Source organism: Muntiacus reevesi, unplaced genomic scaffold (assembly GCF_963930625.1).
Source record: "Muntiacus reevesi unplaced genomic scaffold, mMunRee1.1 SCAFFOLD_127, whole genome shotgun sequence".
NCBI lineage: Eukaryota > Metazoa > Chordata > Mammalia > Artiodactyla > Cervidae > Muntiacus > Muntiacus reevesi.
In genome coordinates this window covers 25,799-97,887 of record NW_027078012.1, presented here as the reverse complement: position 1 = coordinate 97,887, position 72,089 = coordinate 25,799, and the positions used below count along the sequence as shown (strand labels likewise).

The following is a 72,089-nucleotide window of genomic DNA, read 5'->3' as shown; positions in this document are numbered from 1 at the left end:
TTCTTGCTTGTGGCACGACTACAGCTATCCAGGTTCACATGAGATGGCTCAGCATGATGCAACTTACAAATACCACATGTGCAAAATGAACCTAGAAACCAAAGAGAAACCATCACATGAAAAATGGGGGCCACAGAGGCAGGTTCTGTAAGGTTCAGAGTATGTGAGAATACATACTGAGAGTAATCCTTCCAAAATTAATGGAATGCTTTCTAACATAAATTAGAGAATAATGCTTTTTCCATTATTGACGAGTTTCAGAGATACCAAACACACTGCTTATCATGAAAATCCAGTAAAGTACGGATGACCATGAAGATAAATGAGAATCTTAATAATAATTCCTTCCTGTGTCCATCAGAAGTGACTGAGTTCAAAAATAATTACAAAGCTCCACATCATCACATCTCAAAACGATTCAAATTACCCTCCCACCAACTGTCACCCAGAGTCTACCTTGACAATATTGGCAGGAGTGGCCCATTTATTTAATTATTTTCACCCATCTCTGGCTAAGATTTTAAAAACCCAAGTTAGGCTATAAAAGGGTAGCAGTTTCTGTCACTTAGGACATTGTCTTCTCTTGAAACCAGTCACTTGCTACAAGGAAGAAACAGATGGTAATAGAAGTTAGTGACCTTATATCCTAATTCAACAATGACAAAAAATCTTCAGGATTCTTCTATGGCATTAAGAAACATTTTTATCTTACCGAGTTCATTCATTGCATGTCTATGCTCTTCATCAAATGAAAGTTTCATTAGAACACACACAGCAGGACAGATCTGATGTTCAACAGGAGCTGGCACTGAAAAATAAAGTTGACATAAACCATAATGCTTTCTTTTCTCAAAGTAGTGATGTTTATTATACCTAAAAAATACTGAGTTTGCAGATATACTTCTCATGCATGGTAGCTTAGTGAATCAACAAGTATTTGCTGAAGAGATGAATAACTACTATACACATGGAAAGGAAAATACAGGTAAAGGGCTTTCCTTGGTTCTGTAAAAATGTTTACCCCTCACCAGCCTTTCACCAAGTCTGCTGGACTAACTCCCATGTAGGTTTATGCTATAATTCAACTAATAACTTAAAAATTATACTGGTTATTTGAAATAATAAAAACATTTTGGTATAAAACTATTTATTTATAATTTATATTTTCAAAGCTGAAAGGCACATGGCTGTATAGAAATGTATAGAGAAACCTAGTGCAACTCTAGTAGAGAAAGTTTATTATATAGACACCAGATAGTAAATAAAAATTTAAAGGAAAAGTGTCTAAGAAAATGTACTTACACATTTAGTGCTATACATAAAGTTTCAAAACTGTTACTTGAAATAAAAATTGAAACACCAAGTCTATTTTTCAGAAGTAATAGTATTTATTCTATTTAACTTGTCTGAGAACAGGTATTAAGAGCACACAATACAAGTCATTACATAATTGTGGACAGCCAAAGAAAACAATCCAGAAAGATAATGTTCTCCCAGTAAAGCAACTTATTAATTCTCCCTAGCCCTAGGACAAACAGAAAGGACATTTCTGCTATATTCTTACTGTTGAAAATTTTTTAATTTTAAATAAATTCACCTTTATACCTAACCCTAAGAGAAATCTACTAAATCTTTATAGATCAAGTTCTCATCATCAGTCTTTCTCCTGCTCCCCCAATCAAGATACTGACTCGATAGTCCTTTGCTGTGTGTATGTCTATGTGTGGGTTCTTACCAGGTGAAAGGAGGTCTTCCCTTATATACTTACTGCTTTTGGTTCTTCCTATAGGAATGAAGTAACTTATCTCCTCAAGGGTCCCAACTCCCATGATCCCTGCTCCTGGGGGAGAGGGTTTCTCCCTGAGAAAAGAGCTGGGTGGCTGATCACCCCAGCAGCTGGGGCCCCAAGGCCTGAAGACAGGCAGTGAAGTGGGAAGGACACTGGGCTGAGGGTCAGGGGGTCTGGCCTCTGGCCCTGGATCCCCCACCCACTACCTGTGAAGCCACAGGCAAGTCTTTTGGCCTCTCTGAACCTCAGTCTCTTCATCTGTAAAATGAAGATGATAATATCTTCTCTTCCTACTTCACAAGGCTGTTCTAAGGATCAAATAACAGATATAACACAGCTCTGCATCCACTGAGTAAAGCGATATGCAAATATAAGAGAATGGCTTGGTCACTCACAGCTGAAGGAACTTACGTAAAGTCACTTTCCTGAGCTTAATCTCAAGAGAAGGAGAACATAATCGCTCAAGTTCTTTCTAGATCAACTATGCTATGACTGTTTAAGTCTACTTTGATTTTCTGTTATTTTCTGGTTGTACTGTAGTGCACACAACATTTCCCTTTGCTAACTTTTTTTCCTAGGGAAATAGAGAAATTAAGCTTTAAACTATGTGAGCGGTGCAGGTGGCTAATATGAATTTCCCACTCTGATTCATAAAGACACCGTCCTAATTAAAAAACTTTTCATTTCAAAAACTTTTACATTTGCTTTGTCACATGCACCATATGGAACATACTTGGATTTTTGTCCTGGTCCATGCCTTGTTCATGGGCTTCTTGCCACTCCCAACAGGTTTCACAGTAAGCTCGTATCTGTTCCAAAAGATGAAGGACTCGGATTTCACGCCTGCCTCTCTTGTCATCAGGCTGTGAGTGAATGATGTTGTGGAGTGCTGCACTGGCCCTGGCCAGAGCCTCTTTACCGCCCCAGGAATTGCTCAACAACACAGAGTCTTTGTCATTGCCATGTAAAAGCTGGATGAGGAGAGGAAGACATCCAGACTGTCGCATGGATATACAGCTGTCTTGGGAGCTAGACATAGCTAGCAAAGTTCACGACATATCATCCTTATCATGAGTACCAAGCATTGACAACAATGAATACACCATTTCCACCTGTGGGCCAAATGAGTTTAGAAACAAAATTATGACTTTAATAGCCAGAAGCCAACACCAATGAAGTGATGAATGGGATATTAGCTGTAACTCAAACAAAAACAGAAACAAAAACAAAAATCTCTTTCCAGGATGAAGTAATGAGCGTTATTTCAAAATCCATATTGCTATAATCATTATCACCATCTTCTTTATGAGTAAATATTAGTAGTGGTAGTATATAGTCATAAGGAGACAGTAGGTTCTTGCATACCTAAACTGCTATTATCTGGATCAGTGGGTGAAAATCTGTTATCATAATGAAAGACAGTCAACTGATTTTTCTCTTTCTCACATCTCCCCCACCCACCACACACACACACACCTACCAACACATACAGAGCAAGAAATGTGGTTTATCTAAAATTCTTTACACAATTAAAAATTTTACTTTTTAAAATCTACAACCATAATCAGTAAAGAGAAAATGTTTTTTAGCAATTACTATTTACTAAATAAGTACTGGTTCTAAGCAATTGCTAACCGTCACCAGATTATAATATTGTTAAAATTATGATATCTCCCTTATACATGTAAAAGTATTTTGTCATAAAGGGATCATATAGGGATGATCCCTGATCATATAGAGATACAAAGTCAATATTCTTATTTAATTTTTTTTTAAGCAGCTGGTAAGCATCATTACTCCCTTCCTGTAAATTCCAAGAATTTACTCAGAAGCAGATCAGAAACAGGAAATAGCACCCAGTCATCCTGTCCTGTGATCAACCGCATTTTTTAAAAGCAAGAGCTACTGTGTGAAAGTTGAGGCTATTATAGAAATGCATCATATCTATAAATTAGTGGTTCCAAACCAGGGGCAACTTTAGCCACCTTGAGACTCTTCTGGTAATGTCCTACTATTTGCAAGTGAGCTGTGTGACACAAGCAAGTTACCAGAGTTCTCTGAGGTCCAGCTGTCTCAGCTGCCAAACAGAGTAATTTACCTAATAGGGTTTTCTTTGTGAAGATTAACTAAAGTCACACATGTATACAGGACAGTAGCTGGCATTCAAAAATGTAGTAAGGTCTTAATATTATCATGCAAAAATCACTCCAAAAGGAAATGGTATTCAAGCTGCCAGTTTTCAAGCAATAGTACTCTTATATATTAAAGGTTTTCTTTACAGTAAAAACTACTCATGTTGGACAGACTGGGGTGGAATTCTAATTTAATTACCATCTTTTTGGCTTTAGTATTCTCACTTAAAAGAGGGGCAAGAATAATACATTCAAAGGGTTTTGGAAAAGATCAGAGATAGTTTACGTACAAGTCTTAGCAGTTACTGGCATATTAGTGATCCCAGGTAGTAACTATTGTGAGTTACTAAAAGGATTAAGTTTTATATTAATAATATCACTGCTACTCTAAAATTCATTTCTTATATCGACATTAGTTATGTAATGCTTTTCCTCAGAGCCATTATATTACTAAAGTAAAGAAAGAGTATGTAGAATATGCTATGAAAACAAGGAAGTATTTAGATGTAATGGAAAATATACTGTTTAAAAAATAGTCCCCGTGCTCCAAATGTAGTGCTTCAAAGGAGGCAGACACAGACTGCATGGGCAGGCGCGAGGGCCCTGGGTCAGAAAACGCTCTGTAAAGAAGGAAAGCCCAAGAAGAGCTCTGCAGGCTGGCGAGGACCCTGAGGGTCACTGTGCAGCAGGGTGGGAAGTGGAGGGCTGCACCACTGCAGCCAGGGCAGCCAGGCAGAAAGTCACGGGGAGGGGAGAGCTCAGGGGGGCGAGCCAGCTGTGGGCTGCACCTCAGGATGCTTGCAGAGACCTGGCTGTCATTTCTTTAAGAGACTGCGATGATGGAAACAAAAGAATACTTAAGCCAAAATTAAAAGAAGCATGAAGAATGTTTTAGTAGAGCACTCAGAGTTCTAGCGACAAGACTCTATAATCCGTTACCTTGGTTCCCAGATGACTGGTCAGCCTTCAAGGAGCTTAATGTGTGCTACTAGAGCTCAAAACACTGGCTGTTTCATGATCTATTCGTGTACTTGACCCCTAGAAATTAAGCAAATTATAGACAGTATAATTTAGATTATAGATAAATATAGCTAGCTTCATGCTAAGATACTCCAAATGAACTGTCTTTAGGGTAAATAGCTAAATATACCATTAAAGTGTGAACATTTATAACTGCTCAAAATGAGTATTTTTATCTATAAACTTGAGTAGAATTTTAGAAAGACTGAAGGAGGAAAAAAAAAAAAACTGTTGTAAAAGACAAAGTACAATGTAGAAGAAACCAAACACTGAAGACATTCTAAGAGTAATATTCTTTCCCAAATCAAAAGGCATGAAACCATATTCAGCTAAATATACACTGGCTGGAAGAAAGCCCCATTGAGTGATGAAATGCTTCCCAAGGCCCACTAGACTTCACACTCCAGGATGTCTGGCTCTAGGTGAGTGACCACACCATCGTGGTCATCTGGGTCATGAAGGTCTTTTTTGTGCACTTCTTCTGTGTATTCTTGCCACCTCTTCTTAGCATCTTCTGCTTGTTATGTCCATACCATTTCTGTCCTTTCTTGGTGCAATGCTAGTCTGTAGGAATGTAAGTGAGTAAGACACCCCCACCCTCGCTGCATATGGAGCCTGGACAGGTTGCTCAACATGTAAACACACAGTGCCGTGACGAGCGCAGGTGTGCAGACAGGAGTGGCGGGCACTCAGCTCGGGATTGTAGAGTAAAGGGCTGTCTGACTGTGAACGACAGAGAGGTGTCTCCTTAAAAAAGAGGAGGGTCAGCCACACAGCAGCTCAGATGAGGCAGAGGCCCTAAGCACAGGTCACAAAGAATGTGTACGTGTGTGTGTGCCTGTGAGAGAGAGAGAGAGAGAGAGAGAGAGAGAGAGAGAGAGAGAGAGAGAGAGAGAGAGAGAGAGAGACACAGAGAAACTGACTCACTTGGAGATTAAGAGCTTCTTCTGATTGCAATAAGGAGGATGGAGTTGAGGGACCAAGACTCAAGATAAAGAGAGCAGGTGGGAGACTTTTAAGGAAATTTTGGCAAAGGGCTGCTTTTGATCTACAGGAGGAAATGAATGACTCCTTATGCTGAAGCAAGCATACTGTCTTTAAGGATATCTAAATACTTTGACTGTTTCTGGTAGTGAGGATGTAACACAACCCGTAAGGAGCCTTGTCTTCTAGAATTCACCACCTTGTGAACTACTCCTGTGGTTAAGTGTAGGCCAGATTTTGTGTAAGGCTTTTAGCGAACAGACTGCTATAGATATGATGAGAAGTCACTTTCAAGATAAGTTTACAAAAACTGTGGCTTCCATCCTGGACACCCTCTCTTGTTCTTCTCTGAGGGATTGCCAGATACTACACTATGAACTGCTCTTTGCAGAGGCCTTGGTGGCAAGAAATGATACCACTGGCCGACAGCCTGGACATCTCAGGCCTGCTAACAGTCATATGGTGAGTTTAGAAGCAGATCCTCCCATCATCAAATCTTGAAATGACTGTGGCCCCAGCCAACATGGCGACTGCAGCCTATGAGAGACCCTGAACCAGAGGCACTCAGCTAAGCTGCACCAGGATTCCTGACCTACAAAGACAATAAATGGTTGCTGATTTAAGCTGCTAAATTTGTCAGGCAGCAATAGATAACTAACATATTGTTTGAAACAGAAGAGAAACAAGAGGTTACATTACAAAGCAAGGAAAAACCCATGTCTACGATGAAACATGCTCTGACATTCATTTCAGTGTAGACATCAATCACCTTTAAGCTTCAGACTTAGTATCTTTCTATATAGATTCTTGATTTTGGGACACTCTCCACTCTGCTCTCCCAAACTCTCTAGCTAGAAACCTAGATGGATTTATTATAAGGAGATTCCAAGAGAACATTCCCATACCCATACTACCTATAAGCCAGAACTTGAGTCTTGAGAATCTTTCCTGGGCCTTTTTATTATGATTAAGTCTGCACCAACATCCTTCAGAGGGACCAGAGAAGCAGTAACCTGTAAGAAATGGTTATCGTTGTTCGGTCGCTAAGCCAAGTCTGACTCTCTGTGACCCCATGGACTGCAGCATGCCAAGCTGTCCTTCACTATCTCCTGGAGTTTACTCAAACTCATGTCCTTTGAGTTGGTGATGCCATCCAACAATCTCATCCTCCTTTGCCCCCTTCTCCTCTTGCGCTCAATCTTTCCCAGCATCAGGGTCTTTTTCAATGACTTGCCTCTTTGCATCAGGTGGCCAAAGTATTGGAGCTTCCGGATCAGTTCTTCCAATGAATATTCAGGGTTGATTTCATTTACTATTGACTGGTTTGATCTCCCTGTAGTCCATGGGACTCTCAAGAGTCCTCTCCAACACCACAGTTCAAAAGCATCAATTCTTCACTGCTCAGCCTTCTTTACAGTCCAAATCTCTCATCCGTATATGACTACTAGAAAAACCATAGCTTTGACTATATGAACCTTTGTCAGCAAAGTGACGCCTCTGCTTTTTAATATGCTGTCTAGGTTGGTCATAGCTTTTCACCCAAGGAGCAAGTGTCTTTTAATTTCATGGCTGCAGTCACCATTCGCAGTGATTCTGGAACCCAAGAAAATAACATCTGCCACTGTTCCCACTTTTCCCATCGACTTGCCATGAAATGATAAGACAGGATGCCATGATCTTCATTCTTTGAATGTTGAATTTTTTTTTTTTTTTAATATTATTTTATTAGTTGGAGGCCAATCACTTTACAACATTTCAGTGGGTTTTGTCATACATTGACATGAATCAGCCATATAGTTACATGTATTCCCCATCCCGATCCCCCCTCCCACCTCCCTCCCCACCCGACTCCTCAGGGTCCTCCCAGTGCACCAGGCCCGAGCACCTGACTCATGTATCCCACCTGGGCTGGTGGTCCGTTTCACCATAGATAATATACATGCTGTTCTTTCAAAAAATTTTAAGCCAGCCTTTTCACTCTCCTCTTTCACCCTCATCAAGCGGTTCTTTAGTTCCTCTTCACTTTCAGCCATTAGAGTGGTATCATCTGCATATCTGAGGTTGCTGATATTCCTTCCAACAATCCTGATTCCAGCTTGTGAGTCTCCTAGCCTGGCATTTCTCATGATGTACTCTGCATATAAGTTAAATAAGCAGGGTGACAATATACAGCCTTGATGTTCTCCTTTCTAGATTTTTAACCAGTCTGTTGTTTCATGTCTGGTTCTAACTGTTGCTTCTGACCTGCATCTCCTTTTCAACACACATTAGAATCAAGCACTTCTCTATCTTCTGGTCCTCCTTTATCCACCTTTCAATATCCACTGCCATCAGAGGCACTCAAATGTGTGCCGAGGGGCCCAAGAAGGACTATGCCTGGCAGTTCAATCAGTACAGCTGGGACACAGTCAATTTCAACTACACTTGCTGGGTACAAATCCCTCTTCTATTATCTACTTGCTCACTTTAGGAAGGGACTCAAAAAACAGTATTTTTCTGAGAAAACAAAACAAAACAAAGTGACTCTAAGAAGTTCACCATAAAGGTAGCAACAGTCTCCAACTCTCTGTGAAACTGTGTAAGAGGGAGAAGAAGCAAAAGAAGCAAGCACCCTCCTCACCTTGCCTTTTTTCATACAGATGGTACACGGAAGTGGCCCAACAGTAGATGAGAAGTTTCTCTTTATTAAAGTACTACAGCTAATTCTACAACCCTTAGTGAATTAATAAAGGTAGACATTAAGTATAAATGCTGTGAATATCACAAAAAGATGTTATGTGCTTTCTGGTGGAAGACCACTATGCTACCTATGAAAGTCTCAGGCATAGAATGAGGGCCTGAGACCAAATCTGATCACATTGCTAGACCCAACACCAATTTACAGGGAATACAGAAGACAGAGAGATAGATCAAACTTCACCATGCAGATGTTCCTAGCAAAATTCAGACTATGGAAAACTTGAGAAGACAAATAACTTTGGTTATTCAATAAATATACAGCAAAAATCTAAGAGACAAAGAAGAAATCTATAGATTAAAAGAAACTTCAAAGACACACTAACCAATCTCTGTGCATGAACTTTATCTGGCCCTTGTGTCAAATAAATTTAAAAATTATGACATTTACGAAGCAACTGCAAATTTGAAATCTGATGCTACCGAGGAACTACTGTTAGTTTCTTTGGGAGTGTAATAATGGCATAATAGTTATGTATTCTAGGTGTCCTCTGGCTGCAGGACTGCTTTAGCAATTCTGGGCCTTTTGTAGTTCCATAGAAATTTTAGTATTATTTGTTCTAGTTCTGTGAAAAATGTCATAGGCATCTTGACAGGAATTGCATTAAATCTGCAGAGTGCTTTGGGACTTCGGACAATACTACCAAGCTACAGTAATCAAAACAGCATGGCATTTGTACAGAAACATGACAGATAGACACACAGACCAAAAGAACAGGATAGAGAACCCAGAAGTAAACCCACATACCTACAGTCAGTTAATCCTTGACAAAGGAGATAAGAACACACAACGGAGAAGAGACGGTCTTTTCAGCCAGTGACACTAGGAAAGCTGGACAGCTACATGTAAATCAGTGAAGTCAGCACACACCCTCACACCATAAACAAACAAGCCCCCAAAATCCCTCAAATTGTTTTAAAGACATAAGTATAAGACATGATACCATAAAACTTCTGGAAGAAAACATAGGCAAAATAGTCTCATAGTCTCAAATTATAGCAATATTTTCTTAGATCAGTCTCCCAAGGGAAAACAAATAAAAGCAAAAATAAATAAACGGGACCTAGTCAAACTTAAAAGATTTTTTTCCAGTAAAGAAAACTATCAACAAAACAGAAACACAGCCTACAGACTGGGAGAAAATATTTGATTGACAGTCAATATCCAAAATGTACAAACAGCTCATACAACTCAGTATCAAAAAAATAAAAATAAAAAATAAAAGCAACAAAAATCAAAGGATGGACAGAAGACCTAAACAGACATTCCTTCAAAAGGCATACAGATAGCCAACAAATCATGAAAAGATGCTCAACATCACTGATTACTGAGAAATTCAAATTAAAAATGGCCACCATCAAAGCAAAAAGTCTGGAGAGCATGTGGAGAAAAGGAAATCCTTCTACACTGTTCGTGGGAATATAAATTGGTACAGCCACAATGAAAACCGGTATGGAGGTTTCTTAAAAAACTAAAAATAGAGTTACCACATGATCCAGCAATCTCACTCCTGGGCATAAATCCAAAAAGGATGAAAACTCTAATCTGAAAAGATAAATGCACCCAAATGTTCACAGCAACACTATTTATATTAACCAAGACATGGAAAGAACCCAAGTACCCATCAACAGATGATGGTTTTAAGAAGATACAATGGTTTAAGAAGTCACAAAAAAGAATGAAATACTGCCACTTGCAGCACCATGGATGGAGCTAGAGAATGCCATACTAAGTGAGGGAGTCAGACAAAGACAGACATTATATGAGATCACTTATATGTACAGTCTAAAAAATAATACAACTATATCTACACACAAAACAGAAATAGACTCACAGACACAGAAAACAAACTTACGGTTACCACAGATGACAGAGAAGGACAAATTAAAGGTATGGGATCAACAGATATAAATAATCCAAAAAATATGTATATGTTACTGAATCACTTTGCTGTAGAGCTAAAACTAACACAATAATGTAAATCAACTGTATTTTCAATTTAAAAGAAAGTATTCTTAGACACAGAAAACAAACTTATAGTTATTAAAGGGGAAATGGGAGGAGGGATAAATTAGGAGTATGGGATTAACAGATACATACACTTTGATATATATAAAATAAACAAGGATTTACTTTATAGTATGTGCATGTGTGCATGCTAAGTCGCTTCAGTCACATCCAACTCTTTGTGACCCTATGGACCATAGCCCGCCAGGCTCCTCTGTCCGTGGGATTCTCTAAGCAACAACACTGAAGTGGGTTGCCATGCCCTCGAGATCTACCCAACCCAGGGATCAAACCCGCAGCTCTTTTGTCTCCTGCACTGGCAGGCAAGTTCTTTACCACTAGCACCACCTGGGAAGCCCTAGGGAATTTTATTCAATATCTTGTAATAACCTAAAATGGAAAAGAATTGGAAAAATACAATATAACTGAATCACTTTGCTGTATACCTGAAACTAACAATGTTAGGAATCAACTACATTTCAATTAAAAAAATGTTATATTCTGCAAATACACAGTGAAGTATTTAATATTTAAGCAAAAAATGATGATGTCTGGGATCTTTTCCAAAAATAAAATCAGAGGACAAAGTATATAGGGTACCTGCAGATTACTCTATTACTCTGTTTGCCTCTGTATATATTTGAAATTTTCCATAATAACAGGCTTAAAAACATATTATTGGCAGTGGAAAAGGTTCTCCTACCATTTCATCTCTTTCCCAGTCTTGTTTGAACTTCATCACTACTTACCGGTTGTCTCACTAGAGACCTGGTTCTAAACATTAAATGGAAAAGCTGAGATCGATTCATAAATGAATTACACATAAAGTTATATACTAAGCAAGTAGGGATCTAGCCCATATAATTTATTTCTAGCTTTCTCTTTTCATTTAACATTCAAGGGAGATTAATCACAGATCAAAAATCCCTCTTTCTAGAAGGGATGTTAGTTATCCCTTCCAACCTACATATATTCATTGCTATTATCTACTATTTATTTATCAGGGACTGTGGGGATATAAAAATGAATAAAACTGGAAAGAATCTTTGTCTTTCTGGAGCTTACAATTTAGTAGGGAGAACAGAAATAACCACATAAATAAATATAAAACTGCAAATGTGGTCTTCAAGGTGAGAAGAACAAGCGAGGACAGCCTGTAATGGGATGTGAACAGTTCAAGCCTCTTGAGAGAAATCACGCTAAAGTTCAGACACACACAAACTGCTGTTAACTGAGTGAAGTGGGATGAGAAGGCACAAGAGGGAACGGGCAGATGGTGTGCAGGCTGCAGCAGAGGAAGCCGTCAAGGGGAAGTCCTGAAGGGCCAGCGTGGCAGGCGTGCTGAGAGCAAAGGGTGACAGACCGCTGGCAAGTTTAGGCAGGAGCCAGGTTATACAGGTCGTAGTAAGGCTTGTCTTTTTCTGAGAATCAATGGATGCCAACAAAGGATTTTACCAAGAGGGTGATTTACTCGTGAAAGATCATTCTGGCAGAGTGGCTGTGGGCAGGAAACCAGGTGAGGTACAATGAACTTCCTTCCCCAAGGGCACTAGGGCAGGAGCTTGATGGATCATATTACTGTGATTCTGAGAAAGTCAAAGAGATTATTTTCAGTTTTGTTAGTGTCAACTGTTTTGTCTCTGGAGCAAATAACAAAAGAAATGAACAAACCCCAAGAGTCTGACAGGTAAAGGGATTTTGGCATAACTGGATCACAGTCTCACAGACACACCTCTTATCTACATTAAGATCTGGACGTAGCTGTAGCGTCATTAATGTGATTTTGGTTTTTGTCTTGTAAGTTTGTTATGATTTTATCGCACACTAAAGTCTTACATTTTTAAATGAAGCCTATGGTTCTTTTATGGTTTCCTACTCACTTCATGATTATAAAAACTCTATGCTCATTTCCTTAACTTTTAATATTTCTAACAGTTTTCATTTGGGGGACTTCCCTGGTGATTCAGTGATTAAGAATCTGCATTCTAATGCAGGGGATGCGAGTTTGACCCCTGGTCTGGGAACTAAGATCCCACATACTGCAAGGCAACTAAGTCCGAGGGCCACGACTTCTGGGCCTGCACGGCGTAACAGGAGATCCCGCATGCCGCAGGGAAGAAGATCTCACATGCCACGACTAAGACACAACATAGGTAAGTAAGTAAACTGTTTTTTAAAGTTTTCATCTTTGACATTAAATCTAATATATTCAGAGTTAAATTCTGATATAAGAAATGAGATAAGAATTCAATTAAAAAAATAAATATTGAGCTTATTGGCTAGGTGAGGCTTTAAAGGATATAATAATTGAAATATGACCCCAAAGTATTAATAGTGGGTCTTAATCCTAAAGCAAAAAAAAAAAGATTTTTGTCAAGAAGACAGAACTTCTTTCTACATATGTGTAGGAACACATGATAATCCCAGAGAACTCCCTAAGTAGTAGACAAAGAACCCAAATGTACTATTGGAATATAATTTTTTTTGCCCTAATTTACCATCTGTAGAGTATTATCCAGTACAATGTGGACCAGTAATATTAAAATGAAGTATATTTTTGTTTAAATGTGGTAAATTTAAATATTTAAATTAAGTATGAGACATTTTAAGCTTTAAATTTTAATGAACTAATAGAACAAATAAATAGTATCATTAAAAGTAATCTATAGGCACTAAAGGAATATTTTATATCAACAGTAAGAAAATTTCCTTAAAATCAACTTAGTTGAAACTGTATTTTAAAAAATCATTCATTTAAAACATAAAATATTGCTTGAAAAAATGTGGAGAATACAGAACACTCCAAAGAAAAATACTCATTAGGATACATTCCAATCAAACTCTAATAGAAAACTGATGGCAGCACAACAAGATAATGTTCTACATTTTAAAAAATTGTCTTCCATAATTTTGCTAAAGATGATAATAGTAAATATGACTAGGGTATTTATTTACTTTTATTTTAATGGGCATTAGAATTGTTTATTTAAATGCTAGGTTTCTATAATCCTGGAATACAACTGAAGATGAAAATATTAACTCTTTATGATTTTTTTAAAAAACACAAAAATATCTTAGAATGCCACAGAGAAAGAGCAAATCTATTCAATGCAAGCAGTAATAACTAGGTCAAATCACATATGACCAAAATGCAGCTTAGTATTTATTTTTCAAAGAAACTCTACTCACATTAATCATTTTAGGCTAAAACAGAGACACATACTTTAGAGCTATAAAATATACTTGGAAATTTGAAAGCTTCATAGTTAAATATAATAAAGAAAAATGACATAGCATTTTAGTACTGAATTCTTCTGGAGATATCCATTTAGGAAGGAAACAGGTCATGTGAGAATCATCTCACTCAGTATTTCTTTTAAAATATTTAAATAGTTAACTAGAAAAGAAATTAATAAAATAATCTATTTACCTGACTGCTACCCGCAGTTGCCATGTTGATTTCTGCCACTCCTTGACCATCATTCTGCCGTTCGGCTTCATGTGAGCCAGCTTCATGCTTGCTCTGAGATGACCTCTGTTAATATGGAGTTAACATCAATACATACAAAAACGGTGCATGCTTTCTCAGCCCACAGCTTTCCTTCTTTCTTGCTCTAAAGCTCTGAAGGCCTCAATGACACAGGTTCACAAAAGCACGGAGCTGCACTCCATAGCCTCCAGCGGGCTGTCAGCTGCCTGTCTCGGTCACAGCAAAGTGAAGTGTGTCCCTCGAACACTAGGGCTGCACAAGACAAAGGGTTTTCTGAGACCCACAGAAACACCATCCTCCACCAGCTGTGCTCACATCACTATCGGGGACATAACCCAACTAGAGCAAATAACTGTCTTTTCCGCAAGGTCACATGGTTCTGGTATTTAATAGAGCTGCAAATATAGCAGTTACTATAGCTTATAAATACCTTCTATGTAAGTATATTTATACTTACACACACATATATTTTTATATACATCTGCTAATAAAAGTAATATGAAACCAACAGATAAGCTCTTAGATTCTAATATGAATAAAACCAAAACCTTTTCTAATGTAACCACCATCTGTTAGGTAAAGTGAAAGGGCAAGATTATATCCAGTAAAAGCAGTAATTTCAAGACAGATTATATCTAGTACAAAGCAGTCACTTTGAAAACTATCACCACAGAATCAAAGAAAGAAAATAATCAAGTATCTTTTATAGAAACAATTACCAGTGTGCCTCCTCTAGGAACATTATAGGCAAAATTAAAAATTACACATTAAAAATTGTGACATAATAATGGAAAACTATGTTACAAAATGGCTTCCACTGGAATTTATTTAAACATAAAGCTTTCCTAGACCATTTAAAATGTGACTTTAAAATAATTTACATATACTATTTCCATCAATAAACAAGTGTAAGTTATACATAGGCAAAAGAGAAGTAGTCCCAATAATTCAGAAACAAGAAAAAACAGTACCTTGGGAAAGTGATACCATAAAATTCAACAAAATCATCTAAAGCAGAGAATACAAAGTCAGTGAAGAGAAAAAATGAATCAACGAGCACTAAATCTACAAAGATTTGACACTGACATCACTGAAGATGTCAATATAAAAGTAATTATTGAGTATGTGCTATGTCAGTTACTTGCAATAGGGCTGGAGAACACAGTACTGACAAACCCAGGCATCGTTCAACGCACTCTTCCAGATTTAGTCTAGTCAGGGATGCTATCAAATAATGAAAGAAACAACAGTAAAGTTAAACACTTCGACAAGCACTCTGAAAAAAGAGCACAAGTTGCTTATAAGGATATATAACAGAGGGACATCAGACATTGTGGGAGTCGGGGGAAGTGCTCTCTTAGGAAGTATTGTTTGGACTGAGATCTAAAATATAAACAGGAGTTCTAGGAAACGGGATATGGCAGAGGATGAAGGAAACAGAGACCACATGCAAAAATTTAGGGAAATAGAGACCATATGCAAAGGAGCTGTGATGGGAGAAACGTGGTTTGCTCTAGGATATCAAAGAATTACAGTGTGAAGAGTAGAACAGAGAGATGGTTAAAAAAAGGAACTTAATGATTTTGTTGAATTTTAGTGTGATTCTCAGATGGCACTCATGCCCCCACATAACCAATACTCTAAAGGAAAAAGGTGCATGTATTCTGATCGTTTAAACTCAAATTTTGAATGGTCTAAGAAGATGGGAAACACAAGAGATCAACTTGCAGACTAAATATTAAAGTAAGTGGGAGATGACAGTCCTTTACACCCAGGGAAGCACTGATGCTTGGAGACAGAGGTCAACCTGAAGGACTGCACGACAGACTGGATACAGTGAGTGGAAGAAGAGATCTGGGGTCACAAACTACTCTTCTGTTTCTTAGCTCACACAGCTGAATAATGGTGGTACCATTCATGGAGACAGATAATACTAAAGGAGAAGGAGGATTTGGAGGATGTGGGGGTCACAAGGAGGACTTAGGAGGAGACCATCATTAGTTGTGCTTTGGTTACGTTGGATTTAAAATGCCTTTAAGACAATTCACCCACTTTAAGTGTACAACTCAATGACATTGAATAAACTTACCAAGAATCACTATATTTCAGTTTTAGACCATTTTCATCATTCTAAAAAGATCCTTCATGCTCATTTATAGGTAATCCCCATTCCCACTCACAGCTCCAAGTAACTATGACTCTGCTCTGTAAACTCGTCTTTTCTGTACGTTTATTGTAAATGGAATATACGGACTTACATGTCTAGCTACTTTTACTCAGTATAATGTTTTTGAGGTTCACCTCAGTTATAGTGTGTGTCAACAATTTGTTCCTTTTAATTGCCGAGTAGTATTACATTGTAACGGTATACATTTTATTTATTGATTTACCAGTTGATACACTTTTGCATTTTTCTACTTTTGGGCTACTGTGAATAATACTTCCATGAATATTCAAACTAAAGTCTCTGTGTGGACATATGTGCTCATTTCTCTTAGATAGCTAGAAGTGGAATTGCTGGGTCATATGGTAACTATACCTTTAATACTTTAGATAACTGCCAAACTTTTCCAAGTGGCTGAACCATTTTACATTCCCATCAGCAACATATGACAGCTTCTATTTATCCACATCCGTACCAATGCTTATTGTTTTCCTCATGATTACAGCCATCCTAGTGAGTATAGAGTGATATAGCATTGTGGTTTTCACTTGACTTCCTTAACATCCAATGATGTCGAGCCTATTTTCATGTGCTTATTAGCCATTCCTATGAATTTTTCTGGTGAAATGTGTATTCAAATCTTTAGCCCATTTGTAAGTTGGGTTGTCTCTTTATTAATGAGTTATAAGAGTACTCTGCATGGGATTTTAAAAACTATTTCTCATTGGCTATTTTCTAGAGACTATTAAATCATGCCACAATTTTCCTTATAGCTCCCATCTTTTGGGGCCCCTCCCCCCCAAATGGTATACAGTTGTCAGTAAATAACCTATAGAATACAAAAGAAAGTGGTAGGACTGGTTGCCTCATGTACCCTCTTGGAACTTCTGAGATTTGAATCAAGTGCAATAGTTATATCATCTGAGTTATATCCTGCATCTAGATCTTAAACCAGAATTGTTAGCAGGTAGGGCAAAGATAGTGTTATAAGATGCTTCATGGTGGAGAAATTATTTGGCAGACATCTTTTCTTCTCAGTACTGTATGTGAACTAATTTATGAGTATCTGATCCCCAGTTTTCTCCATTTTCTAGCTTCTCCTTCTGATAGTAATAAAGAAACAGCAAACAGTAAAATTAAAAACCTTTCTTTCTTAAATAAGACATGATACCTTCTTTTAGTTTATATTCACTGAATAAATGTAACGACTTAAGGCTATGAAAAATATGGCCATTTTTATAACAAAAAGAAACAAGAATAGACTAGGTTATGGTGGTAGACAGTTGGTCCCAAATCCAATGATATAAATGAAATCTTGAACAGATAAAAAAACACAAACAAGCCCCCAACCTGCAATAAACTTATAATTGTACTGATAATGAGAACTATTATTAACAAATGACAATTTTTCTTAGGAATTTCTAGAGGCCAGAATGTTGGTAACGTTTGGAAATGTACTGACAGTGAGTATATTATACCAGGCAAATGATGACTAAAAGAAGCCCCGTGCAGCAATACTAACAGCAAAGAAGGCTATTTAACACACATGAAAGAGTCAATCAAGTAGAAAAAATAAGTGTAAATATTGATTTAGAAATTAAAAAAAAAAACAACCCTGTTGATGCAGCCAAACAGTAAAAATCATAATACAAGAAAGATGGTGAATAAAAGCTGACTATAACTAAAGAAGCTAGAAAAACAACAGCAAACACTCAAAGCAGAAAAAATATATATAAAAAGAAAATATAAATGCAGTGCTGCTCAATAAAAAACAAAAGTTGCCTCTCTAAAAACAGTTTTAAAAATAGAGTATAGTAATTTTGATCAAGGGGAAAAAAAAACAAAACACCACAGATAAACTACCCTGGAAACCCAAAGGGGCCATAATAACCAGAATGCCACATACAGCAATGCCAATGACATTGAAAAAGGAGTAAAGAGATAGTTTTGTTTTATTTTGGAAAGAAAAAAACAGTACTGAAGAGTTAATATTGCAAAAAGGACACAGTCTGTATATTACAAATATTTGGTTCATACTGACTTAAAACATCCAGATTAAACTACTTTTAGCAATATGACTATTACACTGAACTTGACTACTTAGCAAGTACATGTTTCTACATATTTCAAATTCAAATGTACTGAAGCCAAAGCTTCTAAGAGATTTAAAAAGCAAGGCATGCATGACCAGAGTCTTAAAAGACACTGTTTTCAAAATTATACTTTTTGACATTAGAATTAGTTGTCTTCTCTGTGTGTAAATGGGCTTGCACTAAGTTTCTGCCTCCAAACAGAACTGTTCATTATCCGGTCAGATTCTCAGGGCTGGCAGTAAGTGCTGTTGCTGTGGTTTACTTGCCAAGTCATGTCCGACTCTTTTGCAACCCCATGGACGGTAGTCCACCAGGTGTCTCTTTCTACTGGATTTACTAGGGAAGACTACTGGGGTGGGTTGCCATTTCGTTCTCCAGGGAATCTTCCCGACCCAGTGATAGAACCTGCGTCTCCTGGGCTGGCAGGCGGATTCTTTACCATCGAGCTACTTGGGAAGCATGCTGCTGATGAAAGGACACGTCAGATTTGTTTCGCATACAAAAGTTTTCTCTCACTCTAAAAGCTGTGCAGCTACTATAAAAACATTACAAAACTGGCCAAACTAAGAAAACAAGGAGGTATTAGCAGTGGTTACCTGCCTTTTCATATTATTTCTGAAAGACTGTTTGTGCATATTAAAAAATGGGATCAAAGTGTACATACTATTTTGTATCTCATAAACATTTTAAAATATCAACAAGCACTTCATCATGTTTTTAGTAATTATAGTTAGAAAAAAGCACTAGGTTGATATTTCATTCTTTGCATTCTCTTCTTTTTTCCTGTATGATCTGGAATGTGAGTCTCAATCTGGCTGCATATTAGAAACTTTGCATTGGTATATCCCCAAATACTGAGCCAATTTTTCCTAGCAACAATTCTGTATTGTTCAATGAGGACTTTTATTCAACACTTTTTGCTCTTATTGCAGAGAGACAGGTCATCCTGTAGTTGACTTAAGAAGAAATACTTTATTTTCTCTGAGCCTCCCACATGCTATTTTTCCTTATTCAGCAATAGTTCATTTAAGTTCCATGTAGGTTTTCTTTTTATTTACCCATAAACAAAGTGACAAGTGCCCAAATTCAGGGGCTATAAACAGATAGCTGAAGGGATGGTTTTTTATACCCCATCCTTCTGTGTAGTGATCAAAACCAAATTTCAGCTGAAGAGCTGACAAATATGGTTTTAACCCCCTTTTTAATCCTCATTTCCAGAAGTACCTAGTGTAACCAACTCTGGAAACTTTCAGGACTCCACAGTGTAAAATGAGTTGCTTTGTGACCTCCTACTGCTCACTCTGGGGTCAGCTCTCTACCATAATCTAGAAGAATTATTTGTTTATCTGCTTTGCAGTTCTCCAAATTTTATTGTCACCTTCCCTGGTATTTGTGCTTTTTCATTTTACCCTTTTACTGTCATTTTAATGAAGTTTGTAAAGTAAGCACAGATAAATGTATATGATCAACTTTTACTATGGATTACACAAGGAGATAGCTTATTTACAAACTGTTAGTAGCCAAATTATATGTAAACAGATAACTGAAGTAAGGTATCTATTTATGGCTCTATAAGCTTTAATTGCATAAAAGTTATGAAGAAATCATACTAGTATAGATTTTTGAAATCTATACTTAATTTAATGAAAAAGCTTATCAAGTGTCTCAATTCTCTAGAGCATCTATTTCAATGACGCCATGCTAATTATACATATTTTCTTTTCTTAGAACAACCACCTATCATTATAACTACAAACAAAAGAGACAATTCACTAACCTTCAGTTGCTTGGGACTGTAAAAGCTGTCGTATACGAAGTATGTCCTTTTCTATTTGTTGAATTCTGGTTATTCTTCACTAAAATAAAATAAGTAACCAAGTTAGATCTATTTTTATTAAAAAAAAACATTAGTTTTTAATATTAATTTAACATTAACCATTCTATGGTTACCATTTAAAAGTAGGATTATATCAAATCATTCTTTTTTCTATGCCAAGTCATTCTTATGTGAGAATTAGATACATATACATATACATATTCATATACTGAGGACATCAGTGCATCAGTTCAACTTTTTAACATATCTAACTTTATAAAACAGATCCCTAAATTTAGGAAAACTGCACAAATGCAAGTTATGTATCTACTTGGACCATAAAGAAAGGTGAGGGCTGAAGAACTGATGCTTCTGAACTGTGGTGTTGGAGAAGACTCTTGAGAGTCCAGTGGACCGCAAGGAGATCCAACCAGCCCATCCTAAAGTCCTGAATATTCACTGGAAGGACTAATGCTGAAACTGAAGCTCCAATACTGTGGCCACCTGATGCGAAGAGCCAACTCACTGGAAAAGATCTTGATGCTGAGAAACATTGAAGGCAGAAGGAGAAGGGGACAACAGAGGATAAGATGGTTAGATGGTATCATGGATTTCAATGGACATGAGTTTGAGCAAACTCAGGGAGACAGTGAAGGACAGGAAAGCCTGGCAATGCTGCAGTTCACAGAGTAGCAAAGACCTGGACATGACTGAGCAACTGAACAACACATGATACATAACAGTGTGAAACTGGTATATAAAAGCTGTTCTCAAAAACTTTCAAAAAGAAAATTACATCTGAATTTAAACTTTTATATTAATTCAGATGTCAGTACAGTATAATGAGTTTATGTAAAGTATGGCATCCTGTAAAGAGAAAGAGCATCTGATTTTTTTTTAAGAAGCACCAGTACGTAAACAATAAGAACAATCTTCCCTAAAGTTATTCCTATTACAGGTCAGCAGTACCTTTCAGAGTTAGCTTTCCCAAATACTTCAGCTAAACATTACTCCAAACACTAAAGATCACAATGATGGTAGGAGTTATTGCTTCCCCCATATACTGAGATCTTCAAGTGAACACAAAGCAGTAACTACAGATCAAACAATGTGGAAGTGAAAAATGTGGGAAATGTTTTAAAAATAAGTACTGCCAATATTTTATCATCAACTGCCAGAATTCCATAGTTGACACTGTAACATTGGTATAAGAAACTCTATTGTAAGAGTAATTGTTTCAATGAGGAAAAAGTGTCAGAAAATAGATGGAGTGATTTGCAAACTTTTTATGATTATGCACCCATCAATGAAAGATTTTTGAGCATGTATACTTCAATAGATAATTAAAGTATTATAACGAATAGCTTTAAGTATATACAGCTAAAAAGCTTACATACAAAACTTACCCTTGAATCATACATAGTTTTGTTTAAATACAATGTCCTTATGATTTTATTGCCATAGTAGGAATCATTATTGTTGCTGTTTTTTGGAAAAGTTCAAAACAGATGTGCTCACCAAAAAAGAAAACTTCCTCTCTCAGTCCCTCAGTTGTATCACTACAACTATGCTAATTCTCTATCACAATTCTGAAAATAGTGAACTTAAGGTAAATAATCACACTCCTCTCTCACGCTAGTAAAGTAATGCTCAAAATTCTCCAAGCCAGGCTTCAGTAATACATAAACTGTGAACTTCCAGATGTTCCAGCTGGTTTCAGAAAAGGCAGAGGAACCAGAGATCAACCTGCCAACATCCGCTGGAACATCGAGAAAGCAAGAGAGTTCCAGAAAAACATCTATTTCTGCTTTATTGACTATGCCAAAGCCTCTGACCGTGTGGATCACAAAAAACTGTGGAAAATTCTGAAACAGATGGTCACACCAGGCCACCTGACCCACCTCTTGAGAAACCTATATGTAGGTCAGGAAACAACAGTTAGAACTGAACATGGAACAACAGACTGGCTCCAAATAGGAAAAGGAGTACATCAAGGCTGTATATTGTCACTGTGCTTATTTAACTTATATGAAGAGTACATCATGAGAAATGCTGGGCTTGAAGAATCACAAGCGGGAATCCAGATTGCTGGGAGAAATATCAATAACCTCAGACACGGAGATGACACCACCCTTACGGCAGAAAGTGAAGAACTAAAGAGCCTCTTGATGAAAGTGGAAGAGGAGAGTGAAAAAGTTGGCTTAAAGCTCAACATTCAGAAAACTAAGATCATGGCATCTGGTCCCATTACTTCATGGCAAATAGATGGGGAAACAGTGAAAACAGTGGCTGACTTTATTTTCCTGGGCTCCAAAATCACTGCAGATGGTGATTGCAGCCATGAAATTAAAAGATGCTCACTCCTTGGAAGGAAAGTTATGACCAACCTAGATAGCATATTAAAAAGCAGAGACATTACTTTGTCAACAAAGGTCCGTCTAGTCAAGCTTATGGTTTTTCCAGTGGTCGTGTATGGATGTGAGAGTTGAACTGTGAAGAAAGCTGAGCACCGAAGAATTGATGCTTTTGAACTGTGGTACTGGAGCAGACTCGAGAGTCCCTTGGACTGCAAGGAGATCCAACCAGTCCATCCTAAAGGAGATCAGTCCTGAATATTCATTGAAGGACTGATGCTGAAGCTGAAACTCCAATACTTTTGCCACCTCATGCGAAGAGTTGACTCACTGGAAAAGACCCTGATGTTGGGAGGAATTGGGGGCAGGAGGAGAAGGGGATGACAGAGGATGAGATGGCTGGATGGCATCACCGACTCGCTGGACATGAATGTGGGTAAACTCCAGGAGCTGGTGATGGACAGGAAGGCCTGGTGATCTGTGATTCATGGGGTCGCAAAGAGTTGGACATGACTGAGCGACTGAACTGAACTGAAGGTAAATAATATTTTCTATTTAAGACATTTTACCATGTCCAATTTTCACCATGAAAACATGCTGAAGAAGAAATACTTTTAGTAGCTCTCTAAAGATTCTGCAGAGATGAGTGATTACTTCTACATCAGACACCAAATACATCCTGGCATTACAGAAACAACAAAACTATCTACACTTATTAGTTTCATAATATTTCATTGTTTTCCTCTCTCTATATAACCAGCTCCCCCTCACCAATAAAGTCCCAAGTCAAAATTTTTAATATTTAGAGGGTGAAAACAGGAAAATATACCTAACATTCCTCTTCACAGAACTGTATTTCTGTATTGCTATTAGGTCACTAGACCCTGTAATCAAGTCTGCACCTTGATGACTGCTTCCACAATAACATTTGTGCTTTCGTTACTCAACATAAAATGGAAGAAGTCAGTAGCACTTCTTTCCATTCTCTGTATGACAATCTTGAATATTTATGAAATTAAATAAAATGCAACATGCTTAATTGTTCAGGCATATAGACATGGTATGACTTTTGAAAAACTGATATAAAAATTATTTAGTAATATAGTTTGATATATATATTGAAATACCATGTAGAATCAAACCCCATACTCGCCAGAGACACTCAGAGGGCTCAAACAAACTTTATGTGCACCAGGACCCAGAGACTCCACAGAGACGGAGACAGAACTGTGTTTGGGTGTCTCCTGTGAACATGTGGGTCAGCAGTGGACTGCTGCAGAGGCAGGGGCTCTGAGTACAGTAGACCTGAGTATGGCATAAGCTGTCTCAGAGGAGGTCACCATTAACCCAACATAGAGCTGCCAGAACTCACACAGGACTGGGGAAACAGACTCTGGGAGGGCACAAATAGAACCTCGTGTGCACTAGGACCCAGGAGAAAGGAGCAGTGACCCCACAAGAGACTGACCCAGACTTGCCCATGAGTGTCCAGGAGTCTCTGGCAGAGGCAGGGGTCGGCGGTGGCCTGCTGCAGGGTCAGGGGCACTGGATGTAGCAGTGCAGGCATGTGACCTTTTGAGCGAGGTCGCCATTATCTTCACTACCTCCACCATACTTTGGCCTCAGATAAATAACAGGGAGGGAACATAGCCCTGCCCTTCAACAGAGGATTGGATTAAAGGTTCACAGAGCATGGCCCCGCCAAACAGAACAAGACCCAGTTTCCCCCTCAGTCAGTCTCTCCCATCAGGAAGCTTCATAAGCCTCTTATCCTGATCCATCAGAGGGCAAACAGACTCAAAACCACAATCACAGAAAACTAACCAAACTGATCACATGGACCACAGCCTTGTCTAACTCAATCTAACTATGAGCATGCCTTGTAGGGTCAACCAAGATGGATGGGTCATGGTGGAGAGTTCTGACAAAACATGGCCCATTGGAGAAGGGAAAGGCAAACCACTTCACTATTCTTGCCTTGAGAACCCCAACAACAACATGAAAATGCAAAAAGACAGGGCACTGAAAGATGCACTCCCTGGGTTGGTAGGTGCCCACTATGCTCCTGGAAATAACTCCACAAAGACTGACGAGATGGAGCCAAGCAAAAACAACATTCAGTTGTGGATGTGATGGTGACGGAAGCAAAGTCCAATGCTGATAGAGCAATACTGCATAGGAATGCTAGGTCCATGAATCAAGGCAAACTGGAAGTGGTCAAACAGGAGATGGCAAGAGTGAACGTCAATATTTTAGGAATCAGCAAACTAAAATGGATTGGAATGGGTGAATTTCATTCAGATGACCATTATTACTACTGTGGGAAAGAATCCCTTAGAAGAAATGTCATAAGTCAACAAAAGCACTCGAAATGCTTGGGTGCAGTCTCAAAAATGACAGAATGATCTCTGTTCATTTCCAAGGCAAACCATTCAGTATCATGGTAATCCAAGCTTGTGCCCCGACCGGTAATGCTGAGGAAGCTGAAGTTGAATGGTTCTGTGAAGACCTACAAGACCTTCTAGAACTAACACCCAAAAAAAGATGTCCTTTTCATTACATGGGACTAGAATGCAAAGTAGGAAGTCAAGAAACACCTGGAGTAACAGGCAAACTTGCCTTGGAGTACAGAATGAAGCAGGGCAAAGGCTAATAGAGTTTTGCCAAGAGAACACACTGGTCATAGCAAACACCCTCTTCCAGTAACACAAGAGAAGACTCTACACATGGTTTTCACCAGACGGTCCACACTGAAATCAGACTAATTATATTCTTTGCATCCAAAGATGGAGAAGCTCTATAGAGTCAGCAAAAACAAGACCGGAAGCTGACTGTGGCTTAGATCATGAACTCCTTATTGCCAAATTCAGACTTAAACTGAAGAAAGTAGGGAAAAACTACCAGACCAATCAGATATGACCTAAATCAAATCCCTTATGACGATGCAGTGGAAGTGAGAAATAGATTCAAGAGATTAGATCTGATAGACAAGACTGCCTGAGGAACTATGGACGGAGGTTCGTGACATTATACAGGAGACAGGGAGCAAGACCATCCCCAAGAAAAAGAAATGCAAAAAGGCAAAATGGTTGTCTGAGAAGGCCTTACAAATAGCTGTGAAGAGAAGTGAAAGGCAAAGGAGAAAAGGAAAGATACACTCATTTGAATGCAGAGTTCCAATGAATAGCAAGGAGAGATAAGAAAGCCTTCCTTAGTGACCAATGCAAAGAAATAGAGGAAAACAACAGAAAGGGAAAGATGAGATTTCGTCAAGAAAATTAGAGATACCAAGGGAATATTTCATGCAAAGATGGGCACAATAAAGGACAGAAATGGTATGGACCAACAGAGGCAGAATGTATTAAGAAGAGGTGGCAAGAATACACAGAAGAACTGTACAAAAAGATCTTCACAAACCAGATGATCAAAATGATATGATCACTCACCTAGAGCAGACATCCTGGAATGCGAAGTCAAGTGGGCCCTAGGAAGCATCATTACGAACAAAGCTAGTGGAGGTGATGGAATTCCAGTTAAGCTATTTCAAATCCTCAAAGACGATGCTATGCAAGTGTTGCACTCAATATGGTAGCAAATTTGGAAAACTCAGCAATGACTGCAGGACTGGAAAGGGTCAGTTTTCATTCCAATCCCAAAGAAAGGCAATGCTGAAGAATGCTCAAACTACCACACAATTGCACTCATCTCACATGCTAGCAAGGTAATGCTCAAAATTCTCCAAACCAGACTTCAACAGTATGTGAACCATGAACTTCCAGATGTTCAAACTGGATTTAGAAAAGGCAGAGGAACCAGAGATCAAATTGCCAACGCCTGCTGACTCATCAAAAAAGCAAGAGAGTTCCAGAAAAAAAACATTTATTTCTGCTTTATTGACTATGCCAAAGCCTTTGACTGTGTGGATCACAACAAACTGTGGAAAATTCTGAAAGAGACGGGAATACCAGACCACCTGATCTGCCTCTTGAGAAATCTGTATACAGGTCAGGAAGCAACAGTTAGAACTGGACATGGAACAACAGACTGGTTCCAAATAGGAAAAGGAGTACGTCAAGGCTGTATATTGTCACCCTGCTTATTTAACTAATGTGCAGTGTACATCATGAGAAATGCTGGGCTGGATGAAGCACAAGCTGGAATCAAGACTGCTGGGAGAAATATCAATAACCTCAGATATGCAGATGACACCACCCTTATGGCACAAAGTGAAGAAGAACTAAAAAGCCTGTTAATAAAAGTGAAAGAGGAGAGCGAGACAGTTGGCTTTAAACTCAACATCAAAATTAAGATCATGGCATCTGGTCCCATCACTTCATGGCAAATAGATGGGGGAAACAATGGAAACAGTGACAGACTTTATTTTTTGGGACTCCAAAATCACTGCAGATGGTGACTGCAGCCGTGAAAGGAAAGACACTTGCTCCTTGGAAGAAAATTTATGACCCACCTAGACAGCACATTAAAAAGCAGAAACATCACTTTTCCAACAAAGGCCCGTCTAGTCAAAGCTATGGCTTTTCCAGTAGTCATGCATGGATATGAGAGTAGGACTTAAAGAAAGCTGAGTGCCGAAGCATAGATGCTTTTGAACTGTGGTGTTGGAGAAGACTCTTGAGAGTCCCTTGGACTGCAAGGAGATCCAACCAGTCCATCCTAAAGGAAATCAGTCCTGAATATTCATTGGAAGGACTGACGCTGAAGATTCAACTCCAAGACTTTGGCCACCTGATGCGAAGAACTGACTCATTTAAAGACCCTGATGCTGGAAAGACTGAAGGCGGGAGGAGAAGGGGACGGCAGAGGATGAGATGGTTGGATGGCAACACTGACTTAATGGACATGAGCTTGAGTAAACTCCGGGAGCTGGTGATGGACAGGGAGGCCTGGTGTGCTGCAGTCCATGGGGTTGCAGAGTCCGACATAACTGAGCCACTGAACAGAAGTGAACTGAATAGTTCAGTATGAATTCAGGACAGCTCTCAAGAAATTAGGAATAGAAGGTAAATTCCTTAACGTGATAAATGGTATCAAAAACCTTAAGTAAACAGCATACTTAATCGTGACATTTCAGAATTCTCTTTAAAGCCAAGGTGAGATGAAGAAGACCAATTATCATTGCTTTATTCAAAGATGTATTACATTTCTTATATAATACAAAGAGGGAAAAAAGGACTGGAAAAGACAAAACTGTCATTACTTGGAGACAATTTAACATCTAAATGAAAAAATCCAAGAAAATCTTAAACTACTGAGACAATCTAACAAAAGAGTTCAGGAAGACTCCTGGATACATCAAATTTAGTAATGTAAACTAGAGAAAATTCCATTCACAATAGCAACAAAAACTAAGATATCTAGGAATAAATGAAAAAAAAAAAAGATGTGTAAGAGGATCATGAAGAATATGGACTACAGAGAATGAGATGTTTGGATAGCATCACAGACTCACTGGACATGAATTTGAGCAAACTGTGGGAGAAAGTGAAGGACAGGGAAGTCTGGTATGCTGTAGACCATGAGGCTGTAAAGAGTTGGACATGACTTAACAATTGAACAACAAGGGTTTTATGAAGAATGTTATAAAGCTTTTCTGAAGGGCATAGAATAAGACCCAAATGAATGAGATACAAAACGAGTAACAGTACCTAATATTTACTTGGAATTTGCTAAACTCCAAGGGTTTTATGCATATTAACTCATTTAATCCTTACATTTTTTACAGGGAATCATTTTCTACATTTTACCAATGAGAAAACTGAGGCAGAGTTTAAACAAGATCACTGTGCTGATAAGTGACACGGAATTAGAATCCAGAGACCAATCTTTCAACCAAGATCCAATCTTCATACTGTAAAGATATAAATTCTCCTGAAATTAATTTATAAATTCAATGTATAACTAATCAAAAGTCAATAAGGTTTTTCCTTGAAGAAAATAAGCTGATAACTAAATTTCAAATAAAAGAGTAATGAAACAGAATATAAACACATTTTTACAGACGTAAATAAGTAGGACTCATACTACAAGACTTAAGATTAATAAAATTATAGCAAATAAAACAAGTGTGGTATCCAGAGAAGCTAAAACAGACTAATGGAACAGAGTTCACAAATATTCAGCAAATACAACTTCTCAAATGCCAAAAACAGCATTACTAATCCATGGGGAAACAGAGATGCATCCAATAAATGTTAATGGAAAATTCTGTTAACAACATAAATATATATCTATCTGTGTGTATCTGTATGTCTGTATATATCACTAATTATATAATTATTGAATAGAAATTATACTGCATATAACATATACTATATACACACATTTAAAAATCATATGCATGAGTGTTTATATATATATATATACATAAAATTAGATTCCTACCTCTAAAACTAAAAGATGATGCTATGAAAGTGCTGCACTCAATATGTCAGCAAATCTGGAAAACTCAGCAGTGGCCATCGGACTGGAAAAGGTCAGTTTTCATTCCAATCCCAAAGAAAGGCAATGCCAAAGAATGCTCAAACTACCTCACAATTGCACTCATCTCAAACGTTGGTAAAGTAATGCTCAAAATTCTCCAAGCCAGGCTTCAACAATACATAAACTGTGAACTTCCAGATGTTCAAGCTGGTTTTAGAAAAGGCAGAGGAACCAGAGATCAAATCGCCAACATCCGCTGGAACATCGAGAAAGCAAGAGAGTTCCAGAAAATCATCTATTTCTGCTTTATTGACTATGCCAAAGCCTCTGACTGTGTAGATCACCACAAACTGAGGAAAATTCTGAAAGAGATGGGAATACCAGACCACCTGACCTGCCTCTTGAGAAACCTGTATACAGGTCAGGAAACAACAGTTAGAACTGAACATGGAACAACAGACTGGTTCCAAATAGGAAAAGGAGTACGTCAAGGCTGTATATTGTCACCCTACTTATTTAACTAAAGTGCAGTGCTCGCTTTGGCAGCACATATGCTAAAATTAACTAATGTGCAGAGTACATCATGAGAAACGCTGGGCTGGATGAAGCACAAGCTGGAATCAAGACTGCCAGGAGAAATATCAATAACCTCAGATATGCAGATGACAGCACCCTTATGGCAGAAAGTGAAGAACTAAAGAGCCTCTTGATGAAAGTGAAAGAGGGCAGTGAAAAAGTTGGCTTAAAGCTTAACATTCAGAAAACTTAAGATCATGGCAACTGGTCCCATCACTTCATGGAAAATAGTTGGGGAAACAGTGGCTGAGTTTATTTTTTTGGGCTCCAAAATCACTGCAGATGGTGATTGCAGCCATGAAATTAAAAGACACTTACTCCTTAGAAGGAAAGTTATGACCAACCTAGACAGCATATTAAAAAGCAGAGACATTCCTTTGCCAACAAACATCCGTCTAGTCAAGGCTATGGTTTTTCCAATGGTCATGTATGGATTGTTGGATTATAAAGAAAGTTGAGTGCCGAAGAATTGATGCTTTTGAACTGTGGTGTTCAAAAGAGAAGACTCTTTTTTTTTTTTTAATTCCCCATCCCGATCCCCTCTCCCACCTCCCTGGAGAAGACTCTTGAGAGTCCCTTGGACTGCAAGGAGATCCAACCAGTCCATCCTAAAGGAGAGCAGTCCTGTGTATTCATTGGAAGGACTGATATTGAAGCTGAAACTCCAATACTTTGGCCACCTGATGTGAAGAAATGAGTCATTTGAAATGACCCTGATGCTGGGAAAGATTGAGGGCGGGAGGAGAAGGGGATGACAGAGGATGAGATGGCTGGATGGCATCACCGACTCAATGGACATGGGTTTGGGTGGACTCCGGGAGTTGGTGATGGACAGGGAGGCCTGGCGTGCTGCGGTTCTTGGGGTCGCAAAGAGTCGGACATCACTGAGCAACTGAACTGACTTACTGACCTCTAAAACATATATAATAGCAAATCTGAGATGAATTAACGATCTAATTGAAAAATAAAACATTAGACTTACTAGAAAAAAATAGGGTATATTTAAAGATAGGAAAAGATGTAAAAATAGGTTGAAGAAAGCACAAATACGACAATATAACTAATTTAGCATTACAATAAAAAATAATTTTTTGTTATCATTAAGCAAAATTAGGTAACAGATTTGGCAGGGAACAGTTATGAAATACATCATGTATAACAGATGGGTATTAAGAGTATATTAAAATATCTCTCAAATATAAATGAATAAGACATCTAACAATATGAAAAAAACAGCAAAAAGAAAATCTTAAAAGTCTAATACATATATGAAAAGATATTCAACTTCAGTAGTACTCATGAAAGTATAAACTAAATGACAAGATAATGTTTCATATGCTCATTGATTGTTAATTATAAAGTTTGACTCACAATTTCTGAAGGAAAAAAAGAAAACAAGAGTCAAAGGAAACAGAATTCTCATATACTCCTGGGAGAAACGCAAACTGATAAAATCATTTTGAGGGCAATCTGGCCAACACTATTCAGAACACTCCTACCTTAGGACCAGCAATTATGCTTTCAGGTATGTGTACCAGAGCAGAGGTCAGCAAGTTAAGGCTTGCCAGTCATCTGTTTATGAATCATGTTTTACTGAAACACAGTCATGCTCATTTGCTCATATACTGTTGTCTATGGTTGCTTTCTTGCTACAAAGGCAGAGTTGAGTAGTTGCAACAGACCACATGGCTGACAAAATCTAAGCTACTTACCATACAGCCCTCTAAGAAAAAGACTCTTGACCTAGAAAAACTTTTGTGCACGTTTATAGGATATGGATAAGTATGTTTATCAGAGTTGTTTCAACAGTGAGAAATTATAAATCACCTAAATATATGTCAAGCAGAAAACAGGTAAAGCTACACAGAACTATGTCATCCATGTATTTATAAAACATTACAGCAGCACAGAAGGATAAGTAACTTTCGTTCTACCAATCCCCAACTCCCAGAAAAAGCTCTTATGAATAAGCTGATGTACATTTATCCAACCTTTTCTTACACGCATAGAGGAGAGTAGGGAGCACCATACTATGAGCCCAAATTTGTGTTGAACAAATAAAGAAACAAATAAATAAATAACCAAACTGTTAATGGAGACAGGCAGAGACTAATTCAAATAGGCATGGGCAAGAGTGGATTTTGTTTCAATTTCCCCAAAACTGTTCCACAGTCATTTGTATGTGTTTTATTGGTCATCTGCATTTTCTTTTCAATAAACTGAATGATTACATCCTCTGCCCATATAAAAAGTTGTCTTTTTCTTCTTAGTTTGTAGAATTCTTACAGTACAGGGATATTAAACCTTTCCCCCTTGATGTGTCACAAATAGTTTCCCGTATTTTTTTTTTCCTGCAGGATGAATGCTTTAAAATTTTACAAAATAAATCCTGTCCCCTCCTATTGCTTTTGAGTTTCCATTCTTAATTAAGATCTCTCTTGTCCTATATTTTCTTCTATTAATTTTATTTTTTACATTTAGATATTTAACTCACCTGTAACTCTTCATGTACTAGATAGGGCTTCCTTGGTGGCTCAGTGGTAAAGAATCTGCCTGCCAATGAAGGAGATGTGGGTTCAATCCCTGGGTCAGGAAGATCCCCTGGAGAAGGAAATGGCGACCCATTCCAGTATTCTTGCCTGAGAAATCCCATGGACAGAGAAGGCTGACGGCCTACAGTTCACAGGGTCACGAAACAATCGGACACGACTTAGTGACTAAAAAACAACCACCACCAGAAAGGTTCCCAGTTATCATCTATGTTCTCACTGAGTTATTTACCATTCCCCCCCCACCCAAACTTGCAACTTCTATCATTAAAAGATTCCAGATTTTCTTACATCTTTTTCTAGTCTCTATTCTGTTCTATTTGCCTATGTCTATTCCTGTGCTATTAATATCATACTGTGATTACTGCAACACCTTTACAGCAAATTTTACCAAATGGTAAGGCAAATCCTCACTCACTATAATTTTCTTAAATACTTTTGGAAATTCTTACTTTACAAACTTAAAAATCATTTTTCCGGGCTCTAAAAAAATTAAGATTATGACTAGAATCATATTATATTTCTATATCAACTTTTTAAAGAAAGACATTATTAGGATATTAAAATCTTCTCACCCAGGGATCTTATTTATTTTTAGCAACAGAGACATCAGTGGTTTAATGGAAGGGGGATCTTACACACCTGAAACAAAGTCCTGGAGTGATACCCTACCATGTGTGACGGATGGCAGGCAGGACACGCAGCAGGCTTCCCTCTTGGGTGGAAGGGGAGAGTGCCAGTTACACAGTGATGTCAGGCTGGCTCATCAGTTACCAGGGAAAGCCACAGAGGGGGAATGCCCTTCACTGCCCCAGTGATCAGCACAGACAATAGCTGGGGCCAGGGGCAAGTGTGTGGGAAGGTCAGGCTTGTATGCAGGGTGCAGGGGAAGCAGGCATTCACAGGATGTACAGACAGCAAGAGTGGTCTGACTACTCACTTCACTCCTCCATACCCTGCAGGACCTTACAATCTTAGTTGGCCCCTCTTCTGTGATATCCCTGGCATCGCTGCAACCAGATAACACAAATACAATGCAGAGAGCCACACAGGCTTTTCTACTTCTAGGGCCCCATAGTGTGTCCTTTAGCAATTTTATATTTTTCTTCATGTGGTCTGTGTTTGGTATTTTAAAATTTCCTGTCATTATGAAGAGATCATTCTACCCAATTTCCATTTCCAAATGGTAGTCATTGCTAATAGAGAAACCCTAATGTATCTTAACTCCAGCCACCCTACTGAGTTCTCTCATTAGCTGAAAAACTTTTTGGCTCTTCACCATGGTTTTTCTAGGTAGACAACAATGTAGTTTACAAATGACAATTATTTGCTCTCTTCCCTTCTAGTTGGAAAATAGTGCAGTAGTTAAACAATTTGTTTTCTTTCTACCTGAATTAGTGGAACCTCCAAACAAAGTTAAGTAATAGTGATGAGAGCAAGCGGCAAACCATGTTAATGACTGCAAAGGTAATAATCTAATTATTTCTCTATTTTCTCAATCTAATATAATGTTGGCTTCTGTTTCTGGTACATAATTGTTTTTAAAAAAAACTTTCACTCTATTTTTATTTTACTTGGAATTTTTATCCATCTTTTCCTTGCAAAGGAGGTAACACATTTTTTTCTCATGGCCTCAGGCCTTCTTGGAATTCACTTTCATGTTCGTTAGCTGACCATTCTAGTCTTACGTGCTGAGTCACTCAAGCAGAGTTATGAGGGAGAGAATTACTATGGACAATTATTTTCATTATTCCCATTACCTAATTATTAGTGTTTGTAAGAGTTGCATACTACTAATGTAATAATTTAATAACTACCCAAATGGTGGACACTGCAATCGTCTCTCTCTCTCTGTCTTACAGTGTTGTGATGAATAGCATAAAATCCATACTTATATTCTTGCTGCTTTAACTCGACATTCCTGGAGGACATATTCTGAGAGTCTTACAGAATTACTATGTCAGAGGGTACAAACATTTTAACTTTGACAGGTAGTGCTACAGAGTCCTTCAGGACTGTACCAGTTTATTCTTACAACAGGCAGACAACGATGCTTCATATTACAATCTCTCAAAATCTCACCAGTATTACATGACACTAAACTTTAAAGCTTTTGCCAGCCTGATAGGCAGAAAATTAACCAACCAAACAAGAAACCACCACCACAAACAAAAAACAACATTATTGTATGTTACTTTTCCCTGATAACTAGTGACGTTTAAGTATATTTTAACAATGATTTATTAACCACTTGTACTTTTGTGATGGGACTACTCATACCTTCTGATTATTTTCCTCTTTGGTTGTCTTGTTTTCAATTGATTTGTCGGTGCTCCCTGTATATTAGGGATAGTAACTCCTCATATGTACTGCAAATACTTCCATTTTTGCTTTGTGTACAATATCTCTTTAGCCCTAAGCTTAATATATTTCCAGAATAAATGAATGTTTGCTGTATTTATAAAATATGGACTAAAAATTCCTTAGAATATTAACTAGCAAAAGAACACTATATTCCAGAACAAAATTAAAATGAATACATCTGCACATATCTGGACAAAATGGCCAAGAAAGAACTCAAGTTAACCTGTTCTAGAGTAAGCTGTCTGGAATATACTTATTTATATTTATACATTAATACAGACATTTTCATATCAACATCTCATTTCTTAAGAACCTCTAAAAGCAAACACATTAACAGATATAGAAAAACATGTATACAGTATTCCATAAATTCACATTCTAAAAACGCAAATTCATATAAACCAGAGTAAAATTTCTCATAGTTTTTCTATCAACAAACAAAATCTGCCTGGTATTTTAAAATAATTTCATGAAAACACCAACTGTTACAAATACTAAATCTGTATTAATTGTATCATATAATTTAAAGTATCTTTGGAAATTCATTATATATTCTTGATTCCATACCACTTATATGGTGATAAATACCTTCTCCCAATATGTAACTTATCTTTTCACCTTTTTATTTTCTTCTTTTGGCCGTGCCATTTTGGCTTGCGGGATCTTAGTTCTCTGACCACAGACTGAACTCAGGGCCTGGCAGTAACAGCACTGAGTCCAAACAAATGGACAGACAGGGAATTCCCAAACATGCTTTTTCCCCTTTTCATTTTCTTTAAGGTACCTAATATAAGATAAATTCTTAATTTTAAAATAGTAGAATTTTACCAGTCTTTATAATTAGTCTAATGTCTTAAGAAATCCTTTCTTATGCCAATATTCTTTCTTTACATAGTTGAGGGTAGAAACATGAGAATGTTCTCCATTCAATTTGTTTCTCTTCCCAAGGTTCTTTTTATATGTTTCTCTCCTCGAATGAGACTTTCCTTTTTTCATTACACAAACACAGAAGTAAAAATCTCAAAGGATAACTGAAGTTAGCTAGCAACTAATAAGATGACCAGAATTGAATTCTTCTTCCCTCTTATAATTCCAAGGCATAGCAGAACAGTATCCGAGAATTGAAATATGAAGGCAGAATTATGTGAATACTGGTTATGCTTCCCAGCAGCCATAGTAAACTATTCTTATTTTGAACTAGTGCCAAAGTAAAGATAGACTTTAAAAAATCTTTAAGAATAAAACTTAACCAAAGTTAACAGAGCTGTAATTCATTAGATTCTTCATAGAAATCTACCTACTACTGTTTCATAGTTTAATAATAAATATGTTACCTGTGCTCGTTTTTCCATATCCTGGCAACTACCTAGTTGTTCTTCCATTGCAACTCTGATTTGCCTTGCCTCGTATTCCAACTGCCTTCTGGTCATATCTGTTTGTAAGGAAAACTAAAACCACAAGTAAAATGGAAATGTTAATATCTTGTGTTTATCAGTAAAAATAAAAAAGCATATAAGTATCCATAAAGAAAATGAATAAACAAATACATAAGTTATCATAAGAAAGTTATTTTTTACTCTAAGAAGTCCTAAAACTTGATGATCACTGCTAGGCTCAGCCTGGCTTTCTGATGTGAAGTCAAGAGTTGAAACACTTTTACTGCCCCACAGTCACAAATAGTTTTAATTAAATTGTACTAGCTCTTTAAAATATATATATTTATCCAGTTAAGGTAAGCCTATTTTCAGTTACCTTACAATTCTTCTGCCCTGAAGAAGCACTACTTTGAACTGTTAAAAATTAGAATATTAATGTGGACAAAATAGAAAAATCAAGGATCAGGTCCATCATCCTTAAGTTTATACCTCACTTCAGGATTCTTATGTACATGGAGACTAAATAGAGAGAACTTTCCCACATGTAAAGTAAAGAAGACAGAATAAAGAAAAGCTTTTATATAAAAATAAATTGCAAGATAGCACAAACTTTTTGGTAAAAATATAAATATGAACCAAAGTTGAAACAAACCAAAAAAAGTACTTCTTCATGGAGTGGGTGTTAGTGCATTCAAAACTTTATTAGCCCTCTTAACTACAATTCCAGATGTTGTGGTAACTGCTAGGTATAAAAAATGAAAAAAGGAGAAGGCAAAGAAACTTACAAAGACATGCTCCAAGGCTAAAAGAACAGCTGGACAAAATAATGAGTGACAGTTATAACAGACCACGAAGGGAATAAGGAAGTGCTGTAGATTCTTCATGCTCTGTAAGTCCAATAAAAAGCTGCATGTGGGCAATTCCCTGGAGGTCCAGGGGTTAGGACTCCACACACTCACTGTCAAGGGTGAAGGTCTGATCCCTGATCAGAAACTAAGATCCTACATACACACACACACACACACACACACACACACACACACACAGACAGACAAAAGCTGCATGTGTATGTGTCTGACTCAGAAGAGCATTCTGTAGGCCTAAGAATCCCAAAATGTGTTGTCAGGTTAAGTTAGAGAAGCTTTCACCCTTTCCCCTTGCAATATACAGACGACATATGCAGGATGCGTTCCTATAGGCATATCCACATTATGTGTTGCAACACAGTTGAAATAGTCTCCATGCTGTGAGTCATGTTATAACTACACTTATTTGTCCTCCACTTCCAAAAATCCCTTGCGCAAAAGGTTGAAGATGACACATTATATTACAATAACGTGGTTTATATTTGATGTTTTAAGCAATGCCTGGTAACCTGATAAGTATTTCTATATGAAAGCATTCTTAACCTGCCTTCCCAATATAAAATAAAAATTTTGTGAATTTAAAAATATTTATGAAATATAAGCAATTTACATTTGCTAATGTTGCCTAATGGTCTATAATGTCTTACATATCCTCTTAAATAAATGTGACTGACTATATGGTAAATTAATATGGGAATGAGCTGACAACTGATCTTTGTTTCAGGTATTAACCAATTGCTCTTGAACTGTTTCATACACAACTGCATGCAGACAGCTAGACTCTAAATACTGTACATTTTAATTACCAAAGTGAATGTTAAGCAAAACAGTGCTTTAATATTAAGAGCAACGATCCCTTCAAACCCTACTGAGTTCCTAATCCTCATACGTCCACACTCTCTATGAACTGTTCTTTCACTTGTGGTGTCTCCTTAGCTCCCAAAATGATGTTAACGACATTGTCAGGAAGGGAGATTCTTTCCCTCTCACAACCTGGATAAGTTTGTGCTCAGGAGGCTGACCACTGAAGTTTCTAGTTCTAGCTCCCGCCAGACAATGCCCACCCATGCAGGAATGTGATTAACTGCGTGTTCTGGAAAAGGTTTTTCCTTCATTGTTACTTCTTCTTTTATAATGTCCTCTCAAAACTATTAGAAAATGAAAAATCTAAGCTAAGAGTGGAAGATTAATTTTAACTGGCCTATTTCTAAAAAATTGTTTTAAAATTTATGGGTAACAGTTAAAATAAAGTCTTATTTAAAATTATTAATGTATTTCAGAAATGTTCTTATACGTGTCACCCCATGAATAGAACAGTTGACTTGGAGAGCTTGGGTGGGGAGGGAGAGGCTGACAGAATTAAGTTATTTTTTACATAGTTATATTAGCAAAACAAACAACTTTTAGTGCTTGCAAAAAGCTCTAACATCTGTGCCAACAGCTACTGTCATTTACAATAACTAGAATAGGACTCAGGTTATCTCAAAGATACTTTCACTGCAAAAACCATCTGGCACAAGTCCTGTAATATAGTTCAAAAAACAGACAGATGGTAGTAAACATTTCTACAGAGTATCTTTGGTAATTCAACACGTCAAATAATAAAACACCTAGTTGAATCCTGAATCTTTTAGTTTTATCATCTCTACATACAAAATTCATTGACTATATATTTATGTTGAAGTTGGATAAAACATATTACAGTTTACAAATAACTATATAGTTATAAACTTATATACACTTTCAGATATAAAAATAAGTTATTTTGTCAAGTTACTTACATTTTCAGTTAAAGGAAGGCTATCTGTTCTTTTAGTGAGATTCTGAAGTTGAGCATAATACCAGTCTTTTTCCTTTTCTTCTTTGTCAAGGTCAGCAAGAAGCAATGATCTGTTTTTCAAAAAAAAGTTAAGTTTACACAATGCTAATATGGAGCACATAACAGCAACTCTCATAAGCTATAACTGTAATGTTTTCTATTTAAAGTAATATAATAAATAAGTGAGAATTTGACTAATTTTAGATTTCTGAAGGTGGGACTTAGATTACAGTCATTAAAATTTGAATATTAAAAGTTTTAAACTTTTTCAGCTAAATAAGATGGCAACCATTCTTACTAGAATATTTACATTTCAACCAAATGCTTTCTTCACATTTAGAGTCTACGAATTTGATGTTGGTATACAGTTAAAAGTATAGATTTAATAAAACTCAAATATAAGAATAAAAAGTATAATAAAGGAGCAAAGAAAAGCAGTAATTATGCAAAAAATAAATTTAGAGTATAGGGAACTATTGCACGTAGCTTTCAGCTTCTTATTAGTCAAAATAAGAAATATATTATCACTGTGTGGTAACAGGAGGTTGTTCTGAGGGAGAGAGACATTTTCTTAGGCTTGGAATCTGAAGATGAACTTGTTACATAATTTCTGACAACCCAATCGATGATGTCCTCAATAACAACCTATATCAATATTCTATATCAATACTCTGTATCTGATCAATATAAACATAAATGCAAAATAAAGGGTTAAGAGGAAAAAATCAGTAGGTACAAGAAGTATATGATCTATGTCCTTTTTTGTGACTCCTTCCCTAAGCGACCACTATTATTCTCTTATATTTATTTCCAGAGACATTCTATAAAAATGAAAGAATATATGTGTACATATGTACATGTACATTTTAAAACATAAATAATAGCATATTATTATCTGTGCTGTCTTACAACTTTTTACCACTTAAAAGTCTATCTTGGAGATCATTCTTGTACCAGAATATAAAAAGGTCCTATGTGGTTTTTTGCTAGCTGCAAAGATATTTATGAATCCATAAAAGAATAAATAATAACTGGTTCTATGTTAGAGGGCATTTAGGGTCTTTCTAATCTTTTGCTATTATAAACAGTGCTTCATTGAATATACTTATATATAACTTCATTGTACAAATATGCAAGCATGTGTAGATGACAAATTCCTAGGATATGTAAACTTTTAACTTACTGTCCTTACTAGATATTGTACCAATTTATGCTTCTGCCACCTTTGACAATATAAATGCTTCATCAAACCTTTTAGATTCTTTTACATTTCTAGGGTTTAAAAAATGGTATATCATTATGGACTTCCTTGTTTTCAGCCACACTGCACAGCTTGTGGGATCTTAGTTTCCAGACCATGGATGGAACCCCAGCTCATGGCATTAGAAGTGCAGAGTCCTAACCACTGGACCAAAAGGGAATTCCCTATCACTATGGGTTTGTTTGTTGTTTTTTTTTTTTTTTTTTTCACTATGGTTTTAATTTGATTTCTTTTAGTATAGGTAAGTGTAAGCATTTTTCCAAGTTTAAAACCCATTTTTATTTCCTTTTCTGTGACTTTTTCTTATTTATAGGACCTCTTCTGTATTAAGAATGATAGTACTCTGTCAGTTATAAATATATTTTCTCAGTGACTCACTTGAATATGAGGATATTTTTTATTACAGCTTCTGGGCTTCACTCTTACCGAGTCATTCCCCACTCTGACTCTGTTATTAATACTTTAAAATTCTATTTGATTGTATTTTCTTGATGAATAAGTATGCATGTATGTGGAAGGTTCTACTCTTGCTAAACTTTCCATTCTTTACTGAGAAGCAACTTAAAAAATAAGAATAAGCCTTCACTTTTTGCTGCGGCAACCTCAGTAGTGGGGGAATTCATGGGAAGAAGCCAGCTCCTGGTTACGATGTGCCAACCTGGGGCAGAGGTGCTGACCATTGAGAAGCTGCCCTCTCCCTTCCATTTTTGACAACAGGAGCAGGAGAAAGCAGTGCAGAAATCCTGAACCCCTTCCACAGGCTGGGTATTACCACTAGCAAAAACATGAGATCTGATCCTATTTTTTTAATGATCCCTGGTGAGCACCTGCAGGACCCACCAGGACCAAGGCAAGGGAACAAGGGACAGAGGGAGATGCTATTTCTTCTGATTAATCTTCAATAAATTGGCCTATTTAATCAAGATCTGGTGCTAAAAGTGCTCAAATGAATAAGCTAATTTTAGTGATGGTACTGGAGTGAGAAAAACGTTAAGGAGAATAGGGCCAAGTTGTTGCTATCAAGTTTTAAGACTGAACTCTGGCAAAATACTCTTGGGAAGCCAAAGTCAAGAGCCAACATGGTAACAAGTGGCTAACTGATAGGAACTGATCTTATAACTCAAATCACTGTATTTAAGGCTCAAAACTGAAACAAGGCACAGACTCAGAAGCTGGTGGGTCTTTGTTGTTTAGCATATTGAAGGCGTATTTAGTGACTGTCAACAGTCTTCTTTAAAATGTAAATGTTAGCTAGGAAGTTAGACATAAACAAGGGGAGGCCTGGCTGAAAGGGATGCAAACTGATCTCTGACCTCCATCCCAGACACACCCATGAGAGCTCACAGATGCTACAAAATAACCACAGAGACTTTTCAACACATGGGCCCTGGGCACACAGTGGACAGAAAACCACCATAGGGACTTCTCCAAGTAACTTTAGGCAGTTAGGGGACCATTAAGGGCTCATGAATATTCTACATCTAATTATAAGATGGCATTAGGCGAAGACACATGGGAAGGCATAAACAACACAGCCTGCTGTTATATAACTTGAAACTGTCAATCGGCCTTGAATGTTTGACCATTTGCATTCCTCTCATTGATTGGTGGCGGGTACAAGCCCTACTCTGCACCAGGCATGTCCAAAAGGAGGAGACTGGACACATCAAAGAGGACCAAGAGGGATCCACAGGGAAGATGAGGAGGGCTCCTTTGGGAGTATCTTACTAATAAAAGGTCTGTCCGCTTGAGCTGAACTGAGCTGTAACTTGCCTGATGTTCTATACCTTTTGGTCCATTGCTCCAAATTTTTGCTGCAATGAGACAAGAACCAAGGAAGATAAATAAACTCATCTGACATAAATTTCATGTCTTCTTAGTCCTCTAGCTAACTCAGGATCATCTAGAAGAACATGGCACATGTATCAGGCATTTAAATATTTGTTAAAAAGTATTACTGGCTAATGTGACAATAACTATTTGGGTGTATCAGACAAGAGTACTAAGGAGTTTTTAAAAAATATCTAATTTCATCCTCACAGCATCTTTTAACTGGAAAACTGAGGTTCAAAAAGGTCATGGAGCTTCCCTGGCTGCAGAGCGATTAAGAATCCTCCTGCCAGCGCAGGGACTCAGGTCTGACCCCTGGTCCTGGAAGATCCCACATGCCCAGAGGGTAACTAAGCCCACGCGTCACAACCACTGAAGCCTGTGCTCCCTAGAGCCCGTGTGGCAGAACAAGACCCCATTCTCTGCAACTAGAGAAAGCACCTGTGCAGCAAGGAATACCCAACACAGTCAAAAACAAAAATAAATTAAGAAAAAAAAAAGGGTATGCATCTGGGCTTGAGTTCTGGCTTGAGTGTTTTCTAACACTTATGTCACTTAAACTTACTGTATCTATAGGTAATACAGAGAACAAGGAAAAAAAGATACAGAGGTAGTTCTCTGACTTAAGGGATGTCTAGAAAGAAAGAACAGAAAAACAGAGGGGGTAAAATCATCAAAGAAATAACAGAATTTTCAAAAGTTGAAGAAAATAAATTTCCAGATCAAAAGGGCACAGTGAGTAGTATCCAGTATGATGAATCAAGAAAACACATATCAAGGTACTCTAAAAACTTCAGAAAAATGACTTCCTGCAAAGGAACGTGAATTAAGACTGATATGCAATTTCTCATCAGTGACACTGATTATAAAGAAGGAAAATGAGTTTGAGCCTAGACCTAGCCAAACTATCATTCAAGTACAAGAGCAAAACACAGATTTTGTCCCATAAACAAGGGCTAAATCTACCTTCAAACAACGGTGGGAGCCAGGAGGACACAGGGTATTGACAACTACATACACACACACTCTTTGTGAATAAAATTAGGCCTTTATCACATAAAGCAAAGCAAGTTCTTAGGAAAACTGGCATGCTCACATGCCTCTTGACAGAGTTCAAAGGGGACAAAGCGATGGAAGAATGTACACTCCAATTAGCTTCTGGTTTTTCAGGACACTGTTTCCTAGACTCTCAGAAAGAGTCCTGGTTCAAGATATGAAACAGAGATTCACTGAAACTCAAGAGATTAAAGAAAGCTTAACACTATTTCTGGCCCATGATTATTGTTATTTTTAGAGATGTACACATCTAAAACCAGAGAGAAAGTAGTAAAAGGTCTTTTGACTCTCAATGAGATATGCTGGGTATTTTCCATATGTTAATATCCATTGTTCATAACTCCACAAGGTAGAACCATATTCCTATTTTACAGAAGGAAATGACACAAAAATTTAAAGACTTGACCAAGATCCCAGAGAATTTATACATTTGGACATTTATGCAAATTAACATTTATACATTTGAGTATTTCTTGAAAGTCTAATAGAACTTTTAGGAATATCAATATAATATGGTATTAATCATGCAAAAGGAATTTATAATCTCATAGGACGTACAAAAATACTTGACCAAGTGCTTGGTAACTATATATTCTGATACTTGTAGTGTGATGATTTTAACTTCAAGAAGAAAAGAATTAACACACTAGCTCTTAGAAAGGAGAACTGATTCTCTATCAGGCAACATTTTTTTAAGAAACCAAAACTGATAAACTGCTTCATTTGTGACTCCTTGAAATAGGTCTTTAATAATGGAAACCAGTCACCTTATACTGAATCTGGTAGTCATTTAATTCATTTGAAAAGATAACCAAAAAGTCAATCAAAACGCATTACATATTTTAGCCACTGTGATTATGCATACTATTCGTACATTATTCACTGTACAGAGCATCTGAGCACTGGAGTCCCAAGAAGCTGCCTCCTTCACGTTTTCAGGTGTAAGGTAAGGACGCCCAGTAATTCATCACTCTGAGACAATGAATGGAAAATGCTCTCTAAGTGCTGCTTGTGATCCTCCAACACACGCTTCATAACTCCTATTCTGTATTGCCACAAAACGACAAAATCTAGCAAAAATTGGAGCATAAAAGTTTACTACTTAATGAAGAAATGTTACCTCTCTTTTTCAAGTTCTTCTAAATAACCGGTATTTTCTCTGCTTCCATTTACAAACCCTCTTCATGGAAATGAACCCATAGGAACGGGACTGCACTCTCCTGAGCGACTAGATACAGATCCTTCTCGGCTTCCGTAAGAATGGAGGGACATTTTTGGACCGTAGTTTCACTCCAGGGAAATTACTGCTATCTAAGTTAAGTTCTAAATAAAATACAGACAAGTTTTTATAAAACAACTGCTTTAAGTGATCTAAAATATTGCTAATGTATTATATTATCTTTTAATAATGAAACCTTAGGTTCACATTTAGCCCTCAAATTTTAAACCATTTTATAATTGAAATACATTATATATATATCACATAAAGTATGCAGGAGTACTAAATTATTGCAGTTATTGAGCAGCAGATCTATACAGGGACAGAAGAAATCCTTATCTCAAATGCTGATGACCAGAAAAATTCACTGACTACTGGTTCTAAAACAGAAACGTCCTGGAAAAAAAAAAAAACAAAAAAAACACCAGGTCAAAGCACTTATAAAAGGGTACATTTGTGGTGGTGACCATCTTGCAATATACACAAATATTGGGTCATTAAAAAATAAAAAGTGTTCATCTTTTGGTTTAGAGGCCTGCAACTATAGATTTCTATCAGAGAAAGCCACAAATGTATATGAGTGAATGAACAATTATTTATGAACAGAATAGCTAAACTTTCCCTCCAAGATAGCTTGAGTCAGTCTGGTGGGGAAAAAGTATGTTAAAGAAAAATTAGACAGAATGTGCTTTCTTAGATTCCTACTAAGTAATAATATATTTGGGGATCCAAAAGTAATTTCTCTGCCCATCTTCAATTACAATTAAAACTTACTGATTTGACATTTGAATTTTTAAGTGATAAAACAAGAAAGACATTCTTTTAAAATTCTATTTAAAATGGCTTAAAATCAGTGTTGTGTGTATATAAGTGCAAAGATAAAGCACTTCTATTCTGAATGGAACAAAGAAGGGCACTGACTCCTGGCAAAAGAGCAATGCGTTTTAGAAAGAGCTGAAAATTGTCAAGAAAGGTATCTAAAATAGTTTATTTAAAGGCAGTTAAATGTTATAACTGAAAAAATGACAAGCAAATAGACTTTTTATGTATTTGTACTTTAAAAATTACATCCTAATGCATGAGGCTAAGAAAATCCAACACCAACATTCTAATCAAGAGAAGCTGTATTTGGACACACACACCTAAAGCTGACAACTGGAGCTTAAAAAAATTACTTTAAAACACTTTTTAAAAATTTACCTTTAAGACGCTCTAATAAATCAATCTGTCCAGAAGAAGCCATAGCTTCATCTTCAATACTTCCTTGTAGTTGTTTAAGTACTTCCTGTAAAAAAGAACACAGTATCTCAATATGACGAAATTCTAAATGACTTTTTGAAGATATGATTTTAACTTTCTTGGCATTTAGGTCTGCTGGGGGAAAAAAGTTATTTCAGATCTATCTGAAAACATATAAAATGCAAAGTACTTTACATATATTACCTATTACTAATTATAAATAATAAATTACAGCCCAACAACAACAGTGATACTTTGTGGTGATGGTGATTACAAATAGTCTCCATACAGTATACACGGAATAGTTAAGATATTTGTAACTTCTGAAATAACATAACAAGGTGGATTACTCTCATTTTTCAGACAGACCAACTGAGACTCAAAAGATTTGCTGAAGACAGAAAAACTAAGCTTGTACCAACATGGCCATGAAAGACAGCAAATTAACACATTTAACACCCCAATAAATACCAAGCAGTTATATACTAAATTTATATACATTCTACTACATTGATTTATACTCAGCAGTTAAGTGACTGTATGCTGTCTCCTGACTTTTGGTCCATTGCTTCCTTTCCCATCTAAAGCCTTCTCTCAACAAATTTTTGTCAGAGGAGGTCAAAAACTTTCACTTTCTACTAGTTTTTCTGTATATTCCTTAACAATAATTTATACATATTTTTACATTTTACATATTCTGAGGCATCCCACTCTAGTTCACAGCAAAATCTTTGCTGGCCAAGTAGGATTCCAAATGCAAAACAATGTATTTGAACAGTTACAATCCTATAGCTATGGGCAGTGTTCCTCTATGTGAAAAAGGATCCATAAATAGATTGAAAAGAAAATCTGTCAAAAAGAGTAAATATAGTAAAGACTATGTCAGTGGTTTACCTTGATAGTGACATTAGAAGCATTAAGAAAAGAATTCCTATGTTAACAATAAGAAATAGCCTGTGACCTTAATGATCTGACCTTCAAATAAAGACCATGTTGGAAGTTAAAAGGCTTAGATAAGTAGATGTGGGAACGTGGAGGTGACTGTTATTTATAGTCAGAAATTGTGTCAGTGTATCACAACTGTGGGATAGGAAATAAATTTGCACAGGGATGTCTTTCTTGAATGAATGTAGATTACTATAAACATCAGGACACAATTCTCTTCCACAAAGTTTGAGAATTACCACTGAAAACTACCTGCAGTTTTCAGGATCCTGGGTCTCCTTCCATCCACTGCAGCTTGTAATTCAAAGATCTTTTAATCTTATCCTATTTCTTACAATTCGCAGGCTCACAATTCAACAGCTACCTTTCTCAAGGAACTATCAGTGGTATGCATTCTAGGCTTAATATCTCTTATTAGCCATCTCTTCTCTATTTTTATGTCATTATCCTGACTATTGACCCCACCAAAACTACTAAAATAATCTCCTAAATGGTCCTACCTTGCATAGAACTAACAGATTAATAAGACTTTTAAAGCACAGCTCTGATCAGGTCTTTCTTTATAGATGATCCTTCTCTACAGCCTATCATCAAGGTGTTAACAGTGAGTATTCTATAGAAGTTGGGATTACAAGCAATTTTTGGTTTTGGTTTCCTCATTTTAAAACAACAGATATTATCAAAACAATACTGTTTTCAGAAAAAGTACAAGCATTTAAGAATTCAAAAGCAACAATTAAAAGAAATCCCTGTATATGTCATAGGACATATACTTAATTTTTGAAAATTATATGTCATAGTATATATGTCATAGGACATATACTTAATTTTTGAAAATTAATGGCACATTATTGGTTTTTAAAAAACATATTAAAAAGAAGGAAAAATTAAAATAACACCAACAACAGAAATGAAAAGGCGATGTACAACAATAAAGGATTAAATAAATTTATGGCATTAGCCGAACAACGGCATATTATACATCTGTGAAAATACTATAAAATACTTAATGACATGAAATGATAGCTATATTAAATTAAAAAGCATGCTGCAAAATATGATCCCATTGAATGCATGCTTGCATAAAATGCAGAGAGAAAAATATACACATTATCAAAGGTTACCAACATTAAAAAAATGTTTTTAAATGGGTGAGCTTGATCTCTTTCTGTCTGTATTTCCTAAATTTTAAAGAGAGTGAATATACATAACTTGTAAGTTTTAAGTTTCTGTGCATATGGCTAGAAGTCTATTGATAAAAGCAATTACCATAAAGTAAATAAAATTATGGAAATTTATAAAGTTTAGAAAATTAAAATTTCAAAGCATCTATCTTGGAAAAGCTACTTATTCCAATGTGTTCTCTTAAATTATTCTTGTAAATTCTGAGTTATGAATCTCAAAAATACGCAGTTAATTTATAGATCCAGTTACTTTGTCTCAAGATGACACCACCCAGCATGACTACATTACTATTTTCTTGTGAACAGTTTGTGTCTATTCCATAATAAAAATTAAGCTCATTTCTTTTCTGTTTTACTGAGACAGAACATACATGTGAAAAGCACGCCAATCTTAAATTTCTTATATAATCCAAGTATCCATGTAAGTGCCACCCAGGGAAGACACAAAACATTTCCAGTATCACAGAAGGTTCCCTTTTGCCCCTTATCAATCAGTATTCATTCTCCAGAAGTAATCAGTACTCTGATTTTTGTTATCAGTTAGTTGGCCTCCTTGTGAATTGCATATAAATGAAATTATACAGTATACAGCCTTTTGTGTCTCGTGGTTTTTGCTCATCAAAATCTCTATGACACTCATCCATGCTGTTGTATGTATCAGTTATTTAATACTGTGTAGTTGTCCACTGTATGAATAGATCTCCACTGATACATCCCTTATCCTTTTGATGGGCATTTGGGTTGTTGCCAGTTTGGAGGCTATTGTGAAGAATGCTACTATGTACGTTCTTGCACTTATCTCCAGGTGGACACACGTACTCACTTCTCTTGAATATATATCTGGAGGTTTAAACCCTGAGTCACAGTGATTAAAAGAAACTGCTGAGTGGTTTTTCAAAGTGTTTGTGCCATTTTATACTCCTACCAGCAAGGTTTAAGTTTGAGTCTTCTTAATTATAGGTTCCAATTCTCTGTTGAGATTTTCTGACTCTTTATCCACTTAATCCATCATTTTTATCAAAACATTTAAAATAATTATGTTAAAATCCTTGACTGTTACTTGCTTACAACATGTGGATCATCTTGGGATTTGCTTCTATTAACTATTTGTTCTGTTGGTTATCAGTCATTTTCCTATTTCTTTGTATTTCTTGTAACTTTTAACCGTATGCCAGTCATTATACATACAAGAGCAGGAAAGACTTGAGATTAGAGTTTCCCTTACAGAGTTTGCCCTTTCCACCACTGGGGTCTGATTTCCTTCAACCAATAACTGAAAATGGGTTGCAGATGCAGTTTAAGTGAAATTCATATGAGATTCCCTAATAGCTCAGTTGGTGAAGAATCTGCCTGCAATGTGGGAGACCTGGGTTCGATCCCTGGGTTGGGAAGATCCCCTGGAGAAGGGAAAGGTTACCCACTCCAGTATTCTGGCCTGGAGAATTCCATGGACTGGATAGTCCATGGGGTTGCAAAGGGTTGGACATGACTGAACGACTTTCGCTTTCACATCTGATTTGGTTTGCTGAGTTCTCTGAATGTATCTCTTCTCTTACACTGAGGCTGAGACCTGCTTTAGCAGGACACTGCCTCTTAATGATCTGCTTCCTAGCCCTCCCGGGCATCTTCCCCCCAACAAGACTCAGCTAACACCCCATGCATTTGGAGAGAATGTGAGACACTAGTCATACACTTGGAGCCCTGCTAAATGTCAATGCTTTGCACATGTCCACGTCTTTGCCCAACGGTTTCCTTCCTCCAGTGGAGTCTCAATGCCTGTGCCAATGATTAATTATCGGTGTGTTACAGAATCAGTAAATACCCCTGGGGAAGAAAATTACTGGTGATCTCAGCTCATCTAGAAAGGACTCTTTCCTCTTAGGAATTTTAGTTAGTATAGTTCTTGATGATTTCACAGTTCTCCAATGTCCTTAAAAGAATGGTTTTTGTTTTTATCCAGTGTTTTCTAATTGCTGCGGTAGGACTGATCAATTGCTTGGGGTTGCATACTTAATACAGCCTAAAAAGAAGTCCTTAATTTCAAAGAGGTTTTTAAAAGATGCAGCACAACTACAAAGCAATTCCAAACAAACAAAATATTTCAAAAAATGTTTTGAGAAATGACAGTTTTTAAAATAAATATGTAATTTTAAAGGAGAGAATATTCATTTGTATTTATAAATTCTGGAAGTTTGGTTTTAAAAAATTAATCATATAATCAAACTTTATTTTTAAAAAGTTAAGATTTTAGAAACATGAGAGAATTAATTATTACAGACAAATATACTGTGGTCATATAAGTGAATAGAAAATATGAATGAGTAACTGTGTCATTTCAAGGGAGTTTTCAACTTGATCCACTTCTGTTTTCCTCACTATGTCACAGTTACTGATATTTTTTATTACTAGATAAAAGTATACTTGGTAATTAAATCTTCAAAATAAATTATGAACTGTGCCAATTTGAATTTTTACTTCTCATTTTTTTCTTACACTCTGAAAATACAAGATACTCTCCATATACATGGTTTTATAGTTAAAACAATTTATAAATACTTCATTTTGCTAAAATACAAGAGATATAAATGGTTGGTTAATATTTTACCTAGATATATTTTTCTACACCATGCCATCTTTCAATTTAAATGCTTCATACTTCACCATATTTTGGAGAAGAAAATGGCAACCAATCCAGTCCTCCTGCCTGAAGAATTCCATGGACAGAGGAGCGGGACAGGTGCAGTCCATGGAGTCACAGAGAGTCGGATACGACCGTGCAACTAACTTAATTTTTCACCATATTTATCATGCTGCGATGCTCAGCATTTTAAAGTAAATCACATTGACTTCCTGCCCTGGAGTAAGAAGTATACTATATAATTTCCCTTAAGTTTAGCTATAATTGCTGCATTCTTATTCTAAATCCCACAAAATCTGCAGTTTATTTTAATCACAGAAGCATCAAGTATATCCATAAATGTAGAGAATAATGTAATGAACTCCTATGTATCCTCATGTTAGTACAAACATTATCAACTCATGGGCTTCTTTCATCTATGCTTATAACCACTTCGTCCATTCCCCCTCAACCCAAATTTATTTGAAAAACAAATCTCAGTCATCATACTGTTTCTTCTCTAAAAAAATTCTACATGTATATTTAAAAAGGGATTCTTCCTAAACACAACCACAATGCCATCATTAGAACTACAAAATAAACATTTTCTTAATATTCTCAAATACAGTCAATGCTCACATTTCCTTAACTGCTGTACACATATTTCCCTGACTGTCACACACACACAGAATATTTTTATACTATCAATGACATGTAATCAATAACAAAGCAGTATTCTCTTTTGCCACTAGATGGCACTACTGTATAAATTTCAGAAATTCTGAAATAATGTAGTTGAAAGAGACACACCTTGCCATCCACAGGGTGGACACATTACACAGGAACGATCAGCAAACATAATACAAGATCATATGATGTATTACAAAGTCTAAAAAGTTATTTTTTTGAAAAATAACCATTGTTTCGGATTAACTTTAATCCAATGTTCCAATTAACTTTAATCCAATGATTAACTTTAATTCCAATGTTTCCAAGTGTCTTCATTCACACATCAGTATTTTAAGACAAAATAAACAGAGCATGGTTTCCTGTTAGTACTATAAAGCTGCTGCTGCTTCTTTTTTTTCAAAAAGCTTCTTGAAAGGAGATACATAAATAACTTCAGTATAAGGGCATAACTGCTATGATACCATACACTAAATCCTGAAGAAATATGTGGATGGCTTTGCAAGGATGTCTGTAAAAACACTCACTGAGCAGTAATCAATTCATGGTTGAATTCAGACATATCTTAAATACTAATATTCATGATGTATATTCATGACCTCATTCCTAAGAGGCCAACCTGGTATTCCATTGCAGAAATTTAAGGATCTGCCTTATAGTGTTACTCTGAGAGACATTCCACATTTCAGCATTTCCATCCATGGAGATAGATCTAAAGGTATGTTAAAATGTTTCACCAAAATGAAGTTTCAATTTGCTCAAGTAGTTTATAAAAATAAAAAACTTGAAAAAGGGACTCAGAATTCTGCACAAGAGACATTCAGATAGGTGTGCTAGGAAGAATTCTCTACAAAATATACTTCTGAAGCAGATAAACCATTAGTCTTGCTGGGGAATTTAAATTTTGTATCTTTAAACTTTTAAAACCACGTGTCATGAACAATAATTTTAGATACATTATGCTGATCAGTGTTAAAATATCAAGCTACGCTTTTTTAACCTAGTAGGTAATTGATTCACAGCTGTTTTCATGGTTTGCAGTGAGAAAAAAAAAATGCTTCTTTATAGTCTATAGAAAAAAATATTTCTTTATGAAGGATCTGAGATCGGTATCTTGGAGATCTGTCATTGCTACTGCCACAGAAATAGGCAACACAGTAGAAAAGATTTATGCATAGAAGAGAAAGAGAGAGAGAAAAAGAAAGAAAGGTTCAAATGAGTAAAAGGCTAAACTGCTTTGATAGTGAATAAAAAGGCAAAAGAGGAGCAGCTCAATAGTTCAGTAATACACAGAAGCTTGAAGAATAAGAGAGACCTCAAAATGCATGGAAAAAGAAATAGAAGAGAATAATAAATGAATAAGGAATAAGAGTAGTAAGCAGACAGGAAGAAGAGGGTCAGAAACCCAGATGGTAAAATGGCCAAGGCGCAGAAAAAACACGTAGCAAGAAGGATTTTTTTAAAAGAGAAGGAGGTAACAGTTTTGTTGATGACCTCCAGTTCTATTAAATTCAGTGAGAGGAAAATCTGCCTAACTGGAAATTAAAACAGTTAAAGTTTTGACTGCAATTATTTTGAAATAAGAACATATTTTCCCAGTGAACACTGAATATTTTATAACTTTTCATGGAGGTTATCACAGCTTTGCAATGCTATACAGCAAACCAATTTCAGGGCTTGAGTGTCGTGGACATCTTCTGTTAGTGCAATGACTACTTTTTCAAATAAAGCAATTTAATTCCAGAAGGGCACCCGACAGTCTGTAGCTCAGCTTATGGCAAAACCAGAAATAGAATCAGGTACTAATCTTCACTTCGGGACTCTTCTCATTAGGTCACCCCAAATTTCTTGACGATCTATCACTGCAGCACTTAAGTGATGACAAGATCTGAGGGGGTTGGGGATGATGACTATGCTTTGTTTTAATCCTTAAGATAAATTTGGCAGCTGTGAGGCTAGTTTCTAGAATTACATAGAATGCTCAGCCTCACTATAGTGATGGTAAAGTTGGTCTCTCATTTTTAAGCTTAAAAATAACTAAGGACTAACTACTTAGTCACTGTGGTTTTATAATCATTTTCTTTATATGATTTGCTGGATGAGTTAAAAACATCTGGACTGAAAATATCAATGTTAACTTTTGCAAGAAAGAGTTTACAGATTACTGCTTAACTTAAAAAATACACTTCTAAGTAAGTGAAGTGTCTAACCCAAAGTTTACAGGAAGAAACATGGAATAAAAATGGATAAACTACAATTTAAAGTCACAGTCTTGATACCTTCATATTAGATGCCTCAGTTTCCAGTTTTGTAAGATGATTGAAATTATCTTCTAGCTCTTGTCAAAGATTTGAGTTCTCCATCTTCAGGGCCTCAACTTGCTTTAACAACTGATCATAGGAAGCTGCAGCCATCCTTGGCTACCCCTGGACCTATAAGGTTAAAAAGGATTTTGAAATTCACTACTGAAAAAATAGAGTGGCTGCTTGTTACAAAGAAAGGGATAAAGAAATAAAACCTCAGAGACATTTAACAAGAACTGTGTTAATGTAGCAGTTTCAGTACCAAAACAACACTGTGTGAGTGGCAGGGCCTTTCTGAGAAGCCGAAATACCGGGGTTTAATGAAAGACAAATAAGAGTTAACATAGAAGAGAACGTCAGTAGTGTTTGAAAAACACCTGCCTTTTCACAGGTGGGTAAGATTTCTATCAAGTTAGAATTTTTTTGAGGTTTCAGAGATATTTTAAATGGTCTTACAGACAAGATTTGGGAAATGCAGTTATTGATAAGAAATATATTGGTCATATTAATTTATTTCTGGATTTTGCCCAACAGTCACATAATTTTATAGCCCAAATAGATTAATGAGATTAGGTATTGCAGTCTACCACTTTTCATTTGATAAAAGGCTAGTCTTAAACATTATCCATGGGGAAATATGAAGTTCCAAAAAGGCCTCATTAAAAAGGCGGTCATTAAACAAAACAGACACAAGGGAGAGGATTGGCTTGAGACTTCAACTCTTTTGGAAAGAAAGATGATAAAAACTGCTAATATAAATTATATTACATTTATCCAAAAGGATGAATACAATAGGCCATGTTATGGCATACGTATCACAGGACCCACTGTGCTCACATTGAGGCTGAAAGACACTTGAAGAAAACAGATGATTTTAGGAGTAGAGACTGTCAAAGAGAAGCGAAGCACAGCCTTGCTATTAATTACATTACCATGAAAGAAAAGGGGAGAAAAGAAAGATACAGATGATAGTCAGGTAATAAGAGGTCCTTGGCCTGAAGAATTAGAGAATGTTAGAAATTATGTTCAGACTACCGAAGTTCCAAAGACCCAGATCCTCTTTGTAGTTTAATTTCTATGGAATAAAATTCTACCTATCTCTTAAGAGTTAAAAAGTATAACAGAGTCTGTATTCAAGCAATACTTAATAGATCTGGACATAAAAAAAATGTTTCTGCAGTAAAAATCCACTATACGAAATAAGGCAGACAAATTACAACACTGGCTAGTCATGACAATATTGTAGTTCAGCAACTGGAAGGGATACCCTAACAAGGGAAATCAAGTGACACAGGTCTCCGTCTGTTCTCCAACAGCTAGGGACAATAAATCTGGAAGGAAACAAGAGTCCTGGGTGGTGGGGATCACCCTCAAAAACCTTCATGACTGAAAAGAGTGAGCGCTAGACTAGTATTTGGGGATCCGGGTCTCAGTTTCAGTCTTGGTCGTGCCTTCACCTTTGCCCCTGAATTTTAACTCATTTCACCATTCGTAAAATGGACATTTACTACCTTTTCTAATATAATTTGCAGGGATATTGTTAGAATTGAGAAACAAAAGGATGGTCTAAAAATAAAAGTCCTGTGTAAGTTATATCATGAAAATACACTTACTATGTAACTTCCTTAGTAAGACCTAAAGTTAATCTACTGTTAAAAGCCTTAGTCCTCTGACCAATCGACAAGAGGTGAAGAAGTAATTCACTCTTTTGAAAAAGGACTGAGAAGGTACATGAGAAACAAAGGAGAAATTCATAGGTGGGATCACTTATCTGTTTTGTGTGCATGCATGCTCAGTTGGGTTTGACTCTTTGCAACTCCATGGACTGCAGCCGATCAGGCTCCTCTGTCCATGGGATGATCCAGGCAAAAATACTGGTGTGGGTTGTCATTTCCTCCTCCAGGGCATCTTCCTGACCCAGGGATTGAACCCCAGTCTCCTGTGTTGGCAAGCGGTTTCTCTACTACTGAGCCACCTGGGAAGCCCTATCTATTTTATACCATACCACTAAGAAGCAGCTCTACCTACAAAGAGGCAGTACATTAAAAATCATGTGACAAAGGTGGGAATCTGACAGCATTTAGTAACGTAAGACCTAAAATTCCTCACTCCAAATAAAATCCTAACAGGCAATTTTCCACTAAAATAGTATAAATAAGAGAAAAAGTAATAATACAGGGAAAGAGAAAATTACTGGAATTATGTTTAGACACAGAGGCTATAACCACATACAATCACAAAAAGAGCCAGATGGACAAAATGAGCAAGAGACTACTAAAAGTGCTTTTTACTGGAACAAAAAAGAATTCAACCCTTTAGGTGGACAATTAAAACATACCATTATTTTTTTTCTCTCTCCCTCCAGAATCAAAACATTTAAGTCATTTCTGCTTTAGAAAACAGGATGTTCTCATATAATTTCATGAGAAAAATAAGATGTTTCGAGGTAATACTTTGCCTTATGTCCTTTTAATATGTTGCTGCCATACCTAAGTCAAAATTGCTTAATGCAAAATTTAAAAAATCATAAATTTGTTTTAGAAAGCCTTTTAAACAATCACAAGAATTTCATACCAAATATATCATAAATGCAACTCACCCAGCATCATTTAAAAAAAAAAAAAAACCTCAAAATTTATCTGATGAAATGGGAAAAATCTCTGAATTTTTAAAACATGCTTCTCAGTAAGCGAAAGGGTTAGCTGCTCAGTCCTGTCCAACTCTTTGAGCGCCATGGATTGGAGCACGCCAGGCTCCTCTGTCGACGGAATTCTCTAGGCAAGCATACTGGAGAAGGGAGTCAATCTCTTTTTCAACGGATGTTCCTGATCCAGGGACAGAACTCAGGTCTCCAGCATTGGATTCTTTCTGAGTCACCAGGGAGACAGGGTGTGCACTAAAAGGATTCTCACCCCTTAAGAGCAGGGTAGGGGAGAAGAGAGTTTTATAAAAGGACTGTTACCTAGACTTTTATCCAAATGGTCACTAGAAACAAATCTACAAGGACCCTAAGACATTAACGCAAGGAGGCAGAAAACTTTAGGTAGGTAAGGGATACACAATTAGAATTAAATCTGAAAGATTCTTTATTATAAATTAAGAAGTTTGGGATTTTAAAAAAATTAGTTAAACTGCTTTTATTCTTTTGGTTTAATGAATTTTAAAAAAGATGTATTTGTCAGTACTATCAGATGGTAATGAAAAAAAAAAAAGAAAATATCAATACAAAAAGAAACCAAAAGAATCATAGAAGACTACTTTGCTCAAGTCTATGAAAGCAAACTTGAAAACCAAATGAAATAGATAATTTACTAGAAAGTGTACTTTTGATACAAACTATTTTGATAAAAACTAACCGCAAGAGATGGAAAATCTAAAATTTACAACAAAAGTCACTGTTGTAAAACTGATATCACCCAACACATTAATAGAGCTACATAGAAGAAAAATATTATCATGCCGAAGGTGATGAAAAGACGCCTTAAAAACTCAATGCCCATTCTTATTGAAAATACTGGATATAAAAGCACACTTTTTAAACACAATATATTTCAGACCCACAATAAGCCAGCACCACCCGATGAGGAAATACTAGATATACTATATTACTAGAGTCAGGGAAAGCCCCATTTTTACCACTGTTACTCATTTTTATCAGTCAACACAGAGAATGAAATTAGAAAGGAATACTACTGGTAGGGGTACAATTAAATAACTAGAATATCCAAAAGAACCAACTAAATATTACTACAACAAGATAATCTAGTAGTTTAGTCAAGTGCAAAACATAAAGAAATCTTTCCTTTCTATGTACAAAGAGAAACCAGATAAACGATAAAATGAAAGAAAAGATCTTATCTATAATTTTAAAAAAAACAGGCATAAACTGAATAAAGAGTTCAAAACATGTATGAGAAAAACTATGGAACACTTCTGAGAGACACAAAGGTAGATTTCAACAAATGGATAGACATATCTTGCTTCTGTACTAAAGATTCAGTAGCATAATGATGTCCTTTCTCCCTGAGTTAATTTTACATGGTCCCCAAATAAATACTATATAAAATTTTTTTTTATTTTGTTTTCTACAGCTAGACAACTGGAAAGAAAAAACAAGCAAAAAAAAGGGAAAATATGAAGGGAAGAGCAAGAGTATTCCTATGACATATTAAATAATTGCTGCAAAGCCATTATAAGTAAAAGAGTACGAAGTCAAATGTACTGTATCAGTAAGCTAATTTCTTAGCTCTTATCATTATACTATGGATATATAAGATGTTAACATTAGGAGAAACTAACTGAAGGCTACATAGGAACTCTCTTATTTTTCTCTTTTATAAGTACAAAGTCATTTAAAAATAAAAAGACTTTAAAAAGCTAGGATACTGGCAGATCAACCAAGGGAACACATTTTTTTAAATTCCAGAAGTATATGAAAAGTTAGTCATAGTAAAGGTAGCATCTCAAAGACATGTAAGAAGATGAACTTGAAATAAGCGGCAAGCATATGACCCAGCAATCCCACTTCTGGGCATACACACCGAGGAAACCAGATCTGAAAGAGACACGTGCACCCCAATGTTCATCGCAGCACTGTTTATAATAGCCAGGACATGGAAGCAACCTAGATGCCCATCAGCAGACGAACGGATAAGGAAGCTGTGGTCCATATACACCATGGAATATTACTCAGCCATTAAAAAGAATTCATTTGAATCAGTTCTAATGAGATGGATGAAATTGGAGCCCATTATACAGAATGAAGTAAGACAGAGAGATAAAGAACATTACAGCATACTAACACATATATATGGAATTTAGAAAGATGGTAATGATAACCCTATACGCAAAACAGAAAAAGAGACACAGATGTACAGAACAGACTTTTGGACTCTGTGGGAGAAGGCGAGGGTGGGATGTTTCGAGAGAACAGCATCGACACATGTATATTATCTATGGTGAAAGAGATCACCAGCCCAGGTTGCATGCATGAGACAAGTGCTCGGGGCTGGTGCACTGGGAAGACCCAGAGGGATCGGGTGGAGAGGGAGGTGGGAGGGGGGATCGAGATGGGGAACACATGTGTATCCATGGCTGATTCATGTCAATGTATGACAAAACCCACTACAATACTGTAAAGTAATTAGCCTCCAACTAATAAAAATAAATGAAAAATAAATAAATAAATAAGTGGCAAGGGCAGCAGGGCAGCCATGAGGAAGCATAAGACGGCACCTATCTCTCAAACTGCACATTAGGGTAAGTTATAGAAGAAACAGGGGTTCAAGTGCTAACAACATCACATGGCATTTAAATTACAGAAGAGAGTTGTGTTTGTAATTAAAAATACTTAAATGGAACATACCCTCTTCCAAGGAGGCTATTATAGAGCAACGAACATTTTAATTTCAACTTATTTGTGAAAGGGTAAGGCACATGGAAGGCTTGTTGGACCTCTGAAATGATTATGTCTATTACTACAATAGGGTTAATAAATCAAGTTCTTAGGTTATATCAAACAAATGGGACAGGTTTTTACTGGGAAAAAAGCATAACTACTTTTAATTAAACAGGATACATCCATGAAGTGGAATATTACACTGGCATTAAAAATGAGGTTGATGTACAAACAAACAAAAAGAAGAGAGAAAACAAGAGAGTATAGATCACTACGTCTCATACTGTTCATCCTGTTTTAGTAAAAAATAAAAGGGTTGTAAAAAGATAAAAATGTCATTGAGAAAAAGTACACTGACTGCCTCTGGAAAGGTCTCAGCTCTGCTGAGAAGATGCCTTCCTTTTCATTGTGTACGTTTTTGTAAAGTTTGAAGATCAGAGCAAAAGGTTAGTTTCTTTAAAAGATTGAATATTAGAGACAGACAAGATCCCAAATATATAAAGTGAACACAGTTTAAAGGTGGGGGGAATTGACTCAAGAAAGAAATAGATAATCTTAATAGTTCTACAACTACTGAAAGCTAGAGGAGTTTAAATGTTTCCCCTTTCCTCTGTCCAACACACACAAAAATACCAGATTCAAATGGCTTTATAAACACCTTCTACCAAACATTTGAGAAATGCATCATTCCAACCTTAACAAAATTAAATTATGTCATAGAAGATAATTAGATACAATTGTATTATGTAATTCATGTGGCATTAAGTGAAAATGCAGAATTATCAAATTATTAATACACAAATATTTATAACTAGATAACATATACTATAAATATTTTGTTAAATTATATAAATTATGATAGTTGTATAATTTATATAATCTAATAATTATATAAATTTATTAAATTACAGTGATCATAATAATTATGAATTAAAGTTAAATACATACTGTATTTGTAATATGATACTATCTAGCCAACTAGCCTTGTCTTTTTTTAAATGAACTATGTATGTGCACAGAGAAGACTGAAAGATCACTAAAATGTCAAGGGTCTTCCCTGGGTGTAGAAATGATAAAAATCGTGATTTTTCTAAATTTTATAACACTTCTACCAACTAACACACATTATTTCTGTATTTTTTCCTCCAAAAGTTAAGTACCTCTAGTTTGGACACAATTTGAAATCATCACATTTGAAGGAGAAGAAAAGTAAGGGAGCCAAAGGCAGATTCAGGTACATATATAAATTGTGGGGGAGCCTTTCTTAATACAAATTAATTCAAAATTGCTAGTGCTACTGCAAAAGGGCACAGGAACTCCAATTAAAGATTACTATTCACATACATAGAAAACTGAGGCTCAGAGAAATTTCAAGGTTAATTCAGGTCCACCCACAGTGAAGTGGCAAGCCAGTGTTGGTCAAATCCTCATGAGCAGATCATGCTAGACCACCTACCTAGATATACGTACAGTAGGTGCTCTGTATCCTTGGGTTCTCCATTCAACCACTGTGGATTCAACCAGCCACGGGTCAAAAATATACAGAAAAGATCTGGGGAAAGTTCCAAAAGACAAAACTTGCATTTGCCAAGCAGCCTGGCAACTACTTACATAGCACTTACAAGGTTATTATAACAAACCTAGAGACGACTTAAAGTATAATGGGAGGGATATATGTAGACTATATGTAAATACTATACTGTTTTATATTAATAAAAGGGACTTGAGCATCTCTGGGTTTTGATATCCTCCAAGGTCTCAGAACCAACCACTCACAGTTACTAAACGATGACTGTGTTATCTCCCAGAGCAGCTTGTTTCTCCTTCAGAGTCTCATGATTCCTAAAAAGTTACGTGTTCAGTTTGCATTCCCACCAACAGTGTAAGAGGGTTCCCTTTCCTCCACACTCTCTCCAGCACTTGTTGCCTGCAGACTCGTGGATAGCACCCATTCTGACTAGCGTGACATGGTACCTCATTGTGGTTTTGATTTGCATTTCTCTGATAATGAGTGATGTTGAGCATCTTTTCATGTGTCTGTTAGCCATCTGTATGTCTTCTTTGGAGAAATGTCTGTTTAGTTCTTTGGCCCATTTATTGATTGGGTCTTTTATTGTTCTGGAACTGAGCTGCAGGAGTTGCTTGTATGTTTTTGAGATTAATTCTTTGCGAGTTGCTTTGTTTGCTATTATTTTCTCTCATTCTGAAGGCTGTCTTTTCACTGTTGGTGGGAATGCAAACTAGTACAGCCACCGTGGAGAACAGTGTGGAGATTCCTTAAAAAACTGGAAATAGAACTGCCATACGACCGAGCAATCCCACTGCTAGGCATACACACCAAGGAAACCAGAATTGAAGGAGACATATGTACTCCAATGTTCATCGCAGCACTGTTTACAATAGCCAGGACATGGAAGCAACCTAGATGTCCATCGGCAGACGAACGGATAAGAAAGCTGTGGTACATATATACAGTGGAATGTTACTCAGCCATTAAAAAGAATGCATTTGAATCAGTTCTAATGAGGTGGATGAAACTGGAGCCTATTTATACAGAGTGAAGATAGAAAAACACCAATACAGTGTACTAACGCATATACATGGAATTTAGAAAGACGGTAACGATGACCCTATCTATATGCGAGACAGCCAAAGAGACACATGTGTGAAGAACAGACTTTTGGACTCTGGGGGAGAAGGCGAGGGTGGGATGATTTGAGAGAATAGCATTGAAACATGTATATTATCATATGTGAAACAGATCACCCGGACAGGCTTGATGCATGAGGCACGGTGCTCAGGGCTGGTGCACTGGGATGACCCAGAGGGATGGGATGGGGAGGGAGGTGGGAGGGGGGTTCAGGATGGGGGACACATGTACACCCATGACTGATTCATGTCAATGTGCTGCAAAACACACTACAACACTGTAAAGTAATTAGCTTCCAATTGAAATAAATTAATTAATTACCAAAAGAAGTTACGTGTTCAGTTATTATCATCCTAGCACCTAGCGCTGCTCAATAAGCATTTATTGAGTGAATCCATTTCTTAAATAATCAGAATAAGTGAAAACAAAAAATCTCAAACAGCTTAGACAGTATCAATAAATTCTCTTGACCCACAACTTTTTATCAATGAGTAACCACAGCTTTCTCTGGAAGATATCTAGAACAAAATCTCTTTAAATGCAAGAGGCATTTCCACATTTTTATGTTCAGTTAGTTATATAACTAAAACTAAAGATAAACAGTTTCGGGTTGTCTTATGGAGTATGGCTAATCTATCAGGCGTCACTATCAAGGTAATCCTTGAAGGTAGGCATATAAGTAAAGGTAAAAGAAATTTAAAAACTGGAATGACTCAAAAATTAACTCTGTCAGAGTTAATTCTGCTTCACTGCTCTTATATGATATTAAAGACGTCAAACATGTATTCCCTGGTGTTACGGTAGTGAATACGCTATATTACATGGTAAGAAGGACTTGGCAGATGTAACTAAAGTTATTAATTAGCAGACTTTAAAAAAAAGGAGACAAGATTCACTGTCACTCGTTTGGCACTTTCTCTGCATGCCATATGGTAGCCTGCAACCCTAAAGAAGGAACACACTCTAAAGAATGAGCTTACATGGGGAAGATGAGCCCCAGAGCACTGTGACCCTTGCCCTAAAGCTCAGAACAATGGCAAAGTTTGTTTTGGCTCTGTTTGGCTGACATTTATCCAATGCTGGCATTGAAAATATCTGCTTTAGTTAAGACCAGTATGGATGCAATAAAGAACCATGTAGTGACATGAGAAAAAAGATCTTCATAACCCACATAATCACGATGGTGTGATCACTCACCTAGAGCCAGACATCTTGGAGTCCGAAGTCAAATGGGCCTGAGGAAGTCTCACTATGAACAAAGCTAGTGGAGGTGATGGAATTCCAGTTGAGCTGTTCCAAATCCTAAGAGATGATGCTTGCTGTCAAAGTGCAGCACTCAGTATGCCAGCAAATTTGGAAAACTCAGCAGTGGCCACAGGACTGGAAAAGGTCAGTTTTCATTCCAACCCCAAAGAAAGGCAATGCCAAAGAATGCTCAAACGACCACACAATTGCACTCATCTCACACGCTAGTAAAGTAATGCTCAAAATTCTCCAAGCCAGGCTTCAGCAATACGTGAACCGTGAACTTCCAGATGTTCAAGCTGGTTTTAGAAAAGGCAGAGGAACCAGAGATCAAATTGCCAACATCTGCTGGATCACCGAAAAAGCAAGAGAGACCCAGAAAAACATCTATTTCTGCTTTGTTGACTTGCCAAAGCCTCTGACTGTGTGGATCACAACAAACAGGAAAATTCTGAAAGAGACGGGAATACCAGACCACCTGACCTGCCTGTTGAGAAACCTGTATGCAGGTCAGGAAGCAACAGTTAGAACTGGACATGGAAAAAACCAAAAAACAACAAACAAACAAAAAATGAACTGGACATGGAACAACAGACTGGTTCCAAATAGGAAAAGGAGTATGTCAAAGCTGTACATTGTCACCCTGCTTATTTAACTTATGTGCAGAGTACATCATGAGAAATGCTGGGCTGGAGGAAGCACAAGCTGGAATCAAGACTGCCGGGAGAAATATCAATAACCTCAGATATGCAGATGATACCACCCTTATGACAGAAAGTGAAGAAGAACTAAAGAGTCTCTTGATGAAAGTGAAATAGAGGAGAGTGAAAAAGCTGGCTTAAAGCTCAACATTCAGAAAACGAAGATCATGGCATCCGGTCCCATCACATCATGACAAACAGATGAGGAAACAGTGGCTGACTTTATTTTTCTGGGCTCCAAAGTCACTGCAGATGGTGATGGCAGCCATGAAATTGAAAGACGCTCACTCCTTGGGAGGAAAGTTATGACCAACCTATACAGCATATTAAAAAGCAGAGACATTACTTTGTCAACAAAGGTCCGTCTAGTCAAGGCTATGGTTTTTCCAGTGGTCATGTACGGATGTGAGAGTTGGACTATAAAGCAAGCTGGGCACCGAAGAATTGATGCTTTTGAACTGTGGTACTGGAGGAGACTCGAGAGTCCCTTGGACTGCAAGGAGATCCAACCAGTCCATCCTAAAGGAGATCAGTCCTGGGTGTTCATTGGAAGGACTGATGCTGAAGCTGAAACTCCAATACTTTGGCCACCTGATGTGAAGAGCTGACTCATTTGAAAAGACCCTGATGTTGGGAAAGACTGAGGGCAGGAGGAGAAGGGGACGATGGAGGATGAGATGGTTGGATGGCATCACCAACTCGATGGACATGGGTTTGGATGGACTCTGGGATTTGGGGATGGACAGGAAGGCCTGGTGTGCTGCAGTTCATGGGGTCGCACAGAGTCAGACACGACCGAGTGACTGAACTGAGCTGAACTGAGAGACATGAGAAAGTTACCTTGTAACTTGTAAGGAATAACTCTTACAACCACAGTCAAACTCCTATGATTCAAGTAGGCCAATTCCAGAGCACTATGGTCCTGGACATTTTGACATGGACTTTCCTTGAGAATGGAGGTCACTTCCGTCTTGTTTGTATGTGGCTTTTGGATTAAAATCTTTGCTTGCTCAGCAATACACATCAGTGCCTAGTACTGTGCTGGTTGTATAGTACACTCTCAATAAAGGAGGGGGAGGGTGGCCCTGAGTGGGCCCAATGTAATCACATGAACCCGTAAATGCGGGGCTTCCCTGGTGGCTCAGTAGTAAAGAACTCGCCTGCCAATGTAGGAGATGCAGGTTTGATCCCTGTGTGGGGAAGATGCCCTGGAGAAGGAAATGGCAAGCCACTTCAGTAGCCTTGCCTGGGAAATCCCACAGACAGAGGAGCCTGATGGGCTACAGTCTATGGGGTTGCAAAGTCAAACACAACTTATCGACTAAACAACAATTCTCAGGCTTCGAAATTAAATTAGAATACATTTCAAATCCCTTACCTCTGCTTACAAGACTGTATAACCTACCTCCTGCTTCCATTCCCACCCTCTTCCCCCACCTCCCCCGTTCTTTCCTCTCTCTAATGCCTTTGCACTGTCTGTCTTTCAGTTCGAGAACTCTGCTCCCAAATCTTCAAATGACTGCTCCACTGTTATCGTTCAGCTTTGGCATAAATGTCACATCTTCAAAGAGATCTTCCATCGCCATCAAATCAACACTGGTACTCTCCTTAAACCTTCTATCATATACACTGTTTTCTCCTCAAAACATTTAACATCTAAAAGGCTCTAGGCATCTATCTGTTTATTTAATTTTGTCTCCCTCATTATCATTCCCAAACTAGAACATAAATTTCATGAGGATAGGGACCTGGATTCTCATGCACTGCTGTTGCCTTCACACCTACAACAGTGTTTGGGGCACAGCAGACATCCAATAACACTGCTGAATGTATGAATGTAGATGATACAAAGAGGAGTAAGATATCAACTTACAAATGTGCACAAGAAAAGTTTTAATACGAGGTAACATCTGTACCAAAGGATGAGAGATTTGATAATTTCTGGCTAGGCAATCAAGAATGAGTTCAGAGAGAAAGTAGCAAGAGAAGTAGCCTTTAAAGATATTTAGGAATTTTACGGCAGTTTTACATTTTGTCTGGTAGGATAAAAACTTTAGACATCTTCTTATAGGCAATGAAAAATACGGACATTTCAAATAAGGAAGGATACATGATTATGGCAAGATTTACAAAAGTTAATAGAACCAGTTGATATTTCTTACTTTAGAGAAGAAATAACCAAGCATTATATGCATATACTACTAATTTATAGTTAAAACTAATGACCAAAGACTTTTTCAACTGAAAAACATAACAACAGGAAAAAAACACACAAAATTTTACACTCTATAATAAACTTAATTGTTTTAATTAGTCTTATTTTGACAATTTTGACAGCATACTTACTAATTTATGTTTTTAATAAGACAAAGAACTAAAAAATCACCTCTGACAATCATTTTACCAAATTAACAAATATTCAAACATCTCCTCGTTAGTAAAGGAAATGTTTTTTCTAAATTCTTAATGTGCTCTAATCTGATAAAATTCCACTTTCTGGTCATCCAATGTTTTAAGCTATCTTTCGTCTGGGGGAAAAAAAAATCAAATTCTGATTAATTTTTTTTTAATAAATGCTTAAAGCAGAATTTTATGTCTCCCCATGTGTCTTTTTAAAATCATGTCTTGTTGTCTTGTTTAATGTTTTCAGCTTTGATCTTTACTAAAAACCTAAAACAGCTATAACACTGCTCCCAAAGGTACAATTTACAATACAAACTTAGAAACCCTCCTCCATAAAGATGAGATGTCAACACTAAAGAGTTCAGGGACTTAAATTACCAAAACAGCACCAAATGTTTATGGTATCACTGTGAATTCAAGAAAAAGGAGCACACAGAATGAGTTTTTAAAAAATAGCCTTTTTTCCAAAACACAATTAAAACTACCATCACCTTAACATTTAAAATACTTAGATCACTTGGCCAATCATTTTATCAGTTTATAGCACACAAAAGAGCCCTGGAAATACATTTGATTTGATAAGAAAAAGTCCAATTTTTAAGTTGACATTAAAGACAAAATCTACTGTATATGCAAGAATAAATTTATGGCGTAACAATGATGTTTATTTATTAGAACCTCAAACCAAATACTTGGGTCAAGACTTTTATTCTTACACGGTATCCTCAAGTTCTTACCTTGGATGAGAAAACAATGACCTTTTCAATACCCGATATACTGAAGATAGCATTGCCTAATTCTATACTACCATTTCCTGCTTTTTTTAATGTCGTCCCTCCCTCCTGCTTTATGCTGAATTTTAGCATGTAAGGCAATGTATAGCCTATAAAATTATTTCATTTCTGAGTATCTGAAGATAAATGTTTTCTATTACAGGGTAAACAATCCAAATTTATTCTTAAGTAAAATGACAAAACCAAATCTACCTGGCATTACTGGATTGTGTCAATCAAATCAGAAACCTCTGGGTCACTTGCACTACTCAGAGTAGATCTAATACACAGATTCATTTTAGGGGTTGAGAGAATGAATCACAGTAAGAGTTCAACACGAACACTTAACACTATAAAAGTGAAAGAGAGAAAGGAAAATCAAGGCAAACTAACAAATTTAATTCCTTCTTTCAATATAGATAAATATTTTTAAAACTGAAACTTATATTTACTTCATAAATCTTTAAAAAAACTTTCTTTGCCAAGTCCCGTAAGATCGGTAGAATTGTAGTGCTTCTACACTGCTTCTCTTCTATTAAAATAGAAAAAGCAGCACTGCTTCTATCAAAGATCAATACCCTAACGTGGGCATGGAGTCCAACTACTCCTGTCTTTGCAAGAAAACCACTGACTAACCTCTCTCTCTCCCGTATAGTCAGTTTCTCCTCTTCTACTGAACCACTATCATGAACAAATGTGCTCTATTATTACACATCTTAAGAAATTCCTCAGGACTTCCCGATAGCTCAGATGGTAAAGAATCTGACTGCAATGCAGGAGACCTGGTTTCGATCTCTGGGCCAGGAAATTCCTCTCCTGACCTCAGCTCCCCTTCACCTCCCCCGCCCCACCAATTAGATATGACCATTTCTTTGTTCTACTCACAGCAAAACTTCTTCATCTAGTGGCCTTCATTTCCTATCTCTATTTTCTCACCTTTAATTTACTCTTTAACCCACCCTAATCCTAAACAATCTCCTGAAACTCAATTGTCAAGGTCACTAATGACTACCCAGCGGCCTAATTCCATTGCCTCATCTTAGTACAGTAACCTCTTCAGGAACATTAGACCAAGCAGACCACTCTCTTCTACTTGAAGTAGATGTCTTCTCTTGTCCTCTACTTGTTCTTCTGGCTTTCCTCCTCCCTCTGATTTCCTCTATTGGTTTGTTTTGTCTCTTCAGGCATCTTCTAAAACATGAGGGCCTGAGGACTTGTACCAGGACTGCTTTCTCTCCTGTTTTCTCACCTACTCCCAAGGCTTTAGCGTCAATAACCTCAGACATGCAGATGACACCACCCTTATGGCAGAAAGTGAGGAAGAACTAAAGAGCCTCTTGATGAAAGTGAAAAAGTTGGCTTAAAGCTCAACATTCAGAAAACTAAGATCATGGCATCTGGTCCCATCACTTCATGGCAAATAGATGGTGGAGCAGTGGAAACAGTGGCTGACTTTATTTTTGGGGGCTCCAAAATCACTGCAGATGTTGATTGCAGACATGAAATTAAAAGACGCTTGCGCCTTGGAAGGAAAGTTATGGCCAACCTAGACAGCCTATTAAAAAGAAGACATTATTTTGCCAACAAAGGTCCGCGTAGTCAAGGCTATGGTTTTTCCAGTGGTCATGTATGGATGTGAGAGTCGGACTATAAAGCAAGCTGAGCGCCGAAAAATTGATGCTTTTGAACTGTGGTGTTGGAGAAGACTCCTGAAGAGCCCCTTGGACTGCAAGGAGATCCAACCAGGTCATCCTAAAGGGGATCAGCCCTGGCTGTTCTTTGGCAGGACTGATGCTGAAGCTGAAACTCCAGTACTTTGGCCACCTCATGCAAAGAGTTGACTCATTGGAAAAGACCCTGATGCTGGGAGGGATTGGGGGCAGGGGGAGAAGGGGAAGACAGAGGATGGGATGGTTGGATGGCATCACTGACTCGATGGACATGGGTTTGGGTAGACTCCAGGAGTTGGCGATGGACAGGGAGGCCTGGCGTGCTGCAGTTCATGGGGTCGCAAAGAGTCGGACACGACTGAGTGACTGAACTGAACTGAATGATGTTAAATCTCGAATTTAAATCCTAACCCTCTTCTGTGAATATCCAACTATCTATCTGATATTTCACTTGGATACATTTAAAATAAACAGATACCTGATTCACAAATTTCCTGGCCCTCTCCCTATGAGACTTAAATCTTCAAATACCTACTCCTCTGAAGATTTCTGTCACAAAGAATACAGGGACAACTTTTTTTTCTTCCCTTACAGGGGCAGCCTTGCTCTTCCACACTATTACAGCAGCCTGAGTATGTATGTGCTAAGTCACTTCAGTCGCGTCTGACTCTTTCGACCCTATGGACAGTAACCCACCAGGCTCCTCTGTCCATTGGATTCTCCAGGCAAGAATACTGGAGTGGGTTGCCATGTCCTCCTCCAGGGGATCTTCCCAACCCAGGGATTGAACCCACGTATCTTACATATCCTGCCCTGGCAGGTGGGTTCTTTACCACTCACACCACCTTATTTTGTGAAGAGTATAGTCAGAATTCATTATTTTCTGAATAAAAACGCCCTATATACAGTGAGGGTTCTGAATGACACCTGGATCCAATGCCTAGATTAAAGCAGTAACATCAATAGATAAGGCAGGCAAGATCTCAGCACCACATTAAAGCTCGAGGATGTATTCTACAATTTCTAAGAGGAAGCCAGAATACTAATTCTTTAGATATTCCCAGATTACGTGAATGTTGTTCTTATCAGGCATCAAATACAACAAAAAATAAATCACTGTGAAAACGTTGGCAATCAAACAGGCATTTTCCTGAGCAATGCATAATAGAAAAGTATGCAGCACCCGAAAAGCATTACTTTTTTGAATAAATTCACCTTGAGATTACCAAAAGCACCAGCTGTAAGATCGCTGATCCAATGCTTATTTAAATGGGGAGTGGCACCAGAGCCACTTTCAAAGACTATCCTTAAAAATCTTTAAATTCTGATATGCAAGCTTTAGCACAGTGTTCACCTATGCTGAACAGAGCTGACCTGAGTGACCAGTGGCTTCCCAGTGGCTCAGCGGTGAAGAATCCACCTGCCAATGCAGGAGACGCAGGAGACTCGAATTCGGTCCCTGGGTCAGAAGATCCCCTGGAAGAGGACATGGCAACCCACTCCAGTATTCTTGCCTGGAGAATCCCAAGAGCAAAGGAGCCTGCTGGGCTACTGTTCACAGGGTCACAAAGAATTGAACATGACTAAGCACACATGAGTGACCAATAAAACATTGCAGAAGCGTGTGACTTCTGAGGCTACGTCACTGTAAGACACTGTGGCTTCTACCCTGGTCCCTTGGATTGCTTACTGTGGAGCCAGCCTCTGGGTTATCAGGCCACTCAGGCCACTCAGGTAACCTTATGGAAAGGTCAACATTTGGGTCCCAGGATGGCCTTTCCATAAGGTTACCTGAGTGTCCTTACAATGACTACCAACTTGCCAGCCAGATGAGTGAGTGAATGACCCCGGAAGCCGATCCTCTAGCCCTACTCAGCACTTGTTGCTCATGTAGACAGAGAATAAGCAAAATACACAGATTCTTTCACCCTACTGTAATTCATAACAGAAATTCCTCCTAACCACCCCCTTGAATAACTAGCAAATGAGCCATCCTTGTCAGAATTTCCCCAATTATCTTAACCACGGGACCACTTCTGTTAAAGCCCAAACCAGTAGGATTTCGAAACTGAAGGACTGGCTAATCAGACTGAAGCAGAAAGCTGTTTATCCTCTTCCAGTATCTGCTTTGTAACTTTTGAAGTAAAAAAAAAACTGTTCTGGAGCTTGAATGAGAGTTATCATTATGATTTAAAATGCATGTTCTAGAATGCTACCTTGTGATGAAGACACAAATTAGAGTTTACCACAGTAGTGTATATATTTGCCCACCTAACAAGCTGAATTTGCAAAATTTGGGTTTCTGTGGACTACAGTGTGAAAAGCTAATCAAGAAACTGGTCACAGTGATTACACTGTTACCTGTGTTAATCACACAGTGATTGCTTCTGTGGAGGGGACATGTGTAACTAAGAGACAGGGATGAAAAGTCAAAGTGTGAGTCGTTCAGTTGTGTCTGATTCTGTGACCCCCATGGACTATAGCCCACCAGACTCCTCTGTGCAGGAAATTCTCCAGACAAGAATACTGGAGTGGGTTGCCATTCCTTTTCCAGGGTGTCTTCCCAACCCAGGAACTGAAGCAGGGTCTCCTGCATTGCAGGCAGGTTCTCTTCCGTCTAAGCCACCAGGGAAGAGACAGGGACAGCATATTTATTTTCATTTCATTTTCTCTTGCAGGTTTTGATATGTATAATGCACGCCGGTAATATCTGCTCAAGAATATAAATCTTTAAGTCTCTTCCTGACAAAACTACATTTTTTAACGTTTAAAATAAGAGAAACCTAAAACAACTTCAGTACTTATTCAAAATCATGCTCATTACTTTTTAAATTCAACCAAGTAAGACATTATCTCAGTATCTTATTAGTGCCTACATTTGAAGCAAGTTACATGTTACAATGCTAGAAACACCCAAGATGATACGACAAGAAACAATCAGGCTTTGATAACATAAAAGCAGAATATGATTTTTTAAAACCACGTGTGTAGATCAGCCTTAGAAAACAATAAAAAGAAAACTGGTGTTGTTATATCAATCCCAGACAAACTAGACCTTCATGCAAAAAGCACTTTCAGAATAAAAGTGGAATACTTCGTAACAGTAAGTCACTAAGCAGATATAACTATTACACATTTCTATCCAACTACTAGGCTTCCCTGATGGCTCAGCAGGGGAAGAATCTGCTGGCAACGCATGAGACACAGGAGATGTGGGTTCAATCCCTGGGTCGAGAAGATCCCCTGGAGAAGGAAATGGCAACCCACTCCAGTATTCTTGCCTAAAAAATCCCAAGGACAGGGGAGTTCGGAGGGCTACAGTCTAAAGGGTTGCAAAGCGTCAGACATGACTGAGCAACCAAGCACAGTGTATATATATGTTCATCTACTAGCAATGTCTCAAATAAATAAAGCAAAAGCTGAGAGAATACAAGGGGAAATATCTACAGTGGTAAACGGGATATTTTAATACACTCTTGTCTGTGTAATTGATACAAGCAAACAAAAGGTCACTTATGACCCTGAAGATTTGAAATACGGGATTAACCAGCAAGATCCAATGTAAATATATTAGAACACCACATTCAATAGCTATAGGGAAAAAATAATATACTGGGGCCACAGTGCAGATCTCAAATGTTAAAGGTCTGAAATCACAGACCTTTGAAACACTGAGATTGTTCTCTGATGACATTGCTATGTTGTTAAGAGTTCTCTGATGACATATCTTATGTTGTTAGAAATAAAAGACATTTGAAAACAACTAGAAAATCTCCATGTGTTCAGAAATCGAGAAATATAATACATTCAACTTATCCAAGTGTTAAAGTAGATACCAGTGAAAATTAGAAACCATTTTAAAGTGAATTATAAAAGTACTATATATTAAAATTTGAGTAATGTTGCTAGCTGAAACAGTACTTAGAGGGAAATGCTCAGCCTTAAATGCATATATTTAAAAGGGAGAAATGCTGAAAAGTAGTGATCTACAAGAAGTTAGCAAAAGAACAAAAAAGTAAATCCCAAAAAGTAGAAGGAAGGAAATAAAGAGCAGAAATCAATGCAATAGAGAACAAATACGTAATAAAAAGAAAAGGAATCAGCAAGATTCAAAATTTGGTTCCTTTGAATGACTACTAAATTCCCAGGGAGACTGAATGAGGAAAAACAGAAGGTAGTTTTAGCCTATAACAGATACAATAAGATAATTCTTTACTGCAACCATTAAACGGATACTAATATTTATTATAAATAATTTTATGCTAGTAAATTTAAAAAGTTTAGATGAAAAGGACAACTTCTTAGGGGGAAAACTACCAAAATAATCAACA

At 37.1% G+C, this 72,089-nt stretch overlaps 2 long non-coding RNA genes across 2 annotated transcripts in view; both read right to left on the bottom strand.

Moving 5' to 3' along the window:
- The window catches only part of LOC136155388 (uncharacterized), a 3,132-nt gene extending 2,321 nt beyond the window's left edge, over nt 1-811 (bottom strand). Inside the window, exon 1 of the long non-coding RNA XR_010660795.1 lies at nt 713-811. This is a non-coding gene — a long non-coding RNA (uncharacterized lncRNA). The remainder of the gene's footprint in view (nt 1-712) is intronic.
- Nucleotides 812-41,569: 40,758 nt separating this feature from the next.
- LOC136155389 (uncharacterized) lies at nt 41,570-45,216 on the bottom strand. Its single transcript, XR_010660796.1, has 3 exons — nt 45,144-45,216; nt 43,845-44,047; nt 41,570-41,652 (listed from the first exon to the last, which is right to left on the bottom strand). It is a non-coding gene; the product is annotated as an uncharacterized lncRNA (long non-coding RNA).
- Between the last annotated feature and the right edge of the window lie 26,873 nt (nt 45,217-72,089).